The sequence below is a fragment of the Calonectris borealis genome, chromosome 1, assembly GCF_964195595.1.
Source record: "Calonectris borealis chromosome 1, bCalBor7.hap1.2, whole genome shotgun sequence".
Lineage (NCBI taxonomy): Eukaryota > Metazoa > Chordata > Aves > Procellariiformes > Procellariidae > Calonectris > Calonectris borealis.
Window position 1 is genome coordinate 90,107,771 of NC_134312.1, and position 61,488 is coordinate 90,169,258.

The 61,488-nt window shown below is 49.8% G+C and overlaps 1 protein-coding gene across 1 annotated transcript; it reads left to right on the forward strand.

Moving 5' to 3' along the window:
* The first annotated feature begins 19,001 nt into the window (after window positions 1-19,001).
* Window positions 19,002-53,957, forward strand: CASQ2 (calsequestrin 2). Its single transcript, XM_075170407.1, has 11 exons — window positions 19,002-19,414; window positions 33,344-33,428; window positions 34,895-34,995; window positions 37,199-37,310; window positions 38,733-38,806; window positions 39,276-39,406; window positions 44,122-44,167; window positions 46,622-46,676; window positions 47,365-47,465; window positions 47,832-47,906; window positions 52,267-53,957. Exons 1-11 carry the CDS (start codon window positions 19,181-19,183, stop codon window positions 52,468-52,470), a joined length of 1,218 nt encoding a protein of 405 aa, XP_075026508.1. The 5' UTR covers window positions 19,002-19,180; the 3' UTR covers window positions 52,471-53,957.
* Window positions 53,958-61,488: the final 7,531 nt, after the last annotated feature.

Genomic DNA, 61,488 nt, shown 5'->3' on the forward strand with positions numbered 1-61,488 from the left:
AACCGTGTTTTTCTTGTTTTCTACAAATAGCTGTTGCAGAAAGCAAATAGAGGAGCTGAAAGCAACTACCTATTGATCTATACCTATCTGCAATGCTAAGGGCCCTATTTCTGCCACATTCATTTTTCTGTCTTTTCAGTAAACCGGCTACTACTGCGATCCCGTCTCCTTTCAACCTCTGCATACACCCATCGCAGCATTAATCCCTAGAAATCACCTCTTGCAGTTGCTTGATAGATGAATCCAGCAGAGGCACGTCCCGCTAATATATCAATAGTGCGCCGTTAGGCCAGCCTCAAGGGGTCTGCTTTTGAATGATAGACAAGAGAGCGGCCATAGCGTGCACTCTACGTGTGAGATGGATCCCCTGTGAGAAGAGGTGTAGAGAGGAGAGGGGATGTGCTGCTCATGCAAGTTTTCTACCTTAGATTAACCCCCGGTATCTGTGCACAGGTTGCTCCCGATTGCTAGGGTTCAAAAAGAAAGGGACACAAAGGAGCAGTGCTGGCCAGTCCTACTGTCTCCACACCTTGTTTAATTCTGCCCCGGAGAAGACAACTGGTGACCACTGGAACTGAACAACTCCTGTCTGAAAGGAGCATGTACCTGCCTCGCTTGGAGCAGGAGATGCCAACCGAGGGAGGATTTCATCCATAAGGAAACAGCTCCACCTGTGTGATTGAAACGAGACGCAAGACACTTAGAAAGGTTTCTAAAGCTTACATGAGCATAACCACAGCTTATACTCATTGCTTTTTTAACGTATTTATTGACATTTGCATTGGCGTGAACAGATCAGCTTCAGCTTGTTCACCGGTTTTGATGTTTTATTTGTTTTGGCTCCCTCTCTTTGAGCCAGTGGGAGTCAGGCACCCCGCAGTTAGGCACCCGCACACACGTCAGTAAACTTGCTGGATTGGTAGGGGATGATGGACACATTCGGTGGGATCTGTTGTGTGTCACTTCTGAAAACGAGGCAGAGCCACTAACACAGCACTAGAAATCTCACCTGAAATCACTGTTTCTGAAAATTTTGGCCAGGACCAGATTCTGTGTTTTGCAAAACTCTCTCTTCTCCTCCCTAAGACTGACTCTGTTACTTCCCTGTGTTTATCGCAACCTGAGTGCAGTCGGTTCGCATGGTGAACACCCCTTTAACAGTCCTACACCGATTACTTGTGCGCTACCTGCTCAATGGAAAAGAATCAGTGAATCTCATTTCTTCATTCAGCAAAGATTCCCCTGCCTTCCTTTCCATCGTTACATTTCTGGAAGCTCTTTTCCTCCTTTTTATTTTAGTCCTGGGTGTCCCCTGAGCTCCGTGATTGCATTTAAAACAGACACAACGACATTATGAAGCATTAAACTAATGGCATTTGAGACCATTTTTCTCCCGTAAACCATTACGATGTCCCTGGAATGGCTGGCAGAAGGCTGAGCACCAGCGCTGCCATCCAGGCTGCATCCCTCTCTGCCACTCGGTACCCGCTTTGGGATTCGAGGTGCCATCTCTCGTGCTGCTCTCGCTGTAACAGTCCCCGAGAAAGCTGTTTTGATCTTCAGATGAGTTGTTTGGCATGACCATAATGACAAATACGTGAATGGGGGGTTAACCATGAATTGCAAAGTACCCATCAAATCCCCAAGGTGCAGGGGAATATATCTTCCTTCACACCCTTTTGATGTATAGTTAATTACACGAATCTGGAACTGTTACCATGTGCAAACACAGTGAAAATTGACTTTCTAAGCCATCCCTGGCCCCTCTGCATATGTCGCTCGCTCTAGCCCAATGCCGTGCTCTGTCTGTATGCACACAAATATACAATCAGTGCTGGTTTAGACTCTTTTTTGATAATCCAGCTTTATAAAACATTAGAGGGATAGAACGGAATGTAGCATCCTTCAGGCCTGATGCAGCTTTTTTAAACAGAAGAAAAAAACCCCTTATTTTATATTGGTTGTTCTTTCTCTTGCCTGAATAAAAGCTTTAGCACAGCTTGAAAGGGTTGCATGTGCTGAAATGTAGCCCAAGGATATGTGTTATTATCCATCCCCTCTTGACCAGCAGGGTCTCGGCTCTCTCTCCCTTTCAGCCTTTTGTTTGAACAGATGGGATTGGGGAACGAAGGGAAAGAAAGGCAGTCTGTTCTCATTAACTCTCCCAGTACACAAACACAAACCTGAGCACAGGGGACCTACAGAACAGGACTGCTTCCACTCCATACACATCCACTGAGACCATATGTACCCGCACACAAAGGCAGACAGAAGACCCACATCGAGCCAGCTACTAGGCATTTACCAAGGATGACTCCTCACCAACTAATTAAATTTTTTTTTTTTCAAAAGCCCTCATAGGTCATTTCCTTTTTATTCAGCTGCACAATTTAAAAAATAACCTTCAACCGATGTGGTGTTGAGGCTGTTTTAAAAGAAAGATTGTCATCAAATCAGCCTAAAACATGAGCTGGGAGAATTTGTTGTGTCTTGGTCTGACGTGAACTATGTGAAGAGGTTTCAGGCTGGACCCGCCAGACCAGGGACGAGGTTCATCCTGCCCAGCCTCCCAGCAAGGGCCAAGGCTGCTTCTTCTGGAAAAGGTGCTCAAAAACCTGCTGTCGGCCGTGATGGACTACCTATCCTTTGAGAACATCTCCTCACAAACTCTGCGGCCAGGGTAGGCTGTAACACTTCAAAGCTGATTCTTCTGCTTCCATCATGGCTCTTGCATATTTTTCCATATTTACTGATAGAGCTCTTGGAAGCACCATTTATACAACTATTTGATGCTTTTTTTGAATCATGCATGGTCATTGGTGTCAGTGATCTCCTGCATGAGCAGCATCTGGGGAAGCATCTCCTTCCAGCAAAGCTTGACGCCTCACTTTGGAGAATGACAAACAGCATCCAGCTCTGCAGCCTGGTGGCTCACTACCCCATGGCAGCTGAGCAGAGGTGATCGCCCGCAGCCCATGACAAACCCAAAGCCACTTGAACTAGCTTGGCTTGGAAAGACACGGAGGCGAGGCGGGTTCCTCAGCACCCCACTGCATGCCACACATCCATCATCACGGGTGCAGGGCACACACAGACGGCTACTGTGGCGCGGCTGACACACGGCAACTCATTAAGCCGCCGTACTACAGCCGCACGCCAGGCTCAGACAATGTTCAGAGCCACAGCAGAGCGAGTCTCTGCCTGAGCACAGCAAGCTCCTCCAGGTACAGAGCTTCTCCTGCTTCCCTTCCCGGGTGGCGACCCTCACCGCAGCGCTGAAAGGGTTTTTGGACAATTCAGGTCTTACTGCGTCCTCCTTCCTCTCCAGGTCAGCTCCTGGCTCCGTTTGTGCTCACCTGCCCTCCCCAGCTCTAACGGGGTCAGGCCTGAAGGGAAGACGTGCCAGATGTCCTCAGCTGCCTAACAAGGACCCCCCAGATCAGAAGCACGACGGGCACTTGGCGGCTCTGAAAAAAGCACCGGAGAAAACAAGTAGAGTCAGGAACCAATTCCCCAAATAGGTTCCTTGGTTGAAGACCCCAACTGATCTTTCTATTTGACCATATTTCCCCAGGAGCCTCGCTATACCCTAAAGAATATCATGACTTTATTTAGCTGTTGGCTAACAAGGAGAGTGAAGCTCGACAGTGGCTCTCCTCCAGCCGCAGTAGGCTGCTGTGAGCTGGAGACATGGCAGGCTCTTTCCTCAAGTGTATAAGGAAACACCCATGTATTATGTCCAGCATCAGGTAGATCTATATCTCATTACAGCCCCAGGCATTTGACATGTAGTCTCAGGAAAAGAGAGCTGTCATTTTTTTCCCCGGGTATTGTGAGTGCAGGGAACACAGACCAGAAAATGAAGTGGTTCTCCCCGCAGGGCTGTTTGCAGAAAGATCACAGGGGGCCAAGGTGGAGAAGCATTAATGCTGCTGCTCGCAAGCTCTCATGTGCTCTCTGGGCATGCAGAGGCAGGTTTCCATAGCCGCACACCTCCTTTGAACGTCATTGCACCAACACGTGCACTTCAGGTTATTGCCAGCAGAGGAGTGGCTGGCAAGGCACCCTCTGCCGACTTTTTTCCATGCATGGTTGCCCAGTTTCCACAAAAAAGAGCAGCAGGGGCAGAGCCCAAATGCAGCCCCCCTGCTACCCAGCTTCCATAGAGTGAGCTAAAGGCTTACAGGCAACTCTGCGGGCAGTGGGTCCAGGTTGCACATGATCTATACCATGAAGGTGGAGGCCCCCACGCTAGCTCCATGGCCAGCCACCTCAGGCCCAACTGCTCTTATTAGCTGAAGCACAGCTTGTGTCCTGAAGCAGCACAGTCACTTCAGCGTGGTGCAGAGCACAGCTAATAAACCTTGATGGGCCCGAACCGGTAGCAAGCAGGCGCAGCACAGCCTTCCTCGGATCACTGACAGTGAAGGCAGTGCAAGTAGCACGGCGGAAGGAGCCAGGGCCAGGACACATCACTTGGTACAAAACAATGTCCAGGAGAAACCCCTGTCTGACTCCGCAGCCCACCTCCCAGCGCTCCCAGCTCAGGACTGGGGCGGCAGCGCACCAATACCTGCAGTTAGCAACATTCCACCTGAGGTCTGCCGGCACCTCACAAGCAAAGAACATCAGCTTTAATTGCACAGCACTCTAGGCCAGCAATGGTTAGCAGAAGAGCGCAAACCACCAACCACTGTTTTCAGCAGCCTGTAAGAACATCGTTATCACTAGGCTGGTGCTTTGCCCATTAGCACATCTGCATGGCACAAGGAAGAGGAAATAGATCCTCCTCTTAAAACCCAGTCAGCCAACCAAAGAACACAGGCCCCCAAGCTTTCTGAAGCAAAACACTTGAAGTTTGGGCTCGGCAAAGATGATATGGCTCAGCAGCTTTCACTCGTTCCAGCAAGGAATGGCAATACTTTCAGCCAGACCATTACAACCTGTTTACAAGGGAAGAAAATTTTAAAACCTGAACAATCCAGAAAATCAAAACTTAACAGTCAGAAGGTAACCAAGGGTCAGCTGAAGTCTACGAGTACCAAGGTTCCTTAGTTTTCCTCCATCTTTTTGGCAGAGGCAGTTCTACCTCCTCAATCTTTGCTTTCACCCTACACCAGAAAAGCAGCCTGGAATTTGAAGTTTCACATCTAACAAAAACCCTTTGCAAAGAAACGAGTTTCAGATCAAAGAAAATATTTTGCTTCACCTTAAAAAAAAAAAAGCCTAAGTGACAAGCTGCTTGAAAATGAAATATTGAAACAGAGTATTTCAATAACTTGGAGATATTCCACCTTTAAATCACCTGTGGGGGGAACAGTGCCTGTGTACAATCAGAAGGAGCTCACAGTGCAGCTGCAAAGACAGCAAACAGCTCGGGCTGTGAGTCGTCCTGCTTCAGTTATGTGGTGTCACAGGAAGATTGATCAAACTCCTCCCTGTGGGTATTCCCAAGATGTCCCAAAGCTCTGAAGGTGAGCCTGATAAGTACAAAGTGATTCTACTCCTGGCACCTATAGCCGTTGTCTACGCAGCTGCTACTAGCCAAGCTTGGAAACAGTGTGCTGAAGAACAGCTCTTTGGTCCAATAATGTTGTCATGAAATTGCATATGATGTTTTGCTCCGTCATGTACAAGAAAGTCTCTTTCAGACCATCTGTGCCTCAGAGCGCAGGATAGCACTGTGCTACCTGAGCTTGCAGTGCCACGGGAGAGATCAGCCTGTGCCAGGCTGTGTCCTGGTGCCACCAGACAACCACGGCTTGAACTCCATCCTTTGACACTTGCTTGGGTCGGCAGCTGTCAGAGGGTGGATGAGCCCTGCCGTACCCCAGCTCTCACATTATTTCAGATGCCTTGAACAGAAAATGGACAAACACCCAGGGTACTGCCACCAGTGGGGCTCAGGGGGCCAAATCCCAAATGCCAGCTAGCAGTGGGGGGGCCCACCAATGCCACCAGGAGCGCTCCCTGTGCCTGTTTGATCTGTCAATGTAGATATACCTGTTTATACCCAGCTGAAAAGGACCGAGGGGTCACATGTGGAGGCCAAGCAGAGTGCCCTCATTGCAAATAATGCCATCCACATTCTGGACTACATTAGGAGGAAGGTGGCCAGCAGATCGAGAGAAGTTATTATCCCAATCTGCTCAGTGCTGGTGAGGCTGCGCCTAGATATTTTGTCCGGTTTGTAGTCCACCAGTTCCAGAGGGATGTCGAAAAACCTGGCAGCGTCAACAGAGATGATGAGGGGCCTGGAGCACATAATCTATGAGAAAAGGTTGTAGGAGATAGGCTTGTACTCTGGTGAAGAGACACTACTAGGCAATATAATAGTTGCCTACACTTATTTCAAAGGGAGCTCCAAAGACGATGAAGACGAACTCTCCTACAGCCCTAGTCACCCACCGGCTGGGGAGGCGATGCTGAAAGGCTGGAGGGAGAGCTCAATGCCACAGCTCCAAAAAAAGGCAGAGCCATTCAGGAGCCAGAGCCGCTGCAGGCAGAATGCGACTGCCCTCCCTCCTAAGTTTTCCTGGGATCAATAGCCAGAGGTCTCAGTTCAAGTCAAGGGTCAAGTGTTTTCATTGAGCTTCAGAAGTTGAGATAACTCCTCTGTGCCACAGAGGCTGCTCCAGAAATATCTCAGCTGTGTGGGGATGCTTTTAAACCGGTCCTGGCTCTAGTTTTGCATTATTTCCCTCCGTCTCCCTGCATAATTCCCCTTCAAACAAATGTGGCACCATGACCATTCTAGTCCATCTACAGTGTTTAAACTTGGATCACATCTAATAAAAAGGGGCTGGAGACAGCACGTAAAACACCGTATGTTAATCAGCTTTGAAAATTGCACAAGTCCAAAGCCAAAACTTCCCTTCATCTGAACTCTGCAGAACTGCTGATATGGATGGAGATCTGAATCTTGTGTCTGGCTGATCCAAGTGCTCCTTAGTGGCAATCCCCTATTGATGGGGGAGGATGGGCTGGCTGCTGGACTGCAAATGCTAGCTGCTGCCTGTTCCCAGTACTTCAACTGTGCTCAGCCTGTCACTTGCTCTGTTGTCACTGAAATAGCTGGAGCTGGGATATTCAACTTGAATGGACCTTCAGCTTTGCTGCTTGAACCAGTTTCTACCTGACAGCTCGCTCTTGCTCCCGGTTACACGGAAAACCAAGGCACCCAGTGTAGCTCTGACATGGACTGGCATAGACTGAGGCTTAGGTGCCAAGCTGTGAAAGAAAGGGGAAACTGGGGTGGGTAAGGAAGGGCGGATGAAGATCGGCTGCACTTCGCTCCTTGCTGCAGGGCCGAACTCCATGTCATGAGCCATCACAAGAGCTCAGCTCCCCTGCAGCTGCCTCTACAGCTGCGTGTTCAAGCCTTGTGTGTGAATGTGATTTAGGGTCCTCAAGAAAAACTTGATGCTTTGGTCTCAGATACCGGGTGCACAGGGAGGACAGCAGAGAGAACAAGCAGCCCATCTTCCAATCCAAAATGAAATAAGAGGGCTCGGCAGTGGCAGCACTGGCAGGAGGAGCAGTGGCCCCTCTGTGCTGTCTGGGCTATTTCCCAGAAGGTATGGCAAGGCCTGTGTAATCAGGCTCAGCTGGTAATCAGCGAAGTCCAAACTAGCATAAAGACTAAATTATCCCTTAGTCCTTCCAGCTCAGGGGAAAGGATATTGATAGGGGAGGCGAGGATGGCTGCTGGACTGCAGCTGCCAGCAGCAGCCCACACAGACAGAGAAACATCTTTCCACCTAACCTGCCCCTTGCCCCATTGTCATTCAAATAGCCTGGCGTGCAAAGGGCGCATGCAAATCCCGAGCGCCCTGCTCAGCCGCACACCAGCATAACTGCGGGCACCCTGCGGCCCTCGGGGGATAATAACGCCATCTGCGCCTGCCAGCGCTGGCGGAGAGCTGCCTGAAGACCCCGACTTTCTCCTTTCTCCGGTTCTCTGTCTACAAAAAGGGGGAGTGATGCCAGGCTGTCTGAGTCGGCATGGAACATGGGCCCAGCAGATTAGGCTAAACCTGAGTCTAACTGGCCGAGTAACCTTGTTTCCGTCAGTGTTGGAGGAGTGTGTGGTGTCCCACTGCAGGAAAGGTAAGGGTCTGCCTCGCTGCTGGATGCAACCTTGGGAGAAGGCTTTATCACACCTTCAAACCCCATTAGACCCATCCCTATCTGTTCAAAAATCGTAGCCCTCAAAGTTACGTGATCATCTTTAAATCACAAGATTTAAATTTAAAAAATAGATTTTTGTGTGTGTTTTTGGTTGGGAGGGGGTGAGCTTTTTTACACTCTGGTTTCTGAACCTTTAAAACCCTGCCATGCATCATGACTTCAAGCTGCCCTCTGCAACTGCTGGGGTTGGAGGAAACCCTAGGTTTTAAAAATGGAAAGCCAAGAATTTCACACTATGGTCACCTCCGAGGTCCTCCGACTCTCAGCCACTCCTTCTCACACTTGCAGCCACTCTGTCGGCTGTGCAAATGCTGTTTGTGGGAACTGCGCTGGAGCCCAGACCTCTGAAAAGGCCCTGGTGAAAATACCACCCAACGAAACAAAGAGAAGGTCCTTCTTGACCTGCACCCATTCTCCGATCCGGGCTGCGGTTTAGCCCAATGAAAGGTTGCCAGCACAGCTGAGGGAGCAGCCGTCACACAAACGGGTGTGACGGGTCTGGCAGCTGCGAGGTGGCAAGGCAGGTGAGGAAGAAAACGCCGTGCCACATGCGACATCGCCGCCGCCGCTTCCTCCAGGCACGGGTTTACCTGTTGGCCCTCGGCGCACCTAAACACAGGGCGGGGCGAGGCTGCCGGGGCAGCGCGCGGGCAGCCGGCAGCGCCATGCGCGGGGCGGCGGCGCCACCTGGCGGCCGCCGGCGGCGGCACCTCCCGTGCCCGGAATTGGGGGGGTCCCGCGGCCGCGGGCGGGGGATGCCCCGCAGGCGGAGAGGGGGTTGCGGGGACACGGGGGGCGCAGGAGCGGCGGGTCAAGGCCCTTGGAAAGGAGGGAGGGAAAAAAAAAAATGGACGGCGACTCTTTGTTTAGCAGCGATTTCCTCGGAGAACGCGTGTCTGTCGCTGCGTGGGTAACAGCTCCCCGCATGGATGTCCGAATAACTTTTGACAAATTTTTCTAAAATTGATGAACTGGGGAGGGTCTCAAAAACTTGAAATAATGTCTACAGGCTTCGTGAGGAAAGGTGGCCGGGCAGAGGTAGCAGCTGTGTTATTGCCTGTGTTACTGAGCTACTCTGCAAGCTCAGCCTGCATTTGAGGTGATGTAGTCCGCTCGGAAACATGTATCTAGACAGGCATCTTCACGAAGCAGGGGGTTGTCTACATTTGCCCCGTCAGAAATCATTGTCTATGTGTATGCTGACCAGGAACACCACTTCTGCATCCTCATCTGTGTCCCTCACCATTTATTGCGTGAACTGAGTAAGGCAATAGCAATCTCTGTCCTGTGCCTGTGCAGCACCTAGCGCCGCGGACGTCTGCTCTCTGACCTGGGCTCCTCGGTGCTCTGGGAATGCAAGTGAGAGATTTGCTGTTTTCCTGTTTAAGGAAGAAAACCTTATGGGTGACTTTAGGAACAGGCCAAGGGCAGAGAAGTCAAGGAGAGCAGGCTGCAGAGCAACCTCACTTGGAGGACGTGGTCATCCCATCACCTACTTTGCCTGTGTCAGAGGAGATGGCGAGATCAGTCCCTGTCTCCTGCAGTGGCAAGCACACCACCATGCAGGTGACACAGGGGGCTATATCCCACCACCTAGGAGACTGGAGAGCCACCAGCTTCTGACAACTAAGGCAGAGTCACTTTTGAGCTTCAGAGTCTGGGTCCTAATTTAGACCTCTGCGAGTGGGCACTAGGTCTGTGAGAAGGTACAGCCTTGGTCAGCTACAAAAAGGTACCCCAGAAGAGACTTCATTAATTAGAAATTGCCAATGTGTATATAGCTGATAGTTTGCGAAAAACTGCTGATGACTGGATGTATGTTTCTGACCCGCCCAGCCTACCCATCACAAATCAGCCACTAATAGAAAAAAGAGCAGAATCCCGTTATATTAATCGCACTGTATCATTTGGCAAGCTCTATCTAGCTAAATCTTGAAGGACCTTCAGGAGTTGGGCTCCGATCCAGGAAAACAGTGACCCACATGCTTAACTTATAGCATAAGGGCAGACCTAATGGGACGCAAAATTAAGCACTGGGTTTTCGCTGGGTTCAGGGCTATACAGGCTAACACTTCAGAGAAGGTCAACATCTCGCAGCATGTCAGCATCAGTGGGGAGATGGATGGAGCACTGCTTCCTAATTCTACTTATGCTAATAAATTCCCCACCTGTGTCCGGTAATTTACAGACAAAAAAAGGCAAGCTACTGTCACTGGGTAGCTATAGATAGCAGCTGGTCATCATGTTTGGTGCACGAGAGTTCAGTAAGTGAAGTTTCTCAGGGCCTGAGGACCGTGGGCAGGTTCACACACTCTTGCACCCTCTCCCTGGGTACCAGGCTTGCCGGGTTTCCTTCACAATGTTCCCAGTGGATGAGGGGAGCTTAGGGCCTGATACTCAAGCAGTGGTCTCCCAGCTCTCATCTGAGACACAGATTAAGTACAGAAAGGAAATTTTGGATAAAAATAAAAATATTGCAATTAAAAGTGTCAAAAGAAATATATTCACTGTTTTACCTGAACAGTTCTGTCAAATTAAAACATAGTTGTAAAGTCCTTTCTGTTACAGGATCTGTGCTTTCTGCCACTGGAGAGTTTTATCTGGATATTTTTCAATTAGCACTTCAATTAATGTCATTGAGGGTCTGCCTGAGATGATTCTTAGGCAGTCTTCTCCTTTTTGGCATGTGCAGTTATTTGGGTTCATGCTGTCAGCATAAATGATGCTGTTCAGCCACGTGTATGTTCACAACACATGGAAGTCAAGAGCACTTAGCTAAATCTTAAGTACTTGGGGTCTTCAGGAGATTTAAAAAATGTTAAATGAATCATTGAATCAGGCCCTGTCCTGAGTCATTTAGTTGCCTAAATCTCTGCTTTGTGGGTCTAATCTGGACAAACAGTGATCAGCATGAACTGCAGGAGCCACAAAAAAGTAAAAGTTTCTCATCTTCACAAGACTAGCCTTAAATATCTAATTGCCTGTTTAAACCCCGAAAATCTGCTACTTGCAAATGAAATAGTGATCCAGAAATGACTGCAGCCTGAAATTGGTCTTTAAAAGGGCATTGTGTTCGTAAATCTACAGGCTTTAACACAGACAAAATTGTAATATGAGTAGTCCAGAAAATGTCACTTTATGGCAAGGCAGGCATTTGTATCTTTGTCAAAACATCCCAGATATAGCATAAGGAAAGCTCCATAATCCTCCTGGGAATCTTTCCCTCTGTACTAGATTGAAATGGAAAGAAAGAAAAAAAAAAGAAAAGAAAACCACACAGAAAAAAAGGAAGGGGGGAAAAAAAAAAAGAGAAGAAAAAGTTCTTGGCCAAGGAAGAATGATTATATTTACTAATTTAAAGCTACCTTTGTTTCCTGCTACTGGCTGGTAAGAACTGAGCACAAACTGCTGTGCTAGATCATTTTAGATCCTCTTTTCACATATGACATTTGCCTTACTGCACTAACAGTCACTCCAGCTCAAATTACTCCGTCCCTGCCCCGTATATCCACACCTACTAATCTGGGGAGCTTTGTAGGAGCTTAGTTGCAGCCTTCAGCGTGCGGGTGCTACACACAGCCCTGACGTGCAGCTCCCGAGAGGCGGAAGAGCCGGGTTTGCAGTGCTGGTTCCTGACACCACGCATGTGCTGTGAGACAGAAGAGGACGAAGAACACCATCAACGTACAGCCTCACTTCTTACCTAAAACCTGCCACGTCCTCCGAGCTGCTTTTATCTCCCGTCCACCAAAATACCCCCCATTCAGGGGTCTCCAGCCTTCACTAGGGCCACAGCACTCAGTAAGGGGCCTGTTGAGAGCAACGTCACAGTTTGCTCTCCCTGTCAAACCATGAGGAATATCTGAACCTTGGCCACAGGCTGGCATCTGGTGGTCTAATCTTCTCTTTGGTACAATTCCGCTTGGAGTGTACCATGTTGTACAGCTGGCAGCTAAACAAGTAAGCCCAAATTCATCTTTGATGAACTTAGAGGAGAAGGGTCCAAGCCATATCCAGTGCAGGAGCCATGCCCTAGTTTTTGAGATCCTCCTTACCAGCAGTGCCAACTAAAATGCACTTGAAGAAGAAAATTCTTCACCTGCCTGGAGACAGCCTGTGTCCCACAGGGATGTAGTGGCTCACACTTTCCCTGCACCACTAGAGGAAGCCACACAACTCCCAGAGCTTACACTAGAAACCAGGCACCGTATCTCCTACACACCCTCTTTGCCCCATCCCCTTTCCTCCCCAGACCGTTCTGCCGTGCCCCCCGCCCAGCCTGGGGGTGGCTGGGTGGGTGGGAGGCCCCTTGGCACGCGGGGATGGAAACAGGAGCACACCCTGTGGAATGACTCCCCGCGCCCGGGGGAGAGCTGACCTCTGCAAGCTGGCATGCCGCAGCAGAGGCAAGCGTTAGAAATACGAGCAAAACCAGCAGCCCTTTATGGAAGCCATGGCCCAGGCTGCAGCCCAGGGGTGCTGCCAGCTGGTGCTTAGCTAGAAATCTCAGGTTAGAAAGGAAAGCAAAGCCATGCTCTGGCACAACACCCTGCTGGCCCCAGGCTTGGAGAGACTACTGCCTTTTCTCCAGGAAAGTGCTGGCTGCCTCTTTTTGGGTGTGTTGGGCTATATCTTTGTATCCCAGGAGGCTGCTGCTGGGGTCTCTTCCTTCTAGCAGGGCTCCTCTGGGCATTCAGCCTCACAAGGTAGAGTCTCAGCCTCCACTTCTCAGCCTCCACTTCTCAGCCTCCCACCATCAGGCTCAGAAGTGCTCTGTCCAAAGGTGAGGAGACTCTTGAGCAACACAGGCCACTGTCTCTTCAAGCGTGGGTGACAATTTCTAAGGCGAGGTGCAAAAAGATTCCAACGGAGCTGTGAAATGTTTCCTCTGGCCAAAAAGCTGCTAGCCACCCTTAATTGCGGGTAGCACCTCATTTTCAGTAAGGCAGAGACATGCTTTTTCCCACCGTCAGCTGCAACAGCAGTTTTCAGCCATCCCTAAGGAGCGAAGCGAGGTTTCCATCTTTTTGCTAACTTCCACCATATCACCATGTAGTTTGTGATTTTCAGGTTCTTCTGTGGCTCTTGACAGCAGGTTTCATGCTATTATTCAAGCATTTCAGCTTCCATTTTTAAACAGAGAAGCTTTACTAGAGAAGCTTTTTTCTTTTTTGTGGCTGCAGGTAAAAGCTTGAGCACAGGCACCCAGAAGCTGCTATGCTGGGGAAAAATATCACAAGCAAGACACTTCTCAGATCTCCTGGTTTCTAGGCTGACTTAATGATCTGAGGGAAGGGGATACCTGAGTCATTACTTCTGAATGCTTGGGAGCGCTGTGTAACTGTACTCCAGCTACACACCAATATCCATGGTGGGTTTGCTACCAGTAGGGCTTGTTCACATAGAAGAATTTGAACTAAAAATTGCCTGACATTAAAAAAAAAAAGGCACGCGCAAAGCATGCGTAAAGGACTGCCTGTAAGACGTCGGTACTGCCTGGAAAGCTAGTCACCCTAGAAATGTGTGTGCTGATGGGTGCCAACAGAGTTTTTAGAGAGATTCAGGGCCAGCCTAGACAGTACAAAGTCCCGTTAGAGAAGAGGGAGGTCAAAATGGAGCAGAAATTCAAGAGAAGCAAATCCTTTCTGTCCCCTTACAAAATTAAGGAGCGCGCTAAGCTTGTCCAGCTCATCATCCAAAAGGAATGAAGTTCCCAGTGGCACAGTGAGCTCACCCTGGCGCTTCCCGGCCCTGCCAGCTGCGCCCCGGCAGGCGTCACAGTCCGGGGCCGCTGCGGGCAGAGGGGGGAAGGTTTTGAGAGGCAGCGCAGGAGGACGGGAGCGAAGGAGAGCTGAGCTGCCACTCCAGCGCAACAGGTGTAAATCTGCTGGGCGCAGCTCCGTCAGCAGCAGCCGGCGCCACGCCGCTAAATTAAACACCCCTCCAATCATCAAGATGTTATTAAATACGCCGGCACTCTCATGGCTAGGAGAAACCTGAGGTGCAAGTGGCACCCCAGACCCAGCCACCCCAACCCTGCCTGGTGCAGGATCCTTGTTTTAGACCCTGGCCCCAGAGGGCTGGGTGTTCGCAGCGCCGATGGTTAATGTGTGCATGGACGCATGCAGGCAGAGACACAGACATATGCTCGGACATACCGATCATGGTCAAAGCTAGGCAGGAGTCCAGTGATCCCACCTCCTCCAAAAAAAGGCAGGGGACCGATGGAAATGGTCAGACTGGTATGTGCCCCAACGGTTTGCAGAAGGGAATGCACTGTGTCAAACTGTGTGGTTTATTTCTTTTACTATATTATTAGTAACTGCTGGCGTGCCTTGTACTTGCCATCATTGACATGACTGCATCGGAGTACAGGCGATGTAAAGCACCATGAAGGACTTGTCACTTTTCAGGGCGGAAGGGAAGGGAGAGAGAATTAGGTTTTCTCACTCTGCAGAGCTTTCCTTGAGATTATAGTGATCCCCTCAGTCTCCTTAGAAAGGTTTAGTGCATCTCTGAGGCTCCCACCCTAATGACAGCAGTACGCTGCAAATTATTATGAGCTGTGACCTTGCTTGGCTAGCTGGTGGCAAAAGGCATATTTTCTGAATACTCCTATCTCGCAAAACATACAAGGTCTTAGAAGCTTGAAAAGAGATTAGCTAAAGCAGAACCTTAAATCCTGAAGTCCTGGAAAAAAGGCTCACCGAAGCATTTGGATCAGCGGTGGCTGGGGACCTCTTTTACCACATGAGATAGAAAGGACAATGAAGGTGAGAATGGCAGCACGGAGTGCGGCTGCAGCGGCCAGGAGGGAGGAGCAGCAAGTGTATATCCCTAATTTATGATACAAGTAGGAAAAAAAATCAACAAGAAGGAGATTTTTATTTATCCTGCATCCCCACCTTGCGTTTCTGCAAGCCTGAAGTGAAGGGCTGAGATTGCACAGTTTTGAGCACTTGTATTACTGTCACTGGCTACCTATCCTCACAAAATTCAAAGACACAAAGTAAAATCCTACTTCAATGCATGTCAGGGGTGGTTTTGCAACCTAATCCCCTAGATCCAGGATTTTGCTCGATGAACATGCCCCAAAGGGCCTAGAATAGTGGATGAAGCCACAGCAAGCTTTTCTCTTAATTTTCTCTTTCTTCGCCTGAAGTTTTGGGGCCAATTCTGAAGGTGGTTTGAACAACGGGGGCACCTGACCAGGTGGGTGGGTATTGAGCCCTATCACCTCATTTCTTAGAGAGCTTTCAGGTGGACAGCTCTGGGATGGATAGCCAGGGAAGAGCATTGTACTGGTTTCTTGAGGCAGGACTAAGAGATGCAGTAGCAGAATGGCTGAAGGAGTCAATGGTTAAGGAGTCGGAGTTGGAAGGTTGAGCCTTACAGTCGACTTGTATCAGAGACTAACAGATGCCAGCTTTGCCAAAGAATGAACTATTTGAGCTTAGGGGCAAGTGTCCCCGGACACAGTGCTGACCATACCATTCCCTTGTGTGGCACTGGCCACAGAAACAGATGTGTTGCAACCACCGGCAGCTAAATGGGATGAGGAAGACCTTGGACTACACAGAAAGACAGCACAAAGTATTTGTAGTAAATCTGTGAATGCAAAATCCAAGATTTCACAGAGAAGTTCTTTGTCCCCCTCATCCTCCCCTCCTATGGGGAACTGCTGTTGCTCCTACCCTATGGGGAAGGATCTGGCACACAAAGAAACCTTTTGTCAGTGTACCGTAGAAATGGGGCTTCAGCAAAACTCAGGTTCCCCAAATCCATGAGGTCTGCACACCGTCCTTCTCTTGACAGTGAGTCTGCCCCAAAATTCCCAATCTAAAACATTATCTGAGCATGGATGGACAGCTTTGAACTCCCAAGGAGATTAGCTCCTGGGGCCGAGATGGGCACGTTTCAGTGTGCTGCTATCAGGACCCAGAGAGATGATGAAGGAAAAGACAAAATACTTAGGACCTTTGTCAGGGTGTGGGAGGGAGAGTCTGTTTCAGTCCCAGCTCTGCTACTGGCACCCTACAGGCCCCCGGGGAAAAAAGCAGCTCTGTACCAGACTCAAGTACTTCTGTTCTGAACATCCCAAAACATGTGAATCCAGGATTCCAGATCCGTATCGGCAGGAGAACATCTGCTTTGACTAAAGTTCATTAAAATTAAGAAATTCAAGTGATTGAGGCAGTTGTTCAGATTTTGAGGAATTCATCCTGACTGTCTCCACGGGTTCATCCCTTTCTAAGTGAAACGCACGAAATCTGCCTCCTGGGAAGCATACAGACATTTAAACCACTTCTGACTTAGTGAACAAGGTATCTTGAATTTCAAATAGATGCAGCTAGAGCTAAAAGACCACAGACAATGTCCACTGGATTTAGCACTAACAGTCCCACTGAGGTTTTGAGTGGAGAAACAAACAGATGGACTCTCTGGTGACCATGTTGACCAGTGTTGGTCTGCTGGAGGAATTCCCTTTGGAGCAGAGGTGAAGCCTAACAGTCACAGATCTTTGCTACTCATGCCACAGGCAAATAAAATAGATGTGACTGGGGCTAACGAGGCAACACTTTTTGTGAATAAAAAGCCTTTTTGTTCCTTTTCTTGATAGCAAAAAGAGGAGAAAATGAAAATTGGATTTTGTCTATTTTTAGGCAGATTAAAAAGTTATTCAGACTAGAGAGAAAGTGCCTCAAAAATAGCTTGAGCGATATGAAAGTGGAGCAATTGCTGAAGATCTACAAGAATAAAAGGAGGGCAGGAGCCTGGGAAGCCAATTTTGAAGTAGCTGTGAACATTTCATTTTTACAGCCCTGTCTGATGTGTGCCTGCTTTAAAACATACTCTAATCATAGCATACTTTAAATCATACTGATGCCAGCAGAAGCCTGCTCCTGCACCCCAAATCCATGGAGTTCTTCAAAGGCAACCAACCAGCCTGATGTATGCCTGGTCATCCCACAAGCTCTGTTCCATGTTTTACAGCCTAAACATTCAGCAAAAGCCTAGCCAGCCATTGCCACCCACTGTGACACGTCTTGCGTCTCCCACTAAAAGCAATCAGATGTATCCAGGTTTGTCACATCTCCCTCTAGAAATGACTGCCCCTGAAGGGTGCCTAAGTAGGGAGTGTATTTCTGAAACTGTCTTGCTCTGGCTTCTACCCACATTCCTCAGGCTTCATCATTAGAACTTCAAGTTGCAGGCAAACATTGAACTTCCGAAAAGGCATGAGCAGAAACTAAGAGGAGGCTTTGGAAATAAGGCAGGCTTGGAAAATATTGCCCACAGAGTTTCAGTCAGTATGTCGTGGGCTGTTCAGGTTGGAAGTGAAAGCTGAGGGGGACGTGTGCTCCTAAGTCACCCCGGAGATGGGTATAATTGCTAAGTAATGCTCGCCTTTTCCCCCAAATATTGAAATATCCCAGCCACGCAATGGGAACAGCTGGTTGGGGCGAGAGTTGCATGCACCAAGAAGGGACATCGTCTCCTCCCCAGTGTGGATGGAGCAAGGCTGTGATGGAGCAACATGCAAGGAGGAGGCCTGATAAGGCCACTCGTCTGCACATCCCTTTGGCGGGGGGGGGGAGACCCGTGCCCCTTGTCGAGCTCTTCTCTGCCAGCCCCTCAGTGTGCCTTCTCCAGTGGATCCATGTCAGCCCCGGTGCTGGCTTGCAGCCAGCTGGCCTGCCTCCACCTGCCTGTCGTTGCCAGTCGTGGGGCAACGGTGACACCCCGGCCAGAGGAGGGGAAGAGGTGAAAGACTGTGCCACCGAACCCTTCTCCCCCAGCAGCGTGGTGCAGGCGACGCAGCAAAGCGGCAGCCGGTGCTGAGCTCCTGGGGAAGGGGGAACCGGTCACCGTTCCCAGGAAATGAAGAGGAAGGAATACATGGGACTGCTTGCTGGGAAATGCAACAGGGCTGTGTTAAAAACCCTCTCCGGGCCAACAGGCAGGTCCCAGGAAGGGAGGCCAGCAGCGATGGTGGCATCTGTCCATCATCTTGAGGCGAGCCCTGCCTCCTGCCCCAAGACCGGCCTGGGCACGCGCCTCCTGCCCTTCATCCCCCTTCGTACGATAAGGCTTTAACCACTCGCCAGCAATGTATGGGGCTCGGTAACTGCTGTGGGCATGGGAGATTGCAACATCAGCTGCCCTTTGCTTTGGGATTACAGGTCCAAGGGCCAGCAATTCTCCTGGTACCTCGCAAGCAGAGAAGGTGCTTCAGAAAAGAGCTTGAATGTCAGCCGGCAGCTCCGGCCGATGCCCCAGGTGGGAGGAGGAGGAGGGAGTCCCACGAGCGCTCACCTCCTTTGCTGCTGAGGAAACGGGACTTTTCCTCTAGCGGTGCAGATGAGTCTCTGAAACTGTTTAATCCGAGACCTGTTATCCAAAGCCTAATCACTGTGATGCCCAGGGGGTTACAAAGAGAGATACCCTTATTAAAAAATGCAGTAAATACCTTCTATTTTTGTGAAGCCCTAGTAGGACAGGCTGTGCCTTGGTTCCCTGTACAAGTGAAGTCTGTCCCTTCACAAACCCTGCCTGCGTATTCCCAGCATCGACATCTTCCACTCCCTCCCTCTCGCTCGCTCCCTCTCTCTCAGATGATGCAGAGTGCCAGCAAGTCCCTCAATGGTGTCATATCTGTCCTTTTTATTCATTGCAGGGTTTATTTTTAGCCTGAAACAACTGCTTCCTAAAAATGGAGTTCCTAATGACACGGGAGCTGGACACAGCTATGTAAGGTATCCAGGGCTTGGCCTGACAGCTTCTCCTGTCTGTCTCTTTGTTGTGAGCCCAGGGCAGCAGAGTTTGCTGCTCCCCACCAGCCTTGCGGAGTTTGGGCTGATCACTAGGAAGGCAGCAGAAAGAGAAACTCGGTTCGAACTTCACCTGGAGCCTTTGGTCTCCCCCTCTTCCCAAATTAAGAAGGAGAGGGACTTATACTTGCCCTCTGCTGCACTCCAAGGGCTCCCCTATGAAGGCGACTTGCTGGATCCTGGCAGGTTTTTACCTGCTTTTCTGCTGCAAAGCAGAAGAGGGACTGAATTTCCCCACTTACGATGGGAAAGACCGAGTGATCGACCTGAATGAGAAGAACTACAAGCAGGCCTTGAAGAAGTACGACATGCTCTGCCTGCTCTTCCATGAGCCCGTGAGCTCTGACAAGGTCTCCCAGAAGCAGTTCCAGATGACGGAGATGGTCCTGGAGGTAAGTGCCGCCGCATGTCCCAGCAGGAGTCAATACCACAACGTTTGGAGCTGTGGAGTTGAGCCACGGGACAGGACAGTCAAAGGGTCTTTGTGCAGGGGGGCATTGAGCACCCAAAAGTTTGCATTTGTTTACTTGGATTTGAGTTAGCCCCTGAGTTCTCCGAAGCCCAGGAAAAAGCCTCTTCAGTGCTCTTCTGAGTTGTTTGCTGGGAAATAGTCTTTCTGGATTGCGCGTCAGAAACCCAGGCAATAGCGAGTAACCTTGCAAACCTCAGCAATGTGAAATTAGCTCAGTTGAGCTTTTCTAAATCTCAGCACAGGCCTGAGTCCGTAGCTTGAAATTTTTAGATCCTTTCTCATTCTGTGCAAGCCAGTATCCCCCTTGTATTCTGGATTCAGTCCCATTTTCTATCCCACTAGGAGCAATCAGCCAAGAAGCCTTACCAAACTGTGCTGCAAACAGGCGTCCTAGCTCCCCATCTCAAAAGCTCCCCGTTGGTGCAGCATTAAATCCCTTTTTGTTTTTCTGACACTTGGTTGCCTGCTTGGAATCAGTCTGTAGCCGCTTGTTAATGCAACCATTCACTTCTGTGCTAGAAAAAGAGTGTTGTTAATTCTTTGGTGAAAGAATAATTAATCCTCAGTAAAATAAATCATGGTAAAAATTACAAAGTAGATTCATAGCATTCTTTCTTGTAGTGTAGCTGTAATCTAGGGAATTATGCAGCGGCAAGCCTGGATTGTCAGGTGCTCGTTTCCTACCAGGGGCTTACAAATACTCCCTCTTAACTAAGAGACACATTCGGAAAGAAAGTGAGAATTGCACAAGAAACACATAAGCTTTATTTATCAGATCCAGGGAGAAAATGCATTGCACCCCTAGGAGTATAGCAAATGTGAATTAGAAAATACGCTTGCTGAGGGCTAGGACCTGCAAAAGTCCAATGTCAAGTTCAAAGTCTACTGACCTCCTCAGCAAGCCTGACAACAAGAAAGATTCAAAAACTAACCAGATTTTATTCACCTATCAGGAAACAGTTACTTATTCCAGGTGAGTGATCAAATAACATTTGGCAAAGAAAAGGAAAAATAACGCTGGAACTCCAGTTGAAATGTTTATGGTTGGTAGTATAATTGCATTGTTATTTAATAGGATAGCTATTTAGTGCTCGATAGATGACAAGCAGTTACTAGATACATATTTATAGAAACCTGACAGAAGCAGGTATCTGTTGTGTACTATCAGTTTTAGTCCCCATGACACCTATACCCATGTTAACAATCAGCCATATCAAGGGTGTGATGGTTACAATACAATCTGGCTTAAAGCTTTTATTTTGCAGGGTTTGATTCAGCAGTGAGTGCATTAGCTTAGGACTCTGGTGATTTGGTTTCCAATTGCCTCTCTGCCATGGACTTCTTATGTGACCTTGGGCAAGAGATTGAGGATTAGATCCGCAGCAGACTTTACATAACTGCTCCAGTCGACTAATGCGCAGCTACGGGCTAACCGTGCCGCGCAGCAACCGGCACTTGTGGCTTCGACCTCAAAATTTCCCAAGCACTTGCAATGCTGATTCAGTGCATGTCTCGAAGTTTCACAGTCCCCCCCCCGGACTGGGAACTGCAGCAGCAGCAATCTGACAGCGCAAGCACAAGAGCAATCTGCAGACTGAGCACTCCTTTGCCTCTGTCACCTGAGGGAATTAAATGGGGAGAAGGTCTCAGAAGGCAAGAGACACAGCCCAGCAAGGTGCTGGTGCTCCCAATTTCTGTACTAACTCAACCATGGGAGCACTCGTGAAAGGAGTGGGCAAAGCAGTATTTAATCTGCTGCCTTTTGTGACAGCGTGCACCTCCTTCACCTCAAGCTGTAACGTGTTGTGGGACTCCCCCGCCAGAGCTCATCCAGCTGTGGGACTTCACCACATATTCACTGGGCCAGGGAGAGGGAAAGAAATGGCTGCAGCGGCTCTGTGGCTGAGGTGTGGAGCTATTCACCTGGGAGATGAACTGCCTGGGATCGGTCTCCCTGGAGGCAGTCAGCAGCTGAACCCAGCTCTCCTGTAATTTGAGCAAGTACTCGGAGGAGCGAGCTGCTGGGTAGGCACAGGAGCAGTGACAGAGCCTCTCCTTCCAGCCAAACCTGGGACAAGTTAACTCAGGAAGGCTTTACGTATCTAATTTCAGTAGAGGGTTCAGGGCTCTGAGTGCTGAAAGTCCTTTATGCCTGAAATAAGGTATATAAGAGGCAAACACTCCAGCCCTCAGTTTTCCTTGCCTGCCAGCTTGGGGGGTTCCTGGCGTAAGGTACTGCCTGTGGTAAGATGCCTTTCCGGAACACCTCCTGTTTTTCCATCTTACTGTACTGAGAATTTAGCTGCTGACTCACAACAAGACACGCTGCTTCCACAGCCTGGAAAACATCATAATGTTAGCCTCCCGCTTCCATAACATGGCACTGGTCTCCATCATTAGGAATAATAGGGATCCTTCATCCAAAACACAGGCAGGTATGGAGCTAAGCAAAGATCTGAGCTGTGTGGTTATGTTCTATTGCCTGATGAACATGAGTGTGTGTGCACATGGGAGGGAGTGGGCTTAATGGATGTTAAGTCCAGAAAACCCCCAAATAGTCCACCCTTTCTGTTTCTCCCACATGCACCTTGTAAGAAATTTATAATTCCAAAGATCAAAGACCTGAAGAAATACCTTAAACACCAAGAAAAGAACCAGAGACATCCAAGGCCCAGGTTCTGCCAAATTCGCTAGGAGCAGCTCCCGGGTATGCCCAGGCAGTAGACGGCATGGCATGTTGCTGAAGCAAACAAAAGTTCCGGTTCCTTCTTGACTCTAGATCCAGACCCTGCTTTAGGCTTCAGCACATGAAAAAAAGCCACAGCTACAAAGTGCTCAAGGGCAAGATGAGTGTAGACAAACTCTCCTCTGACCCAGGAATGAATTGTCCTTTGACCACGAGCATGATTTCCTTGAAATATGTAGCTCGTGGTCAGTAACAAGCTCTGACTGGGGCTTCTCCCATGAGTGAGGAGTGAGTCCATGAGGCTCTCTCTCACCCGGGTCCTTTGGTGTCTAACAGGGCTTGAGCTCATGTGGTGACATGTCCTTCTTTCAGGGCACTTCAGTCTCTTTCTTTCCAAGTCCCTGCTCTTCAGGAAGCTTGCAATAGCTTTATTATGCCTGAGATCCCTGCATGCAGAAAATTTGGCTGAGAAGGGCCAACAGCTAGAAAAATTTTTAGGGAAGGCAGCTGACAGACAGACCTGGGGGGAGAGAGAAGAGAATCACAAGGGTCTCCTATCCTTAGGAAATCAAGCTGATAACCTGACAGCACGTGAGTAAATTTAAGCACATATTTAAGGACTTTACCAAACATAACTACAAACAGCAGACTGAGAAGAAAGTGATATGATAGGAAAAATTTCCTTCCCAGGACAAAAGCCCAGCATGCAGAACTGACTGACACTGTCAAAAGCTCAGGGTGCACACCAGCTATCATTGTAACGATGCCATCGTTAAGCTGATATTACAACGGGAGAGCACACAGGGTCTTCAGCTGCCCGCACCCAGGCGTACTGGGAACGGTGACCAGATTGCCACGCAGCCCAGGGTCCCTTTCCAGTTTAGAATCGGAATGAAGGTGAAGACCATCATGAAGCAGTCCTGACAGCTCCTGCCACCTACACTGCTGGGTGCTACCTGGTGAGGGCAGGGTCCAGGGACAACCAGGTCCCTCTGGGAGCAATAGCAGCTTCTTTGGACCATCCTTTGTGCATGGCAATAGCTCCAAGGATGGCAGTGCCAGCCCCTCGGGTCCGGGTGGGAAAGCTGGGAGCTGTTGTGTTAGTCTGTCAGGAAAATAGTCAAAGCAATGTTTGGAGATGCAGCTGCCTACTGCTCTCTGGCTAGGGTGGAAAAGGGTTGGGGAAGGATTGTAATAAGACAACCCAGGGCAGAGACAGCATGAGCATAGGCTGCTTCACAGCTCTGGTTAAAGGGCTCTTCTCCTTTGCTTGCTTTTCTCCTCTGACTCCACTCTGCACCACTGACTACTGAAAAGCACCTGCAGGTTGGAGGGGAAAAGCCTCTGCCCAGGGCAATGCCAGAGGTTGGACCAGGCAGTCCTGGAGATAACAGTAGCTATTCCTACTCTGTGGTGATGTTTACAAGAGCCCTGCATACCCCGTGAGGTGAGCGCAATGAAGAAGCAGATGAAACAGCCGGACACAAGGCTTCACAATAAGTATTTAACAGGCAAGTTAGAAAAAAAGCTACTTGTCCTAAAAGGTCTCAGCTTTAATGAAGAAGGGGCAAAAGAGGACAAGACCAAAGAGGTGAAGCTGAGAGATATCTGTTCTGCTTTTCTTCTCCTCCATAGCTCCCCTGCCATATTTCACCCTTTCTCATACCACCACTTCTCAGACCTTCTCCCTTCTCCCCCTCATCTCTGGATCTCCTAAATATTGGGGTAGTTTTGCCTTCTAGTGGGCCAGCCCCTGTCTCTAGGAATCATGTAACAAGAATAATGAGCAGTGTGGTTCGGGGCTTTCCTTTTGCACTTGGGAAGCTCTCTCCAGCAACGGAGATTGTCTCACTACCGTAGCAGGCTGCCTGCAATGGCAGACCATCATCTCCCTTACCCTCTCCTCTGCTGAAACTCGCTCAGTCCTGGCTCCCCTGTCCATTCTTCCCTTGTCATCTGTGTGCATGTGTAATATCCTTAAAAAACAGAGGTTCGTCAAGCCCAGATATTTTAGGCTTTTCAATGCAACAGTGTCCCTGGGCTGAAAATTCATGGAGAACTGCCCTAGCACAAACCAGTCTGATTAGAGGCAAGAGAAGAGGGACTCCCCTTTCCAGATGGGATCAGCCCAGATGGGATCTAGGATCAGCCCGGCCTCTAGCAATAAATGGCAGAACACAGTGAAACCCCTTAACATATTTGGCCAATTCTGTAACACAACGGAAAATTTCTCCTATGAACCTGGGAATATAAATCCATGAGATTACATTGCATGAGATCCTCCCAGTGGCCAACCACAGCCAGTAGCTACCTGTGCTGTGAGAGGGAAAGATAGATTTTGAATCCAGTAAAAGGCAAGGGTTAAACCTGGGTGTAAGGTCCTTCCAGTTCACTTGAGAGCAAGGATTTATTTTCAAGTGTTGAAACTACTGCAGCTTCCAGCTCAGGATGGAAAAACTGGTGCAAGATCAGCTGGTTTTGGGGTAGTTCCACTCACATGGTCTTGAAATCTCTTGAGGGCAGATGTTCCCATGAGAGTTCAGAGCCATGTAGTATATAGCAAAAAGTCCTTCTCTGCTTCTGATGCAACATAGAAAAAAGGTTTACAAGTTTAGGTCTGTGTAGTTTAACCCAGAAATTCACAGGAACCAGGAGACGAGATTCTAGTTTATCCCCATTTCTAGGTAGGGTATAAATATAAATAATATAAATATAAATATAAATATAAATATAAATATAAATACAAATACAAATACAAATACAAATACAAATATAAAACCAAGCCCTTTCTTTAAGCACCCTTCTCTGTTTGTTTCACAGACTCAGATTTCAGTCTTTTTCTTTGAAAATGGGCATGTTCATGAGACAGTGCCTCAACACAATTTCCTGGGCTGGGTAGACACGTTATACAAGACATGTTCACTGAGTGTCACAGAAACTGTCAGGTCTCTGAGTCCCTACAGAACAAGTCCTCAGGGTGAGAGACGAGGCACACCTTGCTGGATAGGTATGTGCAGAAGCCTACAGTGCAAGTGCCTTGTACATACCTGTAACAAAAGAGGTGTTTTGGTTTCCATGGCTACTAAAGCAGTGGCTTCCACTACAGATAAGTTAATGCAAAAATAAGGAAGGAAGGGAAAGAAAAGGAAAAAGTGTGCACTGATTACTTTGCCTTTTGAGATCATGTAAGTAGGTCTCAATTCATCAACAGCCAGCAGAGCACTGATTTTTAGCAGTAGCACCTAGGAGGATTTCACTCACTGACATGCCAGTCACAAAAACAAGTTATAGAGAGCTCCCTGTTTCACAGATGGGCACATTGACATCCAGGGACAGGTATGTAATTTGGTCTTTCTGTATAACAGTGGCAGAAACAATTTCCAAGGCTGCTTTACCTGTTATTGCCAGCTTCTTTCTTTCAAGTCCCTCTGTCAGTTCCCAGCAGTGAGTTTGGACTGGCTGCATGAGCAGCATCCAGCATAGGACCCCGCTCTCAATGCCATACCGCTCTTTGAAAGGCACCTTTCTCAGCTGCTAAAGAATGATCGGAGAGAGGTGTGCTGGCAGCAGTTCCCAGAGTAGAGACCAAGATCTAAAGAAAATCAAGCTGGTTTCCTCCAGAGACCCAACTTTCATGCAAATGTCACCTGGAGACATGGCAGACCCCTGTGAGCTTGGGTTTGCTGGCTGACACAGTGCAAGGCCAAGTCTGCTTAGGCTTTGCAGGCTTTCTTGGCCCTGAAGCGAGGAGCTCTCCTCACTGTCCAGCTGTTGCAGGCAACCTCTGTAGGTGCCGTGCAAGACCTTAAGGCGCACGGAGACTCCTTCTGTGTCACTCCTCCCTTCAGAAACGCAATAGAGGAAAAATGTTGAAAAGCCCATCCTCTTAGGTCTCAGCCATCCTGCCACACTAGTCAGCTTCCCAAAAAAGTGCCAGGGAGGGTTCCCAGTGCCTTCCTGCTGGGTTGGTTCCCGGGAGGCAGGGTCTCACTCTTGTATAATGAGGTGCCTTTGCCCCGTCCTGAGTGGGGGGCCTCAAAAGGACTAGCTTGAGCTCACACTCGCCTACTTAGTGGACATGTGTGGTGTTTAGAGTTATCATTTCATGTTCTCCGCCCCGGACTTTGACATTTCTCAGGAGCTTCTCTGCGGGCTGGGGCAGCTGTTGCTCTGCGAGGCAGACTGGGTATGGCGGGCCATGCCACGCTCGCCCACCGTGACCTTACTCCAGAGCTTGGTCTGCCAGTGCCCTTCATCTAAAACCAAACTAATCAAAGCCTGTGACTGCCCTTCCTTCATGCCTGAGCTTCATTTGTGGGGAGAATGGAAAGGGGATACGATAATTCTCTTTAAACACCCAGGAGGGAGAAGAGCTATTTAAGCACAAAGCCTAAGGACAAATAGGCTATGAATAAACCGAGCCTGGAAACTAGGAAGTCCCTAATCACCAGAGGAGGAAGACGTCAAGGGGAGAACAGCCCAATGAGTTTTAAACGGACGTTGACCAGGTTGTGACAGAGATTGAATGACACCGTCCTGGGTTTGATGACCAAAGATGTCCTTTTGCAGCCTCTGTCCCTAAATAACAGGCACCCTGGCAAGGAATCCATGGCCTAGGAAAGAAGTGACTTAGCAAGGTCCAAGTTCTCCTTTTTTGTTTTCCGTTGCACATTGGGATTTACCTACATACATGAGACAAAACCTTGCCCGAGGAAATAGAACGAGCAGCGACAGCGAAGAGCTCAATTCCCGGGGGGGGCCGCAGAACAGGCGTTCGCTCCTCCCCTCCCCAGCGCCCCGGGATGGGCAGCGCTCCCTCCTGAGCAGTGCTGATGGTGCTCATTCCTGCATGCTCTCTGGCACAGCTTTGGCAAAGGCCAGCTGCTGTACGTGATACGTCCTTTTTCTGGGAACCCTGTCCAGCCCTGGCAGGAGACAGACCGCTGTCAGCTAGCAGACCTCTGACACCTCGAACCCTGCGCAAAGGGAGCTGCATGTTTTTAAAACTTTTCTCGGTTCTTATTTCTCTCTGCTCACTCCTTGGGTAAAAGGCCTTTCTTGTCTCAAGGACCCCTCCATTCCCCCAGGGTCCCCCCTTGCTGATCCTTCCCATGGATGCAGGGTGGGATGCTCCTGGCTCCCGCCTGCAGCATCCCGGCCTCTCCGGGGTTTCAGAGGCGCTGGCTCACACCCACTTGGTCAGAAACTCGAGAAATCTGGCTTGTTGCTGGGAGCTGGAGGCGTAGGAATGACATGGTCAATGGTCTGCGGAGGTGAACGGGAACGGGCTGAATATCAAGCATGCTTCCGTCCTCCAGCACCTACTGAAAGGAGCCAGCTTGTGCCCTGCATGGGCTTCTCAGCGGCATCCAGCCTTCGGTTTCAAAGCAGCTTCTCTGAGGCCAGAAAGACAACAAGGCAGCGATGGCCTCACTTTTGTCGAGGACAGCCCCCAGATTGCACCTCCGGTCTCCGTTTTGTCGAAGGGGAGCTTAGCGGGGTGGCCCCCAGGCACCGTCCCAGACCCCACAACTTGGGTCAGCACAGGCACGCACGCACGCATGTACGCACGCCCCAGGGGCTGTCCTTGGCGTGCAAGCTGCCCAGCTGAGTTGGCAAAACATTTGTGACGCAGAGCCAGCGAGGACTGGCCAGGAGCAGCAGCAGGTGGCCCCTGCACCCTTGGGTGCTCGGTGGCACGGGCATCGGCCCGGTTAGCTCACGGCTGGGAAGGCTGCGCTTTGGCTTACAGCTCGCTAAAATTAGGGATGCCCAGTGGGGATAAAAATACAGCCTTAACTATGCGAACCCTTTAGGGAGGCAGCCAAGGAGCACATCGTATGTCTGACCGGGCTGAGCGGCTGCGCGGCAATTAAAGCCCCGGGGCGGCGTTCTTGGAGCATTACCTGTGAAAGCCACCTCCGCGGGAGTGACCTTTAGGTGTTCCATATTTGGGGACTTGCCTTTTAGTCCGAGGAGCAGTGACGCCCTGGAAGGGCAGGTTCAGCAACAAACAGCCTCTCCGGGCAGCTCAGGTGGTGGAAAAGGGCAGGAAGGTGGGACCAACGCGCTCTCCCCTGGTCCCGCTGCCAGAGGAGTGGCTCCTCTCATGGCAGCTGCTCGGTAGGCTTCTGTTCCTTCCCTTTGACCACCACTACGCTTCAGGACTTGTAATTCGCCAGCCTGAATTATGCAAGTACCAAAAACATTGCTGGTAGGGAATGCAAGGGGATGCTAGAGGAGACAGCAGAAAGGAGAGTTATGCCCCTCTGCTCTCCAACAAACTGCCCACCAGCTTGAACAACAGAGAAGCCAACCGTAGCGTGAAAGCATGAGTCCCGCATAAGGATTCAAAGATTTTGGGGAAATACCCTAGGCTTTTGCCATCTCCTGCTGTTTCTGAAAATAAAAACCTAACATTTTGGGATATAAAGTCATCATCTTTACATCAACCAGGATCTGACCATCAACATAAACTGCATCTTTAAAGAGAGTAGGGGAGAAACAGCGGAGAAGTGTAGATTGCTTGAGGGATGTTCCCTCATCATCTCCTGTTGCTCTCCTTGCATTGCTTGAGTTTTCTTCTTCCATCACTGCCAGCTAGGGAAACAGAAAGCTCCCCATGCTTGAGAGAAGTTTACTCATGATGGCTCTCACAGAGACCCAAATGTCCCCAGTGCCCTGCTTCCCAGCCTCAGTGGCTGGGGAAGGTGAGCCTTCCCACTGTCTATGGGAGCTCCAAGCAGGTGCCAGAGAAGTGGCAAGAAAATCCAGGCCACGAAGCCATAATGTCACTCCACAATGAAAAACTGACGATGCTGAGACATCCACCCCACCCACCCCCATTTGTAACCCTCTCTGCTGGATTTTGTCTGCCATTTAGCAGCAAAACTGACACCAAACAATTACTGTTGTTTGCAGCTGGAATAGGATTGTGGCTGGGCAGCCTGTCACGTTTATACCGGTGACACTTCTGCTATTCTATAACCTAGGATTTCAGAATGACCCTGTGGGACTTCTTAAATCTCCCAAAAGCTTCCCAGCATCACACCTAAGTTCAGGTGGGTATGGTAGGTGTGAAGCTGAGATGTTCTGGCAGGGAGTTGTTTCTTTCCATCCCCATTCAGATATTGCCTGTAACTGTTGACACCATCCAAGACGAGGTGGTGCTTGCTTACTTGCTAGTACTCAAGCTTCACTTCGGGCTGGCACCCCTCACACATCCCAGAGAGTTATGCGCTCCCTCGCACTTACCCAAATCCAAGTATGGCTATTAGCTGAGGGAAGTGGGAAAAAGGAGGAGTGCTCCCAAACTCGCATCTCCTTTTCCCAGGGTTGCACGGGACACAGCTTGTGATCCTGCAGCTAGAAGGTGTGCGTTGCAGAGGCTTCAAGCACATGAGAGGAAGGCTGCACACGGCATGGGATATGAGCTTACAAGCGACTGTGGTCTTTGCTCACGGTCTAAGCCAGCTCTGCCTGCCCAAAGCTCCTGCTGTACCTCAGGGACTGCATGACCAGTTAGGTCCAGTTCTTCCAGGGTAATTTCTCCCCTCCATCTCCCCATGCAGCTGTTGAAGCTAAATTACTCGCTATAGAGGCTGACACAAAGGTAAGGGCTCTGGCTGGCCAAGACTTCAAGCGATATGAATTTAAAGGGAAGAGGAGGAGTGGGAGGAGGAAGGGCTGTGTTCTCACATTACAGCTGCCTCTGTCCCAAGGACCCGAGCCAAGAGGATTGTCAAGATTAGAAACATTATCTGCATTCAAATCCCACTAGCATTATGGAATCAAAAAATACTGTAAGGGGATATATAAATGCTTGATACTGTAATGAGCAGGGGACAACAAGCCAAGCTGCTGGGCCTCTGGCGTACTCTATATTTTGCTCCTTTATGGGGTTCAAATATAGGTGTGGGAATATGTCCTCACCTAAGCACTGGTCAGACTCGCTGCAGTGAAAAGCAGGGAAAGGAACGGCAGGAGCAATGTCCAGCCCCTGCATAGCTGGCACTTGAAAAGGCCACCACGCAAAGGTCTCCTGCCTCCGGGTGCTGCCACAGTGGAAAGAGCTCCCAAGAGTCTCGTGTTGCATGAAGATTTCCCCGGTGCAGGACCCCAGTGCTCTGCGGATGGGCACAGGCTGTACCGCTCACCTCATTATCTCGTTAGTGTGAAAGTCCCAGCGAAGGAGGCAGGCTGCCCGCATAGCTCTCAGCTCCTTCCCCGCAGATGCACGCACACGCTGTACGCATGCACTCTCCTATATACACATGCTGTTGCACGTCTTCTCTTGGGACAAGCCTCTTCAGAGGAACATCTCCAAACGCTCGTACCCATGGTACATACACCTCCTAGAGACAGTCTTGCTAGACACAGCCACACAAGCTCTGCCACACCCACAGGCACACCTCCAGCATTACCGTGACCTTTTTTGCCTCCCGAGCCTTAACAAAGCGCATGCTCCCACAGTCTCACACAGAGGCTTTCATCCTGTCACCCACATTTGCTAGACACGTTTGCTCTTTCCCAGCAAGCTCCCACGCTCACAGCTACCTGGCTGCACCCACACCCCTCCGAAGAGCTACCTTGTGTACGGTGCATGCTCACATACATTCATCCCGATCAACGCCTCCTCTCTTGCAAACGTCCCCGTTCACACCCAACTGCTTGTCTGTAGCACGTGTTGCAACCTCACACGATGAAGGCACATTTCTGAGCATCTTCAAACATCCCCAAGAAATGCTAACCATCTCCTGTGTGCAGGAGTCAAGAACTATTGGGCTTAAACTGCCTTGACTTTGTCTGGCACATGGCTAACATAGCTGTAAGTAAGTAGCTAGATCAAAAATGGACTGGACTGGACATGACTGGACAGTCTTCTTCCCTTGGGCTTTCTCTATTTTACCTCTGGTCACACTGCAGCCAGAGCCTCAAGTATTGACTCTGAGGAACCTCTTGCTGCTCTACACAACTGCCAACAAGCGGGGACTTGCTGACAATGTCCGCTAAAGCCGATGATCCTACAGGCTCCATCCCTTTGTCCAGTAAAGGCAGATCCCCATTATGGGGAACAGTAAGCAGCTTCTCCCACCACCGCCTGCTTGCAGATGTCTGGGGAGCTCACAAGAGGTGTCCATCTCTCCCTGTGTTCCTGGGAGAGACGCTGCTCTCAGGTGTCTAACATGGATGGCTGTGGCCTGAGCCGGGAGATGAGACGCCGGATGAGTCAGACCAGTGCTCCGATGTCTTATCGATGCGTGTGCAAATACGGACCACTGCTCTGCCCCGTTCAGGCAGTATCCCCTGTAAGCACAAGCCCTGAACGTGCAGCCTCACCTTTATTTCAAAGCACTGGCAGAGAGCAAGGAAAGAGCGGTGAGACCGTGTGTTTTCTGCATAACACGGAGCACCCCTTTTGCCTCACGTGGTGGCATTTCCCCCTAAAGACAACAGGTCAGTAGCCACAGGGGGATTAAGGTTGCAGTGATGCTGTGGTGGTTAGTGGAGAATATGTCCTTCTAGAGGGCTTCGGGACGGGTCTGAGGACATGTGTTTGGTGGAAGGGAGAAGACAACCATATTCTCCATCACTTCCCTTTGCCCAAGCAAGGTCCCTGAGCCCTGATCCCCAGGGTGCCCGCAGTCTCCCCCAGGATTTTGAGGAAGGGCTGGGCACTGCCAGCATGGGGAGCTGGCTGGCCCCACAACGCCCTGGGGCGCAGGCGAGGGGGCTACCCCACCGCTTTTGCTCCCCGATGCCTTTAATTGCCGCTCGCTCTCGCAGCAGTCGGGTGCAGGCGGAGGCTATTTATAGCGGGGAGCCAAGGGGCCGCACGGCCGTGGGGCCAGCGTCGCTGGGTGACATTCAACCTGGCTTTGAGGCTGGGGGGGTGGTGCCAAAATGGGTCCTGGGGGAGGACATTCCTCATAAATCAGTCTGCCATCCCTCTGGCCGCGGCTTTTCCTCTGCCTCCCTCCAGCCTCCCTCGCCAAGCGCAGGCAGCTGTGCCCTAATAGGGACATTCCTGTCCCGGAGGCCCCTGATCCCTCATCGCCATCGTCCCCCCGCATCCGGCAGGATTGGGAGGGGGGACAGCAAGAAGACCATCAGCATCAGAGGCGCTCGTGGAGCAGGGAGGGGGAGGCAGGACGAGGGGGCTGTTACAGCTGGTTGGTGGTCTCAGAGCATCATTACCACCTTGTAGGGTCTCTGATGTGCTTGTGATGGGGCTAAGTCAGTCATCTGGTGACTACGGGGGCTCATTTCCCAGGGTCACTGCACCTCTACGGAGCCCATCTGGAATTCACAGGGTCTCACCCGGGGCCGCTCCCACTGCAGGGCACTTGCAGGACGTCTCTCCTTTCCTCACATATCTATTTTCACAAAACAGGCAGGAACTCGATATCTTCAAGAGGCCCCTTCGTCAAAAATGGTGGGAACGGGGGGGCAGTGGTTTCTGAAGCTGCGAGGAGGCAAACACGAGTATGGCTCCTTAGGAAAAAGAGGGGACCAGGAACTGGGGGGTGACTGAAGCCTGGACAGGAGACATGACTTAATGCATTTCATAGGAGAAGGGACCACTTTTGCAAAGCCAGGAGTCCCTCTGCTTTATTTTACTGGGAGCCTGCTTCAGCCATCCCATCTCACCTACGAAGGAAACGTGATGCTGCAGTGCCCTGCATCCCCTCCAGTTTGCGGCCATGGCTGCCTGGCACCAAGCACTTCCAGAGTTAGAATATCTGTGGTGCCCGCATGTCTCACTCCCCCGCAGGAGGCCACCAAGGCACGAGGGAGAAGAGAACTTTTGCTTTATTTTGGTGTCACAGGTCCTTCTCCCAGCCATGCCCACTGTTTTGGTGTCCCCGATTGGGCCGGGAGCCCTCTCCCCATGGCCGAGTGTCAAACAGCAGTTAGCAGCACGTGGTATCACCACCAAATTCAGTGCTGCGACACAGTGGGAAGAAACCCAACCCTTGTGACCTTGGGGTAGCGTTATCTCAGCGGGGAGGCAACATGTGACACATGTCACCCATTGGTGCTGCCTGCAAGCAGAATATGGGTCATTTTTGTCTGTCGTGCCGTGCTAGCAGGGCATGATGCCCTTTAGCTACCCTGTGGTGTTAATGCCACTAATGTTGGGCTTTCTGGTTCCTTCCACAGCTGGCAGCACAGGTCCTGGAGCCCAGGAGCATCGGCTTCGGGATGGTGGACTCCAAGAAGGATGCCAAACTTGCTAAAAAACTAGGTAAGTCCCATAACTGATATCTCTGGAATGGCTTGGAGAGGGTGTTGGAATGATGCCCGACAGCCAGCCCCATAGAGGACAGACAAATCCTTGTCACCAAGATGGGGAGAGTGATGATGGCAATTGCACACTGACCACCTGCCCACCCCAATGTGGGCAGGATCAAGTTGGGGGGCAAGGATGAGACACCCTTCCAGCTAAAAGCTTCCTTGCTCAGAGTGCCAAAACAAAACCAAACCAAGTGAAAAAGAAAACCAATTCTTGCCATAGCAATGGCAGGGTGGAAGCTCACAGCTCGATGAACAGAAACTGTAGATAGGTGTCATGGAGTAACTCCATGCTCCTCCTGCACAGACAGGTCTGACACAGTGGTGCAGAACCAAAACCTACAGCGGTATGACATAGGCCCCCAAATGTCACCAGCCCATGGCAGAGAGGCCCCCAGCCACTAATGGGGGAGCCACAGCCTTGCAATGGTTTGGCAGCCAGCTGACTTGCTCCCCAGAGCAGAAGAGGAAACCTCCTGTAAAGGTGAAAGGCTGCTGCATTGCCCAGCCCTGGAAACAGCTGCCTTCCAGGGGCTGGCAATTCCTTCATATTTTAGCCCACAAAGCAATATGGAAATACTATGACACATAAATACAACAGCACATATGTATACCATTAGGCTTAAGGTCAGAGACTGTTTCAGCATACTGGACTGTATAGTGGACTGTAATTTTCTTTCCTGAATTAGAGGCTAAGTGTGCCGGTGGAAGCCAATCTAAAGCTGAGAGCTTCTGCCTGCCCAAGAAGGAACAAACTACCGACCACCTTGACCCGTGGTACTCTGCCATCATGCATTGCAGGAGCTTAGTGCTGCTGATTCTGGAGCCTCCACTGAGATGCTGTGGCAACCAGTCCTCAGTCCAGTGATATCATTCAAATCTGCCAGCCTGCCATCTGTGGCATCTCTACCATAGGTTTCTAACCCTTTTGCCAAGGCTAGCTAAGCCGCAGAGAGTTTGAAGCTCGCTTTGGCTTCCAGCTCACTGTTTTTGTTCACATAGTTCAGCCTTCTCCAGGCAGAGAGCACAGCCCACATCAAAATCCGTTTTCCATCTAGTGTCAGGTTGTTCAAATTTGGGATGTCAGTTAGAGCCCAGTGCTATTTACTGCAATATAGATAGCCAAGCTAAAACAAGTTCCCGGTACAGAATTTTTCCAACTGAGGCGAAACTGTGACCTGAATGAAAAAGTTCAACATTTGGGAAGAAGCTAGCATAAGTTCTGGCTGAGGGCTGTCCCTTGTGCCATGACACATCAGTCAGGAGGTTGCTTGGGTCGTTTCTAACTGGACCAACTCAGAAAATTGGCAATTACGTTTTCCCAGGAGGCGTTGCTAGAATAACAAGCAAGATACTCTGTAGTAAAAATGCTTTTCGTGACATGTTGACCACATTATGTTTCCTGTCTCCTTCTTGCAGGCTTGGTTGAAGAGGGAAGTCTCTATGTCTTTAAGGAGGAGCGGTTGATTGAATTTGATGGGGAACTGGCCACGGATGTCTTGGTGGAATTCCTCTTGGATGTAAGCACAGATAAGCTCAGAGCTAGATAAAGCCTCTCAAAGAAGACCTTGCAAATACTCACTTTGCTAAAAAGCACGGGTTTATCTTTATTTGAAATGCCATCCCTGTTTGCTACACGCTGGTAGAGATGACATTTGCCAGCTTCCCAAATACTTGTCTGACCATGAGTTCCCGGGAAAGCTGGTACCTTTATATGCCACCAACTGCTTACATCTTAAAGACATTTTGCCCTCTTTACTGTTTATGGAGTATTTGATTGGAAGCAAGCAACAATCCCACATAACTAGCTGCTAGCCACCCACCTCAGTTAGCAAGCTGGCATGCAAACACTGCCATTTGCAAAATCTTTCACTCTTTTTTTTTTTTTTAAAGAAGAGTTATTTTCAAAAAACATCCAAGAAGTAGTATTCCCATAGAAGAGCAACTAAAACCAGCTCAATTCATTGAAAAAGGTATATGCTGCAAACTATTTGCCCATTTCTAGACACAACCACACAAACAACGTAGGATACTACTGCCTCTTCAGTGAACCTACCAAATTGCACTGCCATGAGTTTGAGAAGAGCCTAGGACTTAGTGCTCTCAGGTCATTTTGTGCACAGGCACAAATATGTGCTCAGCCTTGCGCCTAAATGCAAAAGAGATGCTGACTCCCTCATCAATGTGTTGCACTTCTCTTTACATTTTATTCCAATAACCCAGAAACATGGTCTTTGCTTTGTAGCGAAAAGATTTTGCAGTGGCTTGGCTTTCCTTTGAAATGAGGCTCCCTTTAAAAGCAGCTGTGCAATAATGCAGATAAGGGAGGTAAGGCAAGCAGCGGAGCCAGCAGGGTTTGTTTCCCAGGGTGGCAGGTTGCCTAAACAGTGACCTGCGGTGCAGGAGTGCCAGTGGCGAAAGGCACGTCTGGGGAAGAGAAACAGCTCCCTAGGACCTCAGCTCTCCTGCAGCAATGCGTCTGTGACTGCATGCATCAGGTACTGTGGCCAAAACACATATAAGTGGCTTCAGGGACAGAAGCGGGTGTCTTGCCCCACCTAGGAGGGCCACAGGCAGGGCAGGGCAGGGCTTTGCTGTGACCCCAGCAGCGGTGGGATCCCTGGTTCCTGTGGCTCAGGCCACTACGGCAGCAGGGAGCTGCCCACACGGCTCTGGACACAGCAGAGGCACAGCCACACGCTGGAGCATCACTCGCAAGGGGTGCAGCGTAAGGCACTTTGTGAGGTTTTGCTTGCTGTACTTTGCGGTATGCCGCTGAAGAACCATGTTCTGTGAACAAAGGAAGGATTTCTGTTTGTGTGTTTTCCACTCGAGAGGGAAAATACCTAGCAAAGCAGGGAAATAAAAACAAACACATCTGTGGTGCCTCGGCAGCCTGCTCTCAAAGCAAAACAAACCCAGAGGTCCTCTACTCCTCTGTAGGCTGTACAGTGGCCTGTCTGCATTTTTTTTCCCAGTGAAGCCACACCTAATTTAGACCAGTATTTCTGGGCAAAATAATCATACCAAATCTTTTCACCAGCTATAGCTAGTTAAGAAAACAGAAACAAAGTTTAGACTAACAACAGGCTGAAGCGGCAGATAGGTCTTCCAACTGCCTCATCAACACTGTGACGTGTCTGGGGCCAAAGCATGGGTTTAACCCATTCTGCATAGGAGGATCAGCCAGGAAAATTCATATCCAGACTTTCCACTGCTCCAAAACATTGTTTGGCCACACTCTAGCATGCTGGGTTTAATGTTTTCTGAAAGCAAGTTTCTTGCAGTAACCTCTTCCAGCAAATTACAGTTAAAACCAAATATATCCGTCATTCACAGAAACTCACAGTCTCCATGTCAGCCCCTTTCAACTGCTCTCCCTTTTTCTCAGCCGCTCTAAAGCCAGTTGCAATTGCTACCCCTTATCTCGCATCACAGCAGGTCCCTCAGCATCCATTTGGGTTACCCAGACCTCTGTCAGCTTCCCTCTAGATGTTTCAACCTATGCAGTGAACCTACTAACAGCTCCCTCTGAAGGTGACCTGCATCTCTCGGTTCCTCACATTAGTGCTCTCCTCACAGAGAGCACTAAGCAGGGTTTCCAGCAGCAGAGAAATTGGGTGACCTCTTTCTCCCCACTTAGGCTGCTAGTGACACCCCCTGCCAGGCATAGGTTGGTGCTGCAAATCGTTGTGTTATCATCAAATGCATTTCTCATGGCAGCTGCTAGAAGACCCTGTGGAGATCCTAAACAGCAAGCTGGAGCTTCAGGCCTTTGACCAAATCGATGAGGAAATCAAACTCATTGGCTACTTCAAAGGAGAAGACTCTGAACGTAAGATGAATATGTTCCTCATGGGGCTTGGAGCATGGCTGGGGTCCGGGCATTGGTTCTTCTGCATGAACGTTAGGGGTGTGGGGGTATATGGCAGGCTGTGACAGTGCCAAAGTTGCTGGAGGATGAGGTGGGGTTGCAGGCAGGTTTCTGCTGTTGCTATCCATGAGCCCATTACTACACCAACAGTGGATACCCTTCTGCAAGGTGTCTGCTGGCAAGAAAGGGGGCGATATCCAGGGTCTCCTGAAGTAAAGTAAGTCTACCTCACCCAAAATCAGCTGAGGTTACAGTTACATTGGGTGAGCACCTAAAGGGAGCAAAGCTCCCTCTCTTCTAAGCAGTGAGCCCAAAAAGTCAAAGAAAGAGGGAGGGAGGCAAAGGGAAAGAGAGGGTCACACATTAAATACTAACCTGGCAAACACACAGCAGCAGTAAGCAGGACGCCTCAGGGCAGCCTGGCAGAGGCACTGATCTGTTTCTCCTCGCTGAACCCCAAGGCTGAGAAGAGGCTGATCCCATGCCCTCAGGGATGTGCAACTCAGGGACCATGCCAGGCAAAACCATCAGCTTTCAGAAGTCTTGAGAAACCTGCACCAGAGATTCTCCCCGGCAAGCCCCAGGAGTCTCCTCTGCCAGCCCCGAGCGCTCCCCCTGCTCTCCAGGCGGTGCTGGCAGCGTGCACCCCACACTTGCAAGGCTTGCCTTTAGCAAAAAGACAAATATTCTTACCTGAACGAGCAACATATCACCAGGTCTGCTGCACCTCATCAGCCCATCCACCTCTCCCTTCAGCTTTCTCACCCACTCAAAATGGCAGGGCAGCTTGGGAAGGGCTGTGCCCCTAACCTGTTCAGTAATAAGTATTTTGAAGAAAGGCAGGAAGGGCTCCCACCAGGCTGAGAGCATCCTTCCTGACCGCAGCTGAGGACCCGATACCCGTAACTGTAAAAACATACCTCGTTCCTGCCCCCTCTCCTGCAGCAGGAGGAGCGTGCCTAATTGTGCTTGGTGACTGTCTAGGGAACAGCAGCAATCATTAATGCTGGAGAAACTCCACGTATTTCCCAGGCTGAACTACTGCTTGTGCAAGAGGGCAGCTGCAAACACCCTTATCAACAGGCTGGAGTTGTAACCCCTGGACCTGCTTTGTAGGGCTGCCGATTTCAGCCCCAGTTAAGCGTGGCATGCCGGGATCTGTAGTTTCTCTGAGCGCTGTGGGGCTGCACAACACAAGTCCTGTTAGCTCCACATGAAATGGTCCTTGTTTGTAAACCCTGGAAGAGTGGAAGAAACATAGTGCCGTCATCTGATGTATTTTGCAATAATTTATATTTGTTCTTCCCTAGTGCCTTCTGTGCTGATTGGAGCGTGGCCAGCTGCCTGTGAAATCTTTTCTTCATTCCCCTTTTCTCCCTCCAGATTACAAGGCATTTGAAGAAGCCGCCGAACACTTCCAGCCGTACATCAAGTTCTTTGCCACCTTCGACAAAGGGGTAAGCATCCACGGACCTCACCGTGGGAGCTCACAGCCTCCACCACCTGTTTTCCAGAAGCTCAGGATGCTCCCAGATTTAATATCTGGCTCCAGCTTCTCATTTTCAGCGTTCCTGTAATTTGTGGTATTGGTGTCCGCATTTGGATTTGGTTCTGTCGCAAGATAAAAGGCCATTGTTGCAGCGTGGAGGCAGGTCCTGGTCTGGGTTTGGAAATCAGCCCCGTTAGGTTTGTGGGACCTTGACTCTGCCCTTGCTTTGCCCCAGTGCTTGAGACCAGTAGTGTAGAGAGCATCAGTGGTTTTTTTAACCAAGAAAAGATCCCTTCATATTTTGTTGGCCACCCTTAAAAGTGCATGCTCTGAAAGAGAGCCAGCACCTTGACCTCAGCTCTGCCACTGGGAGAGACTCTGGGCAGGCAAAGAGGCACGTCAGGCTCACTCACTTCTGACCATCTGCACTGCGACAGGTTGCCAAGAAGCTAGGTCTGAAGATGAACGAGGTGGACTTCTATGAACCGTTTATGGATGAGCCTGTTCACATCCCCGATAAGCCTTACACAGAAGAGGAGCTGGTTGAATTTGTGAAGGAGCACAAAAGGTACGTAGCATACAGAACACTCCTGGCCATGGGAAGCGGGTAAAGGTGTCTGTCATTGCAGGCTTGCCCCTCTAGGGCATCCCGCTCAGTAAAAATTAGGATGACGACCACCTTTTGGTGATTTGCTGACCCACGTTTGGGATTTTGGCTGATCTTTTCCTACTCCCAGAGGAGCAAGTATCTGTGCCGCAATCAGAGCCCACCATCATGGGGCTGTGACAACACAGATTCCCTCCTCCTCCTCCCTGGTTAGCCCTCCCTCAAAGAGCAGGGAGGCTTGCAGGCAGTGGAGAGCGGAAACCCTGCCCTACTTGCCCATGCTTTTAATTTAGGTCTGTACAGAAGATTATCTTCTCCAAGGCCTCTCAAGCCAAAACAAAATTCTGTCCAGTCCCTCCTTCCCCAAAACAGCTTCACTAATGGGTATATCCCTCTCCTGTTGTCAGATATGGCTGTAGGCAGGTTCTGAGCTCAGACCAAGCTCAGAGGAACTGTGATGGACTAAGAGGCTCCTGCTGACTGCCGGCGCAGAGAGGAAGCCACTGCTGTTATGGCTGTCTTAGTCCTCATCTGCAAAGGTGCTGAACACCTACAATGCTTGATCAAGTCAGTGGGAGCTGTGGATGGTCCATGCTTTTTTGCAATCAGGTTTATCGCAGAGTTGTTTAGGGACTCGGCCACCAACAGTCTGGAAGCGACTGGAAAGGCTGATCCCGTGTAAAAGCACAGGATTACATATAAGGGCACAACTACCTATGAAGTGCTGTATTTTTACACCCTTAAAAATACAGCACAGGATACTCACACAGGCTATCTGCTGCTCCTGCAACTGCATTTCCCAGCAGATATTCAAAGGACCAGAAAAGAGTTCAAGAAAAGCAGGGCCATTGATACTGTTAGGGGAGCCCAACTCGGGCTGAGCTGGAGGTTTGTGTTCATACACAGAGGGGTCAGAGACAGGAGATCATCTCCAGAGTCTGCCAGTCATCAGACTTGGAAACAGAACTCTGCTTTTTCTGAAATATGAAGGGGTCCTCTATCTCCCATGTACTCGCAGGTCACTTTGCTGACCTCCTGGACTTCCTGACCCCAGTCCTTCCCATCTTTCTTCCCAAGCTCTTTCTGCCAGGCAGCAGTTGTCAGGAGGCTGATTAAACACAGTCAGCTAAGTGCTAGCCTAATAAGGCAAGCTCTCCACCAGCACAAAATTGCAGTGGAAACCCCCCAAGTCTTACATATTTTGAGATGCTATGTTGTGCTTGGTAGGAGCAAGAGGTTGGGCCATATATTTTGCAAGTGCCAAGGCTCAGAAGGGAATTAAAAGGAATGTCATGAAATCGGATGCCTGAAATCCCAAACCTGCCAAGGAGCTACCACGGCAGGGGAAAAACCCTGGGGTGACAGTGGTATGTTCCCAGCACTTAATACTGAGTCTCTCGGAGCAGAAGTGCTTCTTCCTGCCTTGTCACCAGTAAAGGACCTAAGCCAAAGGCTGGAAGTGGAATTAGTCAGACACAGAGATGATCAGGCCTGCAGAGAAAAACAAAGCGACCTCAGCAGCTACCACGTGCTGGTTCCCTGTAGACAGCTCGGCAGGATCTTCTGCTCTGCAGGGAGGTGTAGAGGACCTCTTGCCTCCTCCCCTTTACACAGCAGACTTTCTCATTTCACCCCAGCCAGCAAGCATGGGCTATCCCTCCGCTGATGTGCAAAGCCCCGCTGCCACCTCTCCACCCTGCAGAAGGAGCCCCGTCACGTCACTGGGGAAAGCTCCCAGTGCTCAGCAGTAGCCAGGCTCTTTGGCATGCTTTAAACAGCCTTTCCAAAAAGGGGTCCCAGCTGCTGTGCCCAGGCGGGCTTCACCGCCTCTTCCTTCAGCCCTGTGTGGAAACTGGGATTTGCTGAGCTCTCACTGCAGCCTCAAGACAGGAGCTGAACCAGGTGTCTAGGAGGAGCCCGTACGCAGCCTCCCGGCTGATGCTTCCCTGGGCAGCTGCAGGCAGTGGTGGGAAAGTTCATCCTCTCCCGAGCAGGTCAGGAAGCCGGTGCTCAGCACAGTGGGGTGACTCGTCCAAGGTCAATAGGTGTCCGGCTGGGGATGGTGGCTGGGCGCCGTGACTCCGAGGTCTCAGCCCAGATTTTGCTCTCAGTTGCACAAATACAAATTACGTGGTAGTTCCTCTGCCTGCAGCAAGAGGCCTCCGGGTTTATGCCTGTTTCGCATGCAAGATGCTGGGGGTGGACACCCCCACCCCATGCTCTGTAACTGTGCTGTAGCAACGTGGGGGCTGAATTCTGCTCCCTCTTATTCACCTAAAGCCCGCTTACCTCGCTCCCTCCATTATTGGGCAGTAACCAGAGTAAATCTTGAGTAACTCCGCAACAATCGGTACACGTGGGTGTGATCAAATCCTTCCCACTAAGTTTCCTTTGTCTAAAAGCTGCCCCCAGAGAATGGCTAGGGAAAGCATCTTGAAAGCCAGGTACGAGTACATAATGTGCATTCACCAGATATAATCTCCAGTTTCTGACAATCAGCAATAAGGAGACTTGCTGGGTCAAAAATTGTATCCCTGATCTTGTGCTTAGTCTTCAATTTCTATAGTCATTTTTTACCTCGTTTCTATTTTGATGCTGAAAGTATCCAATTGAGTGAATTCAGTGGCTGAATTACGCATTGCATCACAAGAGCATTCCCATTTGTTCAGTTTATACCTGCTACCTAATAATTTCACTGTGTGCCTACTAGCTCTTGTGTTATGAGGAACAATGACTAGCCATTCCCTGTTTCACTTTTTTTTTTTACCACTCCCGATGTTTTAGATCCCCTGCCAATATCCTCTTTTACAAGATAAAAAGTTCTCACCTATTTAATCTCCCCCAAACAGAGGTCATTCCATATCTTCTTTCACTGCTGCCATGTTTCCATGTCCCTTTTTCAGTTGTCCCATATTGTTTCTGTGATGGGATGACCAGAACCACAAATACATTCACTGTGGAGGTGCATAGTGTAGTTGTCCATTGCTGTAACGGTATGATGTGTTTTCCCACTTGTTTGTAACCTTCTCTTTGCCTTTTGCCTTTGGAGCTGATGCTTTCTCAGTTTGTGACACCTGGGCTCCTTTCCTGAGAGGCAATAATTAATTATAACTAAATTAGAACCCATTGTTGCACCTGTATAATCAGGGTTGTTTTTCTGCAAGTGCGTTACTTCCTATGTCTATCATGCAGACACTCAAATCCCAAGAGATCCCACTGTATCTCCTCACAGTCAGGGCTGTGTTGGTTGTCTGAAGAATTGCATATGACAAGGAAATGCTGCCATATTCCTATTTCCCATCTTTTTCAGATTATGTGAGAATACGTTATGCATATGATCATGCTAAAGCATATGCTATGAATCCTAATTGGTTAATTCCTTCTGTCGTGAAAACCGACATTCATCTCCACCCTTCATCTTCCAATGTCATTAATCCACAGAAGGACCTGTCCTCTAATCTAACTGCAGCTTTGTTTCTCTGAGACCCTTTAGTAAGGGACCTTGTCCAATGGTCCCCTGAAGACAGTTCACTGCATTGACCAGCGTACCTTTGCCCACTCGTTGACTGGCTCTGGGAACTCCAGCAGATCCATGGCCATGATTTTCCTCTTAAAGGCCACGCACCTCTTGTCCTATCACATCAGATCCCTTCAAATGTCTGTTAACCCTACTTTTCCTGGTAGCATCGTGCCTATAAGGAAGTCACCCTTCCAGATCTGTGGCTCCTCAGGTCCTTTAGGAACCTCTAAAAAATGCTCCTTGTTTCCACTGCTCTGGTAGCGAGGCAAACCAAAGCGACAGGTTACACATCTCATTGGTGCCACCTGGTCCTGGCAATGTGCTGCTACTCCCTTTGCCAATTTGTTCTAGGGCCTCATCGACTGACACTTCTCTTTGCAACAGCTCCTGGGGCTGGTCTGCCAGGGAGACCCGCGCTGCTGGGGGAACCTCCCTGAACACCTCATGCCAGAGTGAGTGGAGCTGCAAAGGATTACTTGGGCTTGTCTGCCATGGCCTTGTGCCCCTTTAACACCCCGGTCACCTCTCAGCCTGCCAGGCTCTCTGACAGGCTTCCTGCTACGGATGTGTCTGAAAACATTTACTATTCTTTTTTTTTTTTTTGTCCTTTATGAGCTTTGTTTTGGCCAGTCTTACGGTTTAAATTTTCTTGCCAGCGGTTATTATGATCCAAATTTTCTTGCCAGAGGTTATTCTGTCTTCTTTGCTTCAGCAGAGTTTGGAATGATTTTTATGGTGGAATTATGCTGGGGCAAAACCAGGAGAAAAGGGGAACAAAGCCCAGTAGGAATGTCCCAGGGACTGCAATACACAAGTGAATGGGTCACCTCGTGCTCTCAGCAGGGACAGAACAATCTGCCATGTGTAGGACTAATTCACCAGCGTACCCCAGCACAGAGAGGCATCTCATCTTCCCAAGCTCAAATAGTGTCTGCAGTGACTCTATGGGGGCAGGGGCAGGGATATTTTATCACCATAAATAAAAGTGTAAGTTGACCTACTGTGCCCCCGTGCTTGCATTCAAACTGTGGTGGCCGACGGCGCTGACTCTAGCCACCAACCAAATGTGCCACAGTGACCTTTTCCCTGACGCTGGCAGCGTCATGTGTGATGGTGCTGTACGCGTCCTCAGAGAGTGTTTCTGTCTTCCTTTCAGGGCCACCTTGAGGAAACTGCGCCCAGAGGACATGTTTGAGACGTGGGTAAGCACACGCGGTGGGAAGCCTTGCGTCCCCTGCTAGCTTCCAACAAGAAACCACTGCTCAAAAACTCTAGCCTCTTATCTTCCCTTCCTTGCAAAGCCACTTTCCCTCCTCTGGGAAGAAGGGAAAGCCTTGGCTACAATGCCCAATGCCTGAATTCAAACAGTGTGCTCAAATGCTTTGCTGAACAGAGGTGGACAGCTGAGCTGGGTCCTGTTTGCTCCACAGAGAGACCGGGGAATGCTAACCAAGTGTGCCAGGCGGGTGTTGAACCTCTGTAGCGGCCATGATATAGCTGTGGAGAGCATCCTTCCCAAGGATGCTCTATCTTATCTAAAGGGCATCAGTGCTGGTGGCGGGGTGACTTCAGTGACCTGCTCGCTGGGTGAGCTACAGAGGTTGTACCGAACAGATGACTCATGGAAATTGTACCGGAGCAGTTGTACAATTCAAAATGCAAGCGAGGGCAGGCAGTTCAGTTAATTATATAGATTACGGAGCACATCGTGCATTGATTGCACTTCTTATGGTGTGAGCAAGCTGCAAGTCAGCGATTGTGAAGAACTAACCAGTGGTTTGGCACCGATCACTTGCAGAGGATTCCCCTGGTCTGCAGGCGTGGAGGAAAAGGGGAAGGGTGAAAATGAAAGAAAAATCATGTATAACAAATTATCCCTTCACTGTGAATGAGTACGATGTTAATAGCCAGTCAGGGACCTTCAAGTGCCAGATGAACGCTGAAAAACAAAGCTGAACAGGTGCTTTACAGATGCTAAGGAAGATGCAGTCATTCCTCCAGAAAGCTCGGCACATTTATAACAGCATTCAGTTACCTCCTTGCTTGGCTGTGTAATGTGAAACGCTGCAGGACTCTGAAGCACCAAAAACCTTGGGAGTCTTTAGTACAACAAGGCAAGAGGTAATAAAACTGAATCAGGAGTTATGAGTCACTTACGCATGGTAGCTTTTCATATTATTTTGAAATACAGGTTCTGTATAGAAGATAGCTTCCTAAAACCATTTAAGTCCCTCAAAGTTTTTTAATGGGGCTTCAGTGGGACCCAAATTTCACATGCAGTGGTTTTGCTTTTATACTGAATATATTCTAAAATAGCCTCAGGAAAAGTGTGAATTGTCAGCGATGGGATGTTCGCTTTACCAGCAGCCTGGGAACACAGAGCTTGCCTCTGCTACGAGCAGGGGACTTGTACCTACAGGTGACAACGGGCTGGATTCTGATCTCACTGCAAGTTCAGAAGACCCCCAATGCCTTCATTGGAGCTACTCCAGTTTTGTTTGCTGCCTTGGAGGTCAGAATATAGCTATATTATATAGCCATATGTATAGCATATATATTTTTTTTTTTATTTTGCTGTCTGGCAATGCTGTGTGCAAATATGGAGAAAAAGCAACAGTGTAGATTTTGCCAGCTGTAAGTGGTCTGAATCCCAAGTAAATCTGCCTAGAATACCCCAGTGAAAACGTATTCCCTGAAGACGCCAGCAAAGGCCCAGCATCTGCTATTGTTTTTAAAGATAATGTTTTCCACTTAATCTTTCAGGGTTTTTTTTCCTTTCAGTTTTTGATGGTGGCTTTGTCACCTCTGGGCTCAGAAGGGAAAAGAAATTAGCATTTAGATGGGAATTTTTTCTCGCATTAAAACCAATTGAAATGGAAACCGGGACTGGCAGTGGGTGAGGAAGGTGAAGCCGATCTGTGGGATAATTCAGAGATGACATTCATAGCAGTCGGATGATGAACCGGCCGGCAGATCCATTGGCCTTTCCCAACATCATTACCCATTACTCACATGTCTCATGGAGAAAAGCAGTCCACCAGGCTGTCATTTCTGCCCTCCACTCATTGGAGCCCCGAAATGAGCCTCCCACTCAATTCCCCTTGCTGCTCACCGAGACCTTCACCTAGAGCAGAAACCCTTTACCTCCTGAAAGGTGTCCAAGTGAGCCACCTCGCCTCTCATGTTGTAAAGAAACCTCCTTTGCTGGCCCCATAAGGAGCATGTTTGGGGCCTGGGCATGCTGGCAGATATTTGTTTCCACGCAAACCATCCCCTGGCAGCTGCAAATTTATGAGGGTAGGTGGCCTCGGCCATGGAGGGTATTCCCATGATAGAGAGCCCTTGGCCTTCTCTGCAGACAAGGTTTTGCCCCACACGATCAGAAGCTCCCTTGCCTTTGCCATCACAGTGCCCACCTCATTTTTAGCTGAAGGGTTTCAGCAACGCTACCCAAACTACCTGCTTCAGCGCCTAATACCTCCACAACTCGCCCTCACCTCAGCTCTCATTTCTGGTGTCTCGGTGGGGCTCCAGTCAAGCCTCCCTTTGCAATCGTCCTGTTCGTTTGAAGGGATCCCACCGCTCCTCGTCTCCAGCAACTGCCCGGACACTGTCCTCCCTCCCTGGCCCATCAGTAATAGTTTTGTTGTTTCCAGGAGGACGACATGGAGGGAATCCACATTGTGGCCTTCGCCGAAGAAGATGACCCAGGTAGGAAGCTGTTCTCCTCCTTGTGTGACTCTCCGTCACTCAAGACGGTGTAGTTTCACGTACTTTGTTTGCATTGTGGAGCCCCGTGCCCCGGCTGGGACGGGGAGCCCCAGCCTGCCAGGGTGGGGAGCCGGGATGCTTCTGGGTGTATATGCGTGTGTGCTAGCCGGGATTCAAACTCTGGATATAAACGTATGGCCGGCTGGGAAAAAAAAAGTCATCCCCTCCACCCCAGCACCAGCATTTGCTCCCTAACTCTGTGTCCACCTTGCTGTGTGGCTCCAGGAAAGTGCTGAGGGCCGGGTACGTGATGTGCATGCGGGAAACCCGTGGGCATCAGCTCCTGAAAAGCCGTGGCGTCGGCGCTTCTCAGCGCCATCAGCGTGCCAAAAAGCTTCGGCCTCTCCGGGTCTCAGTTCCTCCCTCGCCACAAGAAAATAGTGACATTGTTCCACTCCACGGAAGGATTACGAGACTTAATTCATGTGTAACTAATTTCAATACCCAGGGAGGCTGCTCGAAATTAAAAGCCTTATTATCAGCAGAAAGAGCTGGGAGACAGCATTTTAATGAGAACTATAAACAACCCCTGTGTGCAAAGGGGGGTGAGGGAAGTTGAAAACCCCACAAGCGAAAAGTGCCTGCGTGTTTGCAGGAGAGGGCTGCAGCGGTTTGTGTATCATTTCAGATGGTTTTGAGTTCCTGGAAATCCTGAAGCAGGTTGCCAGGGACAACACCGATAATCCCGACCTGAGCATTGTCTGGATTGACCCCGACGACTTTCCTCTGGTGAGTGGCAGGGGCTCCTTGCCTCCCTTGGTTTAATTCATGGATGGGGGGTGTGGGGTGTGTGTGCACGAGCGCAGGAATTGCCCCAGCGCATGCACAGGATATAAAGAATGGGAAATGGGAACACGGGTGATCCCTGAGAGCTGCTCGTTCGGGTTCTGCCTCCCACGAAGGTGGCATCTTGGGAACATCCCCAGAGCCGGCACTTTCCTTTGCCGTGTGCGGTGGCCCAAGCTTGCGTTCAGCCTCTCTTCTTTCCCGCGCACTCATCGATGCACGCTCCCCGCACCACAGCCCGGCTGGCTGAATTAATGCAATGAGGTATTGCAAATGCCCTTGTCTGAGCTTTGTTTCTCTCTCCTGCAGCTGATCACTTACTGGGAGAAGACCTTCAAGATTGACCTGTTTAGACCACAGATAGGGGTGGTGAACGTCACAGACGTGAGTAGCCTGTGCCCAGAAAATCCAGCAATCCCAAGATTACGGTGCTAGAAAGGATGGGATCTGAGGTCCACTGGAATCAGTGGGATTTCTGCTGTTAAGTGGAAGTAGACCAGGCTTTTTCTCCAGGAAAAAGTGTAAAGACCTCACCATTCCCATGCGCAGCTGGGTTCATAACACCTCTGAAGTCAGGCTTCAGGGCTTTGGTCTGAGCGTGTTTCTGCTACCGAGTCGTACACAAACCACATCTGCTGAGGACAGGACCAGTCCCTGTGGTCTGAGCTTCAGGGCTTTGCCTGGTTTTGTTTTCCAGGTCTCACATTTCCACCACAACCCACCATGTGCCAGCATGCACCATTGCGCCCTGCTCTGGCTGAACCTGGGTGGGCTTGTGGGGGAAAAGCGTGCGCATAGTGGTGAAAGCAAGCTTGGGAGAGGAGAAGAGGAGAAAAAGGAGGGTGTTTTTGGAGCAGAGGCAGAATGGCCCAGCTTGAGTGTAGGAGGGAAAGACGGTCCCCAACAGATGACAGGGAGAAACTGTACAGCTTGAAAAAAAACCAAACAAATACACAGCCTTAATAAGATTACGACATATAAACTGGTAACAGAGGGATCCTGCTGGGGCGAAGAGGATATACTGAGGTTCATCCAGGCTCTCCTCCTCATCAGCCACTGCAGTGCAGGTGGTGCTGGAGGGATTTGGGTGGGAAAGGAGAAGTGTCCGCCCCATGCCCAGTGGCAGTGAAGGGTTTCGACACAGTCCTGCAGCTGGTGCTGAAGGTGCTGCTTTGGCAGGTGCTGCTTTGGCAGGGCTGCGGCGGTGGTGGTACCCACAGCATTCACAGCTGTGCATTCAGACCAGCTTTCTAGCAGCTACTGTTTTCACCACGGTTGCCTTCAAGCCAGCAAGCCATGGGACTGATGTCTGCACACAGTGAGCTTTTAAGGCAGATGGGAGAGGGACCCCTCCAACCCCCACCAGCAGAGATCTGGGGAGAGCTGCTGAGTGCAATGTAATGTGCATCACAGTCCTGACATGACTACGGAGAGAAACCATTTTCCCTCTTTCTGACAATAACTGTCCACATGATGAGAGAGCACGTAATGCAGCGCGCTCCAGCCTGGCTCGCTTATTACCTTAGTTTATTTTTGATGCTTAAGTGCTGGGTGTTTTAATCTCTTTAAAACGAACCTATGTGGGTGTCGTGGTTTAACCTGGCAGCAGCCAAATACCACGCAGCCGCTTGCTCACCCCCCCGCCGGGTGGGATGGGGGAGAGAATCAGAAGGGTAAAAGTGAGAAAAACTCGTGGGTTGAGATAAAGACAGTTTAATAGGGAAAGCAAAAGCCGCGCACGCAAGCAAAGCAAAACAAGGAATTCATTCACCACTTCCCATCGGCAGGCAGGTGTTCAGCCATCGCCAGGAAAGCAGGGCTCCATCACGCGTAACGGTTACTTGGGAAGACACACGCCATCACTCCGAACGCCCCCCCTCCTTCTTCTTCACCCAGCCTTATATGCTGAGCATGACATCATATGGTATGGAATAGCCTATTGGCCAGCTGGGCCAGCCGCCCTGGCCACGCTCCCTCCCAGCCCCCTGCACATCTGGCAGGGCATGGGAAGATGAAAAGTCCTTGACTAGAGTAAACACTACCTAGCAACATCCACAACATCAGCGTGTCATCAACATTATTCTCACACTACATCCAAAACACAGCACTATACCAGTTAATAGGAAGAAAATCAACTCCATCCCAGCCAAAACCAGGACAGTGGGTATGTAAGTGTCTCTGGAAGCAGGAGTCTCTCCACTGCAGAAGTATTTGTAATTTGGTGCTTGACTTCGTGTTTGAAATTTCAGCTGTATGGGAACCTGATGCTTCATTAGAAGAGAGCAGAGAGGGACTTAGAGTTGGGACAACCATCTGGGGCTGGGCGCTGGTCCTGGGTCCACCACCGACCTTGCTCCCAGCCCCCATGTCCTCTGTCCTGTACCTCCCCAGAAAAAGAGGGACAGCGAGGGAGTACTAGACGATTGTCCCTCCTGTTATAACAAATGCTGCAAGACCATAAGATGGGAGACAGCAAAGCGATGGTGTTATGAAGAAAGTGGAGGCCCTGGATCTTGCCCGTCCCATTGAGGGGAATGAGGCTGGCTTGGGAGTGACGGAGTAGATGCGGCGCTGGCTGGACGCGAGCGGTACTTTACCTGTAATAAAGCAGCATCTGCCAGACTGTGGGACAGACACCTAGTGAGTGGGGACCCAGTGGGTTAAGGCTTGTTAGCAGAATTGTTAAGGGAGAGACAAAAGAGAAGAGGGACAAGATAGCATCTGTCACCTAAAATCATGAGAGAAATGAACAGACAAGCCAGAAATAGAGCCCAAGTCTTCCAGTCTTTTGCCCTTATTACTAGCCCGCAGTATCTCTCTTCATTATATTTACTGCAGCTGGATGTGTTTAAGTCGTATCAAAGCTACGTTAAACAGCTATCAATGAAAATTCATGGAAGTAGGATTGTCACTGGCAAGAGAATCGTATAGAAAGCAGTATTAGGCAGGCACATATGCCTTATTAACCAACAGTCACTGAGAGACCTGTAAAAACTCATGCATTACCTAGCTTTGGTAAAGTAAATGTTTCAGGCTGTTGATTATAGTATTTGCAGTTTTTATTTCATTACTCTTAAGTCTGTTTTCTATTCCTCAAGAGAGAGATTTAAGAAAGTTCTAGGTTGGTGGGTGATATCTAAAACAAACACTGAGCTCATTTCGTTATTTCAGTGTTACATCACTGCATTCAGCCAAGTTACACAGGTACAAAGTGGGGCTTACACAACGGAGTAAAAATAAACACTGCTGTTGGCTTCGGTGGACATAACCCCTGTGACCCCATCGCTTCTCTAAAAACCTGCCAATACAAACACCAGAGCTCCCAGTGGCCCCCACTGGCCCGTCACGTCGTAGTGGCTCAGGACTAGGGCCATGACGTGCTACAGAATATTGCTGCTTTATTTGCACAGCATCTTTTCTAGGTGCAATGGGCCCACTCCTGTTCCCCTGATTTAAAGGTGTCACTTTAGGTGACAGTCCTGAGGTCGGGGACAAGATCATCTGCATGAAGCAAGAGCTGCATGCTTCTCCGTGGCTCTTTTTTATTACCGTTTTGGTGTTTTAGGAAGAAAATATTGTAAGGGAGAAACAGCTTTCCCTGAGCAGAAATTGGTCTGGCTTTTTAGCAAGCCATACAACAAAGAGAATTAGGCGCCACAGACAGGGAAAAAAGTGGGGCGAATTTGCAAAAGCCGGTAGTTATCTTCCGACGTATGAAAAGCACTTGCTTCTGCAACATCAAACGCTGAATGAGATTACCTCACAGCACCTCTGCGAAACAGGAGGCTGATCCTATTTTACGGAGGGGAGACAGTGAAGGGAAAGGGGCTTACCCAGGCATTTACCCAAGGAACCTAGAGCAAAGCAGGGAGAAAACCTTTCATTTCCAGGTCTCAGAGACTGTCTAAGCGATGCTTCCTCTCCTGGCTAATAGCTGCAGTTTACTCAGCATCTTACCGCATTTTAGACAGCATCTTCTTACTGAATCCCCCCATCCCCTCCAGGTTATGGAAGTAATGCAGACAGCTGGAGGGAAAGAGCAGGGGGCACCTGTAGTCCAGGGCATTGGTGTTTTTCACCATTCTTCAGCTGGAGCGTGGTTGAGATGATCCGAGGAAAGGCTCTTCCAAGAGGAGCAACCACATCACATGTGGAGAGCCCAGAGCAACACCCTGAGGCAAAGGTGATGGTAAAAGAGGCTGGGGAGAAGGGGTGCTGAGAGCAGAGTGTAAAGGCTCAAAGGAAGAGGTCCCAGAAGGGCTCTGGAAGGAAGGAGGGAAACGCTGTGATGTCCTGTGAACTGGGGCAATGCAGGGGGATCTGGCATAGGTCTCTTTATGCTCTCTTTACGGAGACTTGGAGTCTATAGAACTGGCCAGACGGGGTGAGGACAATGCATCAGGTGCACGATGCTCTTGCTCACAGGTGTAGGCACTGCAGGAGAGGAACGAGCAGCGGGCACACATCTAACCCAGGGCAAACAGTACCACACACTCATGTAAACCCATTGACCAGTCCCACCGCCCCTAGTCAGAAGCAAGAGCACTTCAGGGGGAAGTGGTAATCCCAACGTGTGGGCAGAGAGACACTGTGCCTGAGTCTGCCCACAGGCTGTGGCAGAGGGAGCTAATGACACCACCGCCCCTGCATCCCCCCTGTGCTCCAACCCTTACCCCCACAATAGAACCTGGCCTCTTCCCTGTGTCTCTGAGGGCGGCTAATCCCCCATCACCTGTCCCCCCAGGCTGACAGCATCTGGATGGAGATCAGAGATGACGATGACCTGCCTACGGCCGAGGAGCTGGAGGACTGGATAGAGGACGTGCTGTCTGGGAAGATAAATACTGAAGATGATGATGACGATGATGATGATGACGACGATGATGACGATGACGATGACGACGATGATGATGACGACGATGATGATGACGATGATGACGACGACTAACTATGACTTTGTGCAGTTTGACTTGTGGGGGCTGAGAGGCCTCCCTCCGCGGCAGGTCCCTCCATCGGAAGACCTGCGTTTGAGCGTCAGCAAGCACCGCTGCTCCTCTTTCCCCCCTGCCCCGCTCCCCCTGCCCCTGCTCTCGCTGGGACCCCCCGGCCTGATTCTCAGCGGTGCTGAGCCACCGGGACTGCCCCTGCGGCGGGCAGCGCCTGCAGGCACCCAGCACCGCTGTAAATCATGCCTCCTTAGTAAGGACAACAGGAATCTGCAAGGAATCTGCCCCCAGTGCCCCAGGGCGGGAGGAAAGTGCCTGCCTGCTCGCTGCCAGAGGGACACAGGGAGCCAACTTATATTTTCCATGCTCACCAGCCCAGCACTTAACATCTAAAGACCAAATCTCAAGACATAGGGAAGGCCATTGTAAAGTTTGCAGCTATTCTGCCAAGACCACTCAGTCCTGCAAGTTCTGCTGCGAGAGTCTGTAGCTACTCATTAACATGCTAGGAGCAGCAAAAAGCTTTGGGAGGGGAGGAAGATTTTAGGGATGCTATTTAAGTTTTTGGTGATTCCATATAACGACAGGATATTCTTGTCTGGCAGTGCAATGCAAAACCAAACACCACAATCCCTGTCTGAACCTCTTTTTTCTTGAAAGCTCAGGCCAAAGATAGGGTAAGTACAGGTGGTCTGAAGTACAGGTGGTCTGATGTGAGACATCAAAGCTTGCGAGTTCCTGAACTGCTGGAAAGGATGATCCAGGTCTGAGCCCAAACTCTTGAGGCTGAAGATCATGGCACTGAGCCAAACCATTGGTCCTAACCCCAAAAAACCAGCAGAGCGGACCCCGGGCCAGTTCCAAACATCTGCAGCCGGGTTTGGGCTGGGCCTACCTTGCCTTTCAGGTGAACATCAGCGGGATTGAAGGTGATGCACATGAGATAGACAGCATACTCCTACTAGTGGAAACATTCATAGGGGCCCACCCTGAAGCCCTCCTATTCCCCATGACCTTCCAGCTTTAGCTGACTTTTAATCCAAAGCCTACATAGCATCTTTTCCCATGACCAAGATGTTGGGAGGGAACTCATCCATCCAACCATATTAGATGCTGGATAACGAGAGTTGGGCAATGAGCAGTGAAAGGATTCAAGCTGTTTGGCTTTTAAGTATTCAGTTGCACAGTTACTCCCTGCTTAGAGACTCGGACGTCCCATGGTAGCCCACGAGAAGCCTCTTTTGACTGCAGACTGAGAAGGAGCTGAGGGCACCAGTTCTCAGTCAAGGGGGTCAATCACAAAGCCAAGGGTCAGCAGCTCAGTCCTGGTGAGTGCAGCACCATCCATGTGCAGGTCACTGCGACAGTGTTATGTCTCCCTGCTTTCCCATGCCGGCAGATTTCAATTGTCTTAGCTTATTAGGTTTGACAATAGTGCAATGAGTTTGGAGATAGTTTTATCTTCATAAATACATTTATAAATATGTTCTCCAGTCGTTCAGACTTGTTAGCATAGGTAGGGTACACACGTCCTCTCTTGCTACAGATGAAAAACATTGTTCTGACCTTTCTTATACTGGCTTATGTCAGAGGTAAGTGATGTTAGGGGAAATAACAGTGCGAGGGACATGAGAATCAGAGCTCGTTATACGAATGCGAATCAGCCTGATGAGAAACAAGGTTTACACACTATATATTTCCTTTATCAGATGAACTGCAAAGCAAGATTTTATAGATTTTCTTTCCTGCCTGTTGATCAGTCTCTTTGACTCTCTCTCTCTCTACGTTAGCTGAAATAGAAATTTGAAACTACTGGTATAAAAAAGCTGAAGTACTGATATTTTCCTATGTGTGCTACATCCCCTTGGTGGAAAGTGCCAGCATGAACAATACGCACCTGGATATCTATATATCTCTATGTATGAATGAATACTGTGCTTATACGGTATATGACCGTAGGCCATGTTAGCTCCTCATTGAACATCAAACGCTCTACCCGTGCTTTTCAGGAACAGCTTATTAGAAGAATAGACAGGACAGCAAAGCCCCTAGGTCAACTATTGTCTTTTATATACTTGCCCTTTCTGGCTTCTTTATGATGGATAAGCACTGCCTGGAAGACTTGAACCAAGTGAGTTTGGGGAGACCATCCGCCTGGTCACACTGGGGTTATGAACAACTCAGCCCCATCCCAGAGGACCTGGTGGAGACTTTCAGAAGGCTTGAAATGCAGAGTCCTCTCAGCCTGGAGGTCCCCTCCTCTCCTGCACACACCCCTCTCTCCTGGCCGGAGGGGTGCCCAGCACCCTCCTTCTGCTCTTTCCTTTCAGCGTTTTCCTCGAGAGGTTTGCTGGAGGACCCTGGCTCAGAGAGAGAGGGAGCAAGCGGGACTCAAGGTCTCACTGATGCACATCGAGCGAGAACAGTCAAAACTAGCAGTTTAGTAGTCTCCTAGTCTGTGATTAAGGGACAAACGCTGCATATGTTACTCACCTCGGCAAACCACTTGTTTATCTTTACCTTGGGGCTATTCCCAGGAGTAAAACATGCACAGTTTCACCCTGCATAAGGTAATAGCTCCAGATCAGTCACCGCAAAGTGCCATGAATTTCTATAAACATGAAAAATAAATGAAAAGTTGCCCTACTGCCTTTCCCGACTGGCACTGTCTCCGGACGTCCCGATTGCCTGGGTACTCTCCATGTACCTCTCCTCCCACTGTGGACGCCTGTCTATTCTGATGTGCCCCTCTCCAGATGCCCCGAGAGGCACAGCTTACACAGGCAGAGCAGGCAGACCCTGCAAACGGCACTACGGACCTGTTCAAGTGCACAGGTGTTTCACAGGCACGTACACATTTCAATGCATCAAGCAACAGAGCTCTGGGGGAAAAAAAACATTAATGTAGTGGTGCTTAGGCTTATATGGAGGCCAGTGAGGCTGAGCTCAAACTGGCTGGTGTCGGTAGTTTATGGAAAGTTTCCCTTGAGTTATGAGAGAGAGGGCTAATCCTATGGCTGCCACTCCTTCATGGTGACAGTGCAGTCCTTGATGGGGCCACCCTTTTCCTCTTCTCTCATCCCCCCGTTACGGTTTTCATGGCTCTCTTTGCCCATGAACGGGAACCTTTTATCTTCAGATTATGGGATAAACACATAAAAAGTTAAGAAAACGTTGCAGCAAAGGAACGATTGCAGCAATGAAGAAGCGCAGGCAGCAAAGCCTCACCCGTAACACCTCATCTGCCCCGAGTTCATAGAGACCGAACCACCGAATGAAGTACTACCCCTTGTCAAGAAGACGGCAGCTTGAATTTGAGTGTCTTCCTTGCAGGGACAGGTATCACACACAGGACCCCAGGCGCTCCTGGGCTCCTCTGTCAGAAGTAGGCACAATTGGCACGTGAAAGGCACAGGCAACCCTGAAGAGAAAAGTCAGCCTAACCCTGCCCACTACACACTCAAAAGCAAAAGGTCAGTATGTTTGGATGACAAACCAGCAAAAAAACTTATTTATTTAAAAAAAAAAAAGCGTGCATGTGGGCAGCACTGAGTGTTTCTGCAGTCTGTTAAAACTGTCTCTCTCTTAGCAAATAGTTCTTTTTCTCCAAAGTGTTAAGTAGACATTCATATTAAATGGGTCTTAATACACATAAAGACAGATAAGGAATCGTACTTTGCCCTCATCCAACTGCGAGTGCTTCAAGCTGATCAGTGACTTCAAAGTACCCAAAACCCCCTAGCCTTACCAGCCCCCAACAATGGTGAGGACCCCCTCGCAAACGATACGTGGCAAGAACATGAATTCATAGGCCACCTCCTCCCAGTCCCCAGACACGGGGCTAGGGGCCACAGAAGAGGGGTTTGTTCAGTGTCCTGTACCACCGGCCACCCCGTGCCGTTCATGGGCAATGATCAAGGGAGAGGGAAACCCATCAAAAGCCATTTACTACAGCTATCATACAGCAGCACGGAGGAGAAAGCTTCTGCCTTTGCAGTGGACCCAAGGACACTGATGGAGAGGCTCTGTGAACCAGAAACTGCTCTAAGCTAACGTCAACCCTTTGGGAAACAGCTCCAGAAGGAGAGGACAAGTGACAGATTACTCCATATTTTTCAGGGTCAGCAGTTTTTGTGATGTTTCTGAGGAGCGGTGAGAGTCTCCTGTGCTGCTCTTGGGAGAGGAACAGCCCCATAGTGAAACCAGGGATCTCGGCTGCTTCCCATCCCAGAACAGAGCTGCTCAGCCAGATGCCAACATGCACACATAGCCGAGGACACCGGCTGCTTCTCTGTGTCTGTCCACACATCATACCTCAGAAATGATTGATTCATTAACGAGACCAAACAAAAACCATTGCCTTTTATTCCCAGAGAAATAATTAATTAGACACGAACATATCACTTCCCAGCTGGCACTGACTTGCGGTGCTGTGAAAACAGGCCAGGATTGCATCTAGATTCCTCTCTGCCCCAGCAAAGCTTTGGCCTTGGGGAAGCCCCACACGCAGCCAGTTGCACACTGATGCTTGGACTTGCGGGGCTGAAGAGCAAGAACGGCTCAACAGGCAACAAGCACCAAGGACCTCCAGGGCAAAGCGAACTGCCTCCTGGCTACTTTTACACCCCAGGGATGTCTACGCTATGCAGTGCAATGCCACCTGCTAGAAACTGGAAGCAGCAGAGCACAGCAGGAGGGTAATTAACCTCGGCAATGAGGCTGCGCCGGCAGGGCTGTGTCCTACCAGAGACCCGAGACTCCATGCAGCACCCCAGCGCACTGCAGCATCCCCTGCCTTTGCCCTGTCCCCTTGTACCACTGACATCGGGGCAAAGCAGCCCTCCAACCGTCAGTACCCCTTGGGGCCAGCAGTGGGATGGCTCTCACACCTGTTTGGCAGAAGATGATGTCTACTGGCGATGCGGACCATTGGGCAGCGTCCAGGGCAGAGCCAGCCCTCTTGGCCCTGCTCCCAGAACCGCTCCCTGCCAGGTTTAAAAGGTGCTAAACAATTTTGGCGGGGGTGGGGGGAGCGGAAGAAGCTACAGAGCTTCCTTGCAGCTTGAAGACCCATTTCTGGAGTCAGATTACAGGCAGCTTTCAGGATGGAAGCAAAGATCCTTCCGGTGTCTTGCCCCCCCTTTCCGCTCCCCCCTTGCGCCTTCTCTTGCTGAGTCCTTGTGATGAAGGACGTCAGCAAAGCACTCAAAGGACTTCTGGTATTTTCCCTAATGATATGGACAACGAGAAGAAAACACAGCTTCTTTTCATCCCTCTTGACTTAGAAGTCTTCTGATTTTCACCGGCTCCCCTAATTCTTCTGCTCTCTCCATTCCTATCTAGCCTGTCTTTCTCTTCTCCTCAACCCACCCCCACAGCATATGGTATCGAGGGTCGCTGAAGGACAAGGCCCTCCCTGCCCCTGCTGCTTCAGCTCATCCCCAGCCCAGGGAGACAGCAGCCTCCCTCATGCCACTGCCAGGAACCGGCCATGGTGGACCCCCATGCCATGAGCCGTGGCTGTGAACAGGGGGAGGGACAACATTTCCTTCCCAAGGAGAAAGCCGACCAGACGAGGCTGAGACTGGCTTTTGTTTTTGGGGGGACAGGTGGGACACGCTCAAGGTGAAGCTGTTTCACCAGACTGGGTGCTGTGGAAATACCAGGATTTTTTGGGGGTGGGTACTTTTTCCCATTGTCTCAAAATCCAGATGAGGAACCAAGACCCTTTGACCAAGCCCTGACTGCACGGGCAGAGGTTGGGCCACCTCAGCTGCCGCTGCGGGAGGAGACCACTGGCACTCACACCACGACACCGCCTGAGCAGAAGACAAGTGGCATGGCTTCACACACAAGAAACAAGCCTCGAGGGTTAAATGAACAGAGTTTGCTGGAGGGGTCATCTCATACTTCAACAGCAGCCAGAAGGCCAACTACGCGCCTGAGAAGACCAGTAGTTGTCCTGACCGAGTCCTCCTTTGGTTGTGGGTGGCAAATGACTTAAATAGCCATGGGCAACCTCATCCTCTGCTTTTGGACTTGGAGGAAGCCCAGCTTCAATCAGGTCCCTCCCTCAGTAACACAGTTGAAAATAAAATTATGTTCGACCAGAGAGTTGCCCTGAAATTTGCCTGGTGTTAGATTTTCTGCTTAAAAATTCAATCCAGCATGTCAAAGCCCTGCTCCTGCTAGTGACAAAGAAAGAGGCTATTGAATGACAAAAGTAACTAAATGTTGGAAGAATATTTTAGTCCCCGCAAAATGAAATCGCTGAAGGAATTTGCACAGCTTCCCACAGTCTAGTTACTGAATTACTAAACCAGTTTCTCCCAACCACTTACAAAGCAAAATTATAATCAACTGTAGGATCTGGTATTATGAGTACTCAAGAATGAGCTTTTACAAAATAGAAGCTAAAAGGTTTGCAGATCTGTTTCACATCTGTGGCCCAGATATAATCAGCTCCTTCTTGTTCCCTCTTTTAAAGCATTCCCACAGCATCTGACTTGTGCTGAAGAGAAGTCCAAAGAGCTAAAAAGTTCTGAATGTCTCTTAAAACTTCCAGAGAGGCCGAATCAAGTGTGTTTTATCAAGAACTTCCTTCTCTCCATGCATCTACTTTTCATTCATGCTACCTTTTCAAGTAGCAAGAAAAAAAAAAAAGGAAAAAAAAAAAAGACAACCAAGACTGTAGATGTCTAAGCATTTGGAAACCTGATTTTTGCCTTTGGAAGGGACTTAAAATGTTTCAATTTAGAGAGTAGCTTCATGCCTAGAGCAATTTGTGGTGTGTCTGTTTTTAAAATCTTTGTACCTTCATGTTTCTAAGGATGCTGGAGGGAAAAACCACACCCTATTCTCCAAGGTCTCTTCACATTGCCTCCTCCTTGTCTTACTGTCTCTCTCGAGGTTTTGCTACTTCCTCTGTATTTTGATATATAAGCAAGGTGGACGCACTGAGCTATCCCAAATGCACACCCAAAGGTACAAGTTCTCTCCCTTCTTCCTCTTCTAAATTGTATTTAGTGCTGCCCACACGGAGCCCAAAGGCTGCTTGTTCCCTTTGTCTTGGCCGAGGCCCCACCAGCAAACAACTGTTCTGCTCCTGCCGCGGGCAGCACCCACGGGCTTTGGGAGGCTGGCAAGCAGCAGTATTGGTGCGTGAGGGCTCTTGGCGTCCCCAGGTTATTTGCATTAGCTGAGCTGGAACCAGAGCAAGCCCCGGGTCACGTACAGAAGTAGCCGTTTTCATCCCATTCAGCTCCCCAGATTTTGGGGGAAGGAAGATCAGCTCAGGGCTTTGGAGTAGGCTGGCGGTCTTGCAGTGGCCCCCAAGCTGATCACAGACCACTGTATAAGCAGTAGTCAGAGGAAAAAAAAAACCAAACCCAAACCATTTCCAAGTTCATTATGGAGGGGGACAGGGAGGTGGGGAGAAACAGGAAAACAGCTTTCTTCCCGCTTGAGGTACTCTCCACTTTACTAGCAACGTGTCAGCATAAACCAACACACATGCTCACAGCAGGGCTGTAAAACCTGTTACAGCATTTCAAAGCAACTCGGGTAACCTTGTTCATAGATAGTGATTTATGCATATGCAATCACCCCACTACACCATCCCTACCTACATCTGCAGGCATGTTATGCTCAGTGCTCTCTCTTCTCTCGGCACCTCCTGACCCAGCAGTGCATGGATGCACACATGAAAAGGAATGGACACCCCTGCCCCAGTGGATTATCTGTCAGTACCGGAAAGGACTGTAACCTAAACCCATCACCTTCCCAGTCCAACATAAACTCAGGAGTGGTGTTGAAAGACAAATCAAAGCGCTCCGCTTGGCCAACTCCCAGCGCGCCTTCCCTTCCTGCTTGCTGTTGTGAGACACCACGTCCTGCTGAGAGATCCCCTTCCCCTCGCACCCACCCCACCTGCCCCGAGCCCCAGGGCCCCTGGCTTGCTGCACACGCTTTCCTTGGAAGTCCTCAAGTTCAATTCCTCCCTGTACCTGCCAGTTCAGATCTGGGGCTGGAACAGCAGAGCCAGCACGTAGCACCGGGAGAAGCTGTTGTGGGGTTTGAAGCCCTGCGCACCTCTACAGCCGGATGTTTAATTGAACTATTAATTTAGCTAATAATATTGTATGGTGAGGTGTTGCTAGTGCTTCACGCAAGGCTCTGAAGCCAGTTGTCTAAGGTGACAAATGCCTTTCTTAACCCATTTGTTATACGCTGACTGCATGCAGCCTCTTTGCCCCATACCTCCCCACTGAATTCCCCAAAGCTGATGTTTTCTGACCGTCCATAACTGTGAGGCCTGGTCCCATCACCTACTGGGGTCAATCTATCTTCTTACGTATTAAGCCACACTTCAGCCACCAAATACTCTACCCCAGTGGTTGTTGCTGTGCTGTCTCGGGGTAGCCACAGCCTTATGCCCTCACGGCCGGGCAGGGCACGGCACTGCAGGACAGTCATCTCCTTCCCAAGTGACCCCAGCCTGGTATCTCCCTCAGGCAGAAGATGCTTACCTCTTGTTCAGCACTCCAGGTCCCTCCAAGCGTTGCTTGCCAGTGAAAGCCTCCGTCTCCTTTCTGTCAGAGGTTCAGGTCAGTAATACTTAACCCAACGTTGCACCTGAAGCTCCCTCACACCTCAAAGACCCCTGCACCTTCAGCAAAAGACTTGGCCAAACCAGAACAGCACCCTCATCTCTAATTTCTGCTGAGCTACGCACCACAGCCCCTTATGATTCAGATAGCTGAGCTCTGGGTGAAGGCCAAGGGAACTGGTCCCTCTAGCAAAGCCTGTTCCTTCCATCAGCTTCCACAACCCAAGGCAGGAGAGAAAGTGCTACGAACGGCAACACGATCGGGTGTTGATTCGGTATCAGCACTAAGCCACAAATGAAAAAGAGCATGTTGAACTCGTACGTAAAGACACGACTCTCAAGGCTAAGAGCCTAGGACGAGGCTGGCGAGCAGATTATCTTCTTTGTGCCAAATTTCTGCTTCTCACACCTT

Excerpts from the sequence above, each read along its gene's own strand:
- CASQ2 (XM_075170407.1), top strand. The coding sequence starts at position 19,181 with ATGAAGGCGACTTGCTGGATCCTGGCAGGTTTTTACCTGCTTTTCTGC. Across the intron at positions 46,677-47,364 it reads CGCCGAAGAAGATGACCCAG|ATGGTTTTGAGTTCCTGGAA; the intron begins GTAGGAAGCTGT and ends GTATCATTTCAG. Across the intron at positions 47,907-52,266 it reads GGGTGGTGAACGTCACAGAC|GCTGACAGCATCTGGATGGA; the intron begins GTGAGTAGCCTG and ends CTGTCCCCCCAG.